Source organism: Gossypium raimondii, chromosome 3 (assembly GCF_025698545.1).
Source record: "Gossypium raimondii isolate GPD5lz chromosome 3, ASM2569854v1, whole genome shotgun sequence".
NCBI lineage: Eukaryota > Viridiplantae > Streptophyta > Magnoliopsida > Malvales > Malvaceae > Gossypium > Gossypium raimondii.
In genome coordinates, this window is record NC_068567.1 from 15,358,257 (window position 1) to 15,430,345 (window position 72,089).

The window sequence follows — 72,089 nt, forward strand, 5'->3', positions numbered from 1 at the left end:
ATAACATTTAAATATTACCTTGTCTATTTAAGTGAAACAAAATGTATTAGTAGCATTGAGATTTGACACTATTTTTTTTTAAAAAAAATTTTGTAATCACACTGTTGACACCATTTTTTTTGTGAAAACGGGGTCGACTTGGATTTTAAAAATGAAAAACGAAAACGGGAGTCGCCACCAATCTTTTTTTGTGAGGTGTGATCGGATCACATTGAAAAGAGGTTGTTTTTAATAAACGATTTGATTTTATTAAAACAACAATTTTGGTCTATGAAATTCAAAAAAATGAGTTCGGGAGTCGGTTACGCACAAGGAAGGATTAGCACCCTCGATACGCACTAAATTGATACCTAGCTGATTACTTAATGTCTTCGTGTCGAAAATTAAAAAACTCGAAAAGAATTTAAAAATACGATCCCTCTTTATATTGTGTTATTTTAAAATTACTCGAATAAATAAAAATGGAAAATGCCTCCTTATCTCGAAGTAACAAGATGCCACATCCAGTAAGTTAGGACCCGACATCTCATATTTTGATAATAAGTTTGCCTTTCATTTTTTATTTAAACCTCATTTGTTTTAATTTTAAAAGGATATTCAGTTATTTAGGATCAACGCGAGAAAATCGAAGCTCGATAAGTTAGGCACGATTTCTAATTTTCTAAATACGGAATATTGCCTTTATTTTCAAATTTTCTTTTTACAAATTTGGGTAAAAAATAATGTAACGTTTAAAAATAATGTGCGAATGAAGGGTTCATGTTGATGGAATGACAATTTACAATATGGTGAAATAATTTTCAAACAACATGATATACTGAATGAATCACCATAGCAAGGAAATACGAGTAAACGAAATAATACACATAATGGCAATAATTATATGACACATCGAATGCAAATACCAATAATCAACACAAACAAAACGAACAATACATATAAGTTAATTTAAAAATAATAGCTCAAAATGAATGATTGGTAAAGGCCTTTTCAAAATAAACGATACAAATGAATGAACATGTAAAAAACACACACTAAAAAAAGCAATGTATACAATCAAAAATAGATGACATACATAAATATAAAATAGTTTTTCAAATATATACATACATAGATTTTGAAGGATATAATAAATAATATATAAAAATTTAGATGAATTTAGCAGTTTCAAATGGATTATAAACATAAATAATAATAATAATGATAAAAAGCATTTTTGATAAATAAATAAATTAAAAGGACCAAGGATGAGGTTGAAATGGAATTAAAATTAGGGGCTTTAATTGCAAAAATATAAACAGGTCGTAAGGGATTAAAATGGCGCGAAGGACGAAGGACTAATCGGGCAGTATGCCCCAGTCCTAGAGCGCAACGTTTCAGCACAAATGACCGCACATAGTCAAAGGACCTGATTGAAGCAGGAACAAAACTCGCAGCCCAAATAAAAAAGAAGAGAAGATCAGATTGCATGACGTTATAAAAGCGGAGGGGCTGAACATGAAATTAGCCCCTCCAAGCAAAACACACGGATCCTTTGCGTTACTGGGTCGGGTCGCGGGTCAAACATCAAAACGGCGTCGTTTTTGGCCACTGATGCTAAGGTCCAAAACGATGTCGTTTTACACCTTATATAAATGCTAAAAACAACGAAAAAATAGTTTTCCTTTCATTTTTCAGAAGGAAAGAAAAAAAAACCAGAAAGCACTTGGACTCTCTCTCTCTCGGCACCCCCCAAAATCCGGCCTAGGTTTTGGGCTATGGCCGCCGCCATGATACTGCCCTGGACGGTGGCCGGCGTTGCGCGGAGGGGCTATTTTAAGCCCTGTTTCGAGTTATGCTCGAAGGCCACACTCTTCTATCCAACGGCCGCGAGAAAATGCCTTTCACCTCGCCTTTTAAAGTCGATTTCGGCGACAAAAAAGCCTCCGACGACACGACCGAGGGGCGGTCCAGGTAATTCCAAATTCTTTTCTTTTTTTATTCTATATTATTTATTAAAATAAATTTGTAAAAGATATAACTAAATAAATAAAAGAGAAAAAAGAGAAATAACAAAGAGATTCCAGTCAACCTTTAATTGTTGTTAAATTTTGATTGTTTGGTGCGCGTAAAAAAATTTACAAGAGGGTACTTTGGCTTTTATAGCCATATTACAACTGTTAATTTCTATTCTTTGTTTATTTCCGTTGTTGCGTGTTTATTGGTCTCTGCAGGTGTCAGACGAGGCCGGTGGTGGTGGCAGAGGCGTGCACGAGGAGCGGTAGAGGCGCAGGAGGCATACGGCGGCCATGGGCAGACCTAGGTGCGGTGCACCTAGGGTTTCCTTTGGCTGAAAAATTTTTAAGTTTTGTGGGCTAAGGTTTTTCTAATTTTTGGGCCTATTGGGTTTGGGCTTGTAACTGAACTATTTTTATTTTTTGTTTTGCTGGTATGAGCCCGGGCAAAAATGGGCTCTTACAGCTGCCCCTCTTTACTCATTCTTGTGTAACAAGAATAGAGCAAAGACTAAGAAAGACCAATTTTGCCCGGTCTTGCCGAGTCTTGACTTCTTGGTGCCTTTTTTCTTCAAGTAGCCTCACTCTAGTCCACTGCGTCTTATTGCTCTGATCCACTTTACGGCATATTTAGAGAGATATGACTTCATTGTACTCTGTTGCAACTCCATGGGGATGAGATTTGTGGTTTTAGTCTGTTCCACTGCAACTTCAGGGAGATAAGACTTGATAAGATCTAATTCGACCTACTACAACTTCAGAGGTATATGATTCATCGTTTTAATCCGCTCCACTGCAACTTTAGGGAGATAGGATTAGTAGCTTCAGTTTGCTCCACTGTAACTTCAAAGAGATAAGAATGGATGTGATCTACTCTACTATAACTTCAGAGAGATAAGATCTGTGGTTTTAATCCGCTCTACTGCAACTTCAGGGAGATAGGATTTGCCATTGCGGCCTCAATTGCAATGTCAGGGATCACGATTCGCAGTCGTAGCTTTAATCTTTTCCACTGCACTACTAGGGAAGTAAGATTCACCGTTGTGGCTTCAATCTTTTTAATTGCAATGTCGGGGAACAAGATTCGCCGTTGTAGCTTCAATCTGATCCACTGCATCTCCAGGAAAGTAAGATTCGTCGTTACGACTTCAATCTTTTTAATTGCAATGTCGGGGAACAAGATTCGCCATTTTAGCTTCAATCTGTTCAACTGCAACACCAGGGAAGTAAGATTCGCCATTGCGACTTCAATCTTTTAAAATGAAATATCAGGGAAGCAAGATTTGCCGTCGTAGCTTTAATCTGCTCCTCTGTACTGCCAGGGAAGTGAGATTCACCGTTGTGGCTTCAATCTTTTAAATTGCAATATCAGGGAAGCAAGATTCACCGTCGTAGCTTTAATCTGCTCCATTGTACTACCAGAGAAGTGAGATTCACCGTTGTGGCTTCAATCTTTTTAATTGCAATGTCGGGGAAGCAAGATTCACCGTCGTAGCTTTAATCTGCTCCACTGCACTGTCAGGGAAGATAACTTCATTAATATGTTCTCTGGGGAACATGACCTATAGAATCCATTTCATGGACCTACTTATGCCTAGTGATTAGGATATCATTGATCAAAATGAATCAAATGCTCCTAACTAGATGTGTATGTATGATATTTGCATGAATGTAGAAATGTTTATGAGAATGATCCATTTTTAATGTTTGAGTTGTGATGGCTCATTATTCACTAAGGCTCTATTACCAACATGTCAGGATGCCATCTCATTCAGCTAGTAACACTCATCTCTTGCTTAACTGGATTGCCCCCACTGTAATCTTCAAAGCTCAATCTGCTGTAATCTTCAAGGTTCAGTCCACTGTAATTTTGGGACATAAAATTTGAACCATCTTCCTCCAACTGTAGTATAAGATCTGGCTCTTTCTCAATCCTCTCCCACTACAATTCGGGGATACAGGATCTGAATCTCTTTGGCCTTACACCATTCCCATGGTGTCGTACCAAATGTTTATGTACAATTGTAAAATTTTTTCGAGAAATCTCTTTTTATCACTCGGTGATCATTGCTCATTTGTTTATTGAAGCTATGTCACCAACACGACGTTTTATCGTTATGTTCAATCCATGTTTGGACAACAAAATCCGAAAGGATAGTCTTAATTTAGACTCCCTTCTTAGACATATTAACCTTTAAACCTGGTGTGTTCTAAACAATAGTCCTGTTTCAGGTTCCTGTATTATTTAGAAACTTCTAGAGTAATATGCAAAACTAATTTTGCTTGAATATTTAGTTTATTAATCGTTATTTCAATGAAAATGCTCGAACAAGATTATCAAACTGGACAAGATGAAATTTCTTTAAGAGCAAAGCTCGAGATGAATGTATCAATCAGGATAGCAAATTTTGCTAGAATACAAAATGAGCATAAATTAATCAAGATGGTGTATTTTGTCAAAAATACAAAAAGTGAATAAAATAGAAATAGGTGCCCTAAATATCATAGTATGAGCTTCTCTGCCCCAAACTTCTTGAGAACCCTTTTGAACTTGATATGTGTTTAGAAGTTCTAGAAGACTTTGTTGATGCCCCAAGATGTAGCATCCCTCCTTCTTGTTAATTCGGAGAAGACAAGACTACCACATGCCCCACCTTCGATCAAACTTTGAACTGCCCATTCCTGGGATTTCAATTCAAAACCCTTTTGGTCTCAAAGCACCCTTTGTGGGTTTTTACCTTGGCCTATTCTTTTCTTTTCTTTTTTCATTTTTCTTTTCGTTTCTTTTCTTTTCGTTTCTTTTTTCAGTGAAGTATTTATTGCCTGAATCAAAATTCTCAAGATTAGGCAGGTTCTTGCCATCCGTCATGGTCAATATTGACGCTCTCCTAGATAAGGCCTTCCACATAAGATCCTTCCCGATTTGGCATCCACTTTTTTTTGAAGTCCTTCTATATGGGAAGGATTTTTTCGATACCAGGTGCTCCTCATAGAATTGTCTGAGGTGAACTTTTTGGTGAGCTTGCATCATTTATTTTTTGGTACATTTGATTATGACGAATGACTTTGAAACTTTCTCTTCAACCGGGATTAGATCCAAAGACTCAAAAAGAAGGAATCTTAGCTTAAATGGGCAAAACCATCATAAGCCAAAGCGAAAGGCGTTGCCCCGGTAGAGTTTTTTTTTGCCTCGACTGAACTGTTCATTTTGGGGCAACATAGTGTTAATCTTGAATGGATTGCAAACTTTTGATGTCGTGCTATTGTACAAATTCAATGCATCGTCTGATATGAGCCTTTTGGCATTCCATACTGACATATGATTTTTTTTCGGGAATTTAATGATTGTCGACTTTGTGACATCGGAATATAAAGCAGCTTTTGCCCACTTAGTGAAATAATCGACGACCATAGATGAATTGATGATCGCCAAAAACCTTAGGCGAGATTGGCTCAATGACATCCGTGCCCCACATAGAGAAAGGCCATGACTTCCATTGATTCTTTGTAAGGTAGGATCTTGTTCTACCATCATTGACAAATCAGGGGATAAGTTACAGTCTCAGTTACCTTCAAAGTCCTGAGGCTCATCTAGACACATATCTTGCTCAAAAGGAAACTCTGAGTCAATAGTAGTGTCGCTCATGTCTTTGATATCTGGAGACCTGTTGTAAGGATGAAGGCAGATCCAAAGAATAAAAGAATCTAAGAATATTTATCTGTACAGTATGATTATGAATGAAATGTAAACAATGAAAAAATATTTTCTCGAAGTGAGAAACAAAGATGCATTTTTCTTGAAATAAAAATATTGAACATAAGCCTATCTCACAAAAGGATTCTTATTGCTCCTAGGCTTAGAGCAATAAGCGTTTTTTGGACATTACTTTGAATTAGGTCTAAAAAAATACAGGGATCTCTCATACAGTCCCATTGTTCAAAACACTCCCAAGTGTGTTAAGGGCAGATGCCTCATAAATTATCTTCCCCAGCTCTCTCTTCGGATACGGCGTTAACATTTAAATTTCCCAACATTTCTTCCGGGCCTTTGACTTCTTCAAAGAATTCCAACTCTTTATTATCCATTAGACTTTGCACCAAGGCTTTGAATTCAGCGCACTCTTGGACTTCATGGCCTTCTTTAGCGTGGAACTTGCAGTAGCTCCTCATCCCTTCTAGTCTCTTCTCCAAATTCTGAATGGTTAATCCCATGTCCATCATTTGTTTCAAAACCCATTTCAGTGGGGTTTTTACTTCTGCAACATTGGTTTTGGTTCTCTTTCCTCCACTCTCAGCTATCGCGTTTACTCTTAGGTCTGGATGACTGGGTAACGGATTTCCTGCCACATTAGGTCCCGATGGATCGTCAAACTTCACGATGCCCATATTAATGAACCTTTCAACTAAATTTTTAAATGTAGTGCAGTTTTCAATCGAGTGCCCCGTAGTTCCTGCGTGATACTCGCATTTGACATTCACGTCGTACCATTGGGGTATGGAGGTTTCATGGGTTTTGAGTAGAACGGAGCTACTACATGCGCATCAAATAGTTTCTGATATAACTCCTTATACGTCACCAGGATAGGTGTGAACTGGAGTCTTTCCGTGTTTGGCCTCGAGTTGGATTCTTGCTTTGAGGGGCCTTAATAGCTAGTTGCTACCGTCCTTGGCTGGCCTACAGTGACTGATTTTGGATACCCTTTATTATACAAGCTCAGGCTGCTCACTTCATTTTCTTTGTGCTTTGGGGTTGATCTTTTGGCACTTTCCCCCGCTTCTATCTTCCCATTTCTTATGGCGTTTTCAATTATCTCGCCAGACATTATCATATCTGAGAAGCTCATAGTAGCGCTTCCCAACATGTGGTTAATGAATGGGGGCTTTCAGAGTGTTGATGAAAAGCATTGTGGTTTCTTTCTCCAGAAGAGGTGGTTGGACTTGTGTCGCTACCTCTCTCCATCTTTCGGCATATTGCCTAAAGCTCTCACTTTGCTTCTTTTCCATGTTCTGTAATGTGATTCTATCGGGTGTCATATCTGTCACATGACTGTATTGCTTCATAAAAGCTTGCGCCAAGTCTCTCCATGAACTAAATTTAGCACGACTCAGCTGGTTGTACCACTTGGCTACAGACCCGATCAAACTGTCCTGGAAGCAGTGGATTAACAGCTGATTGTTTTTGACGTATCCTGTCATCCTTCAACAGAACATAGTGATGTGAGATTCAAGATAACTAGTCCCGTTGTATTTTTCGAACTTCAGCATCTTAAACTTAGACGGGAGCACTAAATCAGGGACCAAACTGAGGTTCTTGGCGTCAGCTCCATAATGGTAGTCGGTGTTCTCCATGGCTCTAAATTTTTCCTCTAGCCATCTACATCAGTCCTCCAGTTGTTTTGGTAGGTCCATTCTTGCCTTTTCTATTTCTGCCATGTCATTGAGATCCGGGACCACAGGATTGGTGGGGTTATCCCTGGGATTAGAACCCGAGCCCATTTGAAAATGCACTGGTACTGAGGCACCAGCCAGATATTGAGTTCTAATGGTAACAGGTACCCTGTGTGGGTACACCTCTGGTTGTGCTTGGATGTTAGTTGGGGTGAAACCTGGAGGATAAGCAGGGTCATCGTGATCATCCCCCGCATTAACTACATGGCTTTTTCCTTTATCATTCCTTCTAGCCAATAACTGTTTCAATTGGTTCATCATAGTGTTTTGGGACTCTTGCATGTCTTGCTGAATTTTATCCAGTCGTTCCTGCATCTAATCTTGTATCTATTTTTGCAATTGTTCCAATCTTTCTAACCTCAGATCCATTGCCTTTGTTTGACGACGGGTACCGTAGTGATATTTGGTTGGTGGATTCTTGTTGGTTTCCAGGGTAACTGGAATAATTTTACCTAATTAGGGTCCTTTTGTGAAAATCTAATGCATATGATGTAATGCAAATGCATGGATGCAATGAATGCCATGAATGCGAAAGAAGAGAGGCATTGATTCTGATTCAATTCTATTAGAACAACTTTTCTAGAAAACAAATCTCTTTACGTAAAATGGATATTTATATGGCATTGCCCTCATACTCCAGGTGAAGACATCGATCTTTTCCCCATCCAGGTGCTAAGATCAAATCTCGCGAACTCTTCAAAAGAGATGTCTCTTCTATTTCCTTTTGCTTGATCCGGGTCACGACTTGTTACTCACTCATCCTCGTAATGCTCGTTGGCTTCTCTTTAAGAAAGTTCAGCGGCTCTCAAATAATTTTGTCATCTTGAATCCTTGGGTAACAGAGCAATAGTCATGTAGACCTCCTTCATCCTTCTCTTATCACGTTTTCTTGGACTATATTCGGACAACCGTATTGTCATCCACTTTATCAAGAAACTCGTTTTCTTATGACAAGCTCTCTATTTAGATACCGAACATGAATTAACACATTTTTTCTATGATGAAAATGTAATGCAATCATAACAAAGAAGAAACAGGTTAGTACAAAGCAAAAGCAAGCAAGAATAAATAGAATATATATTCGGGTAACCACTAGGGGCTTGAAGTGGTTCTACCTAGGGTAGGCTCTTAGGTTCACTACGTGTAGTTTGGCTCTAAAGCAAAGGTACCCGAACCAGCAGATTCCTCGATCCTCACCCATTATAGGCTCATACGGACAGAGTTCAGTTCAGGAGGAATACATTTCCCTATGGTTGCATGGAGATGAAAATCTCACGAAGACATAGGTACGGATGTATCCCGATCCTGCAAGGAGGTGAAAACCTCACAACGGAGTAACTTCTCACTCCCACTTAAAAAAGGGTATGACCTAGTGGTCATGCAATGTAATGCGCAGAAATATATCCAAACTTAAACTAACACAGCGATGATAAATCACAATGAAGATCGTAATAAAGACGAACGAGAATGCAACGAAAGGATCGTATATTTAAACCAAGTTTACAATTTTCGACAAAAATAAAAAAGCAATCAATACGTGGCTTGACTCTCTTATTTTGTCCCCAGCAGAGTCGCCAAGCTGTTGACACCATTTTTTTGTGAAAACGGGGTCAACTTGGATTTTAAAAATGAAAAACGAAAACGGGAGTCGCCACCAATCTTTTTTTGTGAGGTGTGATCGGATCACCTCGAAAAGAGGTTGTTTTTAATAAATGATTTGATTTTATTAAAACAACAATTTTGGTCTATGAAATTCAGAAAAATGGATTCAGGAGGCGGTTACGCACAAGGAAGGATTAGCACCCTCGATACGCCCAAAATTGGTACTTAGCTAATTACTTAATGTCTTGGTGTCAAAAATTAAAAAACTCGAAAAGAATTTAAAAATACGATCCCTCTTTATATTGTGTTATTTTAAAATTACTCGAATAAATAAAAATGGAAAATGCCTCCTTATCTCGAAGTAACAAGATGTCGCATCCAGTAAGTTAGGACCCGACATCTCATATTTTGAGAATAAGTTTGCCTTTCATTTTTTATTTAAACCTCATTTGTTTTAATTTTAAAAGGATATTCAGTTATTTAGGATCAACGCGAGAAAAATCGAAGCTCAGTAAGTTAGGGCAAGATTTCTCGAATTTTCTAAATACGGAATATTGCCTTTATTTTCGAAATTTTCTTTTTACAAATTTGGGTAAAAAATAATGTAACGTTTAAAAATAATGTGCGAATGAAGGGTTCATGTTGATGGAATGACAATTTACAATATGGTGAAATAATTTTCAAACAACATGATATACGAATGAATCACCATAGCAAGGAAATACGAGTAAACGAAATAATACACATAATGGCAATAATTATACGACACATCGAATGCAAATACCAATAATCAACGCAAACAAAACTAACAATACATATAAGTCAATTTAAAAATAATAGCTCAAAATGAATGATTAGTAAAGGCCTTTTCAAAATAAATGATACAAATGAATGAACATGTAAAAAACACACACTAAAAAATCAATGTATACAATCAAAAATAGATGACATACATAAATATAAAATAGTTTTTCAAATATATACATACATAGATTTTGAAGGATATAATAAATAATATATAAAAATTTAGATGAACTTAGCAGTTTCAAATGGATTATAAACATAAAAAATAATAATGATAAAAAGGCATTTTTGATAAATAAATAAATTAAAAGGACCAAGGATGAGGTTGAAATGGAATTAAAATTAGGGGCTTTAATTGCAAAAATATAAACAGGTCGCAAGGGACTAAAATGGCGAATGCATGAAGGACGAAGGGCTAATCGGGCAATATGCCCCAGTCCTCGATCGCAACGTTTCAGCGCAAAGGACCGTACATAGTCAAAGGACCTGATTGAAGCAGGAATAAAACTCGCAGCACAAATAAAAAAGAAGAGAAGATCAGATTGCATGACGTTATAAAAGCGGAGGGGCTGAACATGAAATTAGCCCCTCCAAGCAAAACACGCGGATCCTTTGCGTTACTGGGTCGAGTCGCGGGTCAAACATCAAAACGGCGTCGTTTTTGGCCACTGATGCTAAGGTCCAAAACGACGCCGTTTTACACCTGATATAAATGCTAAAAACAAAAAAAAAGAGTTTTCCTTTCATTTTTCAGAAGGAAAGAAAAAAAACCAGAGAGCATTTAGACTCTCTCTCTCGGCACCCCCCAAAAATCCGGCCTAGGTTTTGGACTGTGTTCGCCGCCATGATACCACCCTGGACGGTGGCCGGCGTTGCGCGGAGGGGCTATCTTAAGCCTTGTTTCGAGTTATGCTCGAAGGCCACGCCCTTCTATCCAACGGCCGCGAGAAAAGACCCTTTACCCCGCCTTTTAGAGTCAATTTGGGCGACTGAGAAGCCTCTGACGACACGACCGAGGGGCAGTCCAGGTAATTCCTAATTTTTTTCTTTTTTTATTCTATATTATTTATTAAAATAAATTTTTAAAAGAGATAACTTAATAAATAAAATAGAAAAAAGAGAAAGAACAAAGAGATTTCAGTCAACCTTTAACTGTTGTAATATTTTGATTGTTTGGTGCGCGTAAAAGAATTTACAAGAGGGTACTTTGGCTTTTATAGCCATATTACAACTGTTAATTTCTATTCTTCGTTTATTTCCGTTGTTGCGTGTTTATTGGTCTTTGCAGGTGTCAGACGAGGCCGATGGTGGTGGCAGAGGCGTGCACGAGGAGCGGCAAAGGTACAGGAGGCATGCGGCGGCCATGGGCAGACCTAGGTGCGTCGCACCTAGGGTTTCCTTTGGCTGAAAAATTTTTAAGTTTTGTGGGCTAGAGTTTTTCTAATTTTTGAGCCTATTGGGTTTGGGCTTGTAACTAAACTGTTTTTATTTTTTGTTTTGCTGGTATGGGCCCGGGCAAAACTGAGCTCTTACACACACCTTCAAGAAAGAAAATAAATAAATAAATTTGTGCATATATATATTATAAAAAAAAGCTTGGTAGTTTGAAATCGTAAAAATTAAAAGTATTAAACTTTAAATATCATATAATACTTGTATTACTTTTGGAGTCGACAAGTGCGCTTTGTATGCCTCTTTTGCTTACAGTTTTCGAGGTTTTTGAGTTACCTTTTTCCTTTAAAGCTCTTTTCATCCTTAGAGATCGAGGACACCCTTTGGTAGTTACATGTGAAGGATAATGTAATATAATATTCTATGAGTCAATATCTTTAAGAGAATTCTTGCTTCTCAAAATGTCAATGCTACTAGTCTTCTCATCTTCAATTTTCAAGGCATCAAGCTCTTCAAATAATCTTTTTAAAGCTCCAATTGCCACATCTTCATGTTTTTGAGCTCTTAAAGCTTTTTCTGAAAGCTACAAAGAATGACCCATTGCACTATTAAACAATATTGTTGAAGACATTATTTGATTATCAAATTGTTCATTGCATATGCTCTCAACTTCTCACTTTTTAGCATTTCTTATCCACCGATTTAAAATATAATGTTTAGGTAATGAATGTACCTCCTTTTTAATTAAAATGGTCAATTCATGCCTACACATAATGCCTACAAAATCAAACATATGACATGAATAAGTTATGGTTGTTGACCAGCATCAAATGTCATAATATATTCTACATTTTCTTTGTTAAACTCATGCACCCTGTACTTGTATATTTTCTCATTTACAACTACCTTTTTTGTCGAGAATGAATTAATTCATTTTGAAATTTTTTTCAACATTTTTCTTGTGTACACCTTTGAAGCTTCTTTCTCTATTGGGTATAATGTCTTTTTAATTGGCTTCGAATTCATTGTTATTCTCCCTTTCTTTGTTGTATCTTGCATCAAAGGTCTTGTCATACTAAATCACAAACTTACCTATGGATGTGCTCAAGTTGACAAAACCTTTGAAATATTTGTTCAGACTTTCATTTCTCTAAGTAGTCGACATTCCGACACAAAAGTTGAATCTCACATAAGCAAGGATCCATTTTTCTCCAAATGTGATACAACTTTTTTCAATCAACTATTATCTTGTAAACCGTAATTTTCAATCATCTTTCTCCTTTATGATTCAAACTCGTCTGAAACTAATATATAATGGATGCACCTAAAAATTGGTTTTTAAAATCATCGAATTGATGGTAAATATGAGTGAGATACTTTGGAAATTTTTTTTCAATGTGCCACATGCAAAAATGATGTGTAGTATGTGGCTATACCATTGCAACTGCATTAATTATGCCCCCATCTGTTTTTGGATGAAATCTAAGCATTGCTTCCAACCAAGTGTTCAATAACCACACAAATGTTTCTCTAATCTCGTCCCACAACAAAACACAACCAAATAAGATAGAGTGATGATGATTAACTATAGTGAAAGGAACAAAAGGAATTTTATACCCATTTGTCAAATAGATTGGATCAAAAGCCACATCACCAAAATACTTATATGCCATCTGGATTTAGATCAACCCAAAAACAATTAGCTAGTTGACCTTTAGGATCCACTTGTATTGCATAAAAAATAAATATCAGATTCTTTGATTGACATTCCTTGAAGTAACTAAGCATTAATTGTGCATCTTCTTCTTTAAGTTATTTCTACCTTCTACTACTCAAAAAAAATTGAATATTCCTCTTAGTTAAGCCAACCATATCAATGCCTCTTGTTTCATTAGCTAAAACTGACATGATTTTACTAGGGAAATACCCGAATCATCAAGTGCATCAATCAAATTCCTTTGAGCTCTTGTCCTTTTCTATGAACTCGTAAATATAGAGCACTTTTTGGAGTCGCGAGCTTCTGGTTGTGATATTTAACAAATCTAGAAACTAACCATTTGTTGTTATCTTTCTTAGAGACATAAATCAGTGCTTTGTATCCCACTCGTGTCTCATCCAAAGGTTCTTGAACCTTGTCTTCTTTTTCAAGATACTTTTTGTCTCGATAACCTTCCTTTGAACAAACAAATACTTGTCCAATAATCTCTTGATTTTTTTGATATTTCGTAATACAATTCTTACGTATCCCAAAATCTTCTTGCTTTGCATACTTAGTATTGTATTCTAAAGCATCTACCAATGACTAAAACTCCATTCCTATAAATGGTTCTAGACATTCTTGATTCACATCTTTATTTAGTTTGCCCTATTCAATTATTGAGAAACATGATCTTGATCAATTCCATCAACATCCAATGCATTAACAAATATTGTTTTCATTGTGAACCTACAATCAAAATTAACTTTTTATCGATAACTAAAATAAGAAATAAATTATCTTCATAATATTTAAAATATACAAAATTATAGTCACTATCACAACTATTTAATTAAAATATTGATTCAATTACAACATCTTAATTATCAAAAAACCATTCAAAATTTAGTATTTGAATCTAAAGATCCCACTCCTTTAATAACTCAATCAAGAAAATTCAATATATAATTTCATCCAAATACTTGATTTCTACGAGATAATGTAAAAATAGAATGTCGGTAATGACAATTTATCGCAAAGAAAAAGAGAGAGAAAAATAAAGAAAACACATATTTTACGTGGAAACCCTTTCGGGAAAAAACCATGGGCAGAAGAGAAGATAATTCACTATGTCGAATTCGAATTATTACAAGAGGAGTAGACTATGTCTATTTATAAGCTTGTAAAACCGTATTCTAATAGGAGTGTAGTAAGATTAAAACACCTTATTCTAATCAATATCAAATAGATAGAGTTTAATAAGGTTTAAAAAACCTTATTCTAAAATAAAATAAGAGAAGTATAATTCTATAGGGATTTTACTTTTATTTTATTTTACCACAAAATTTGATTTAAATAAGGATTTGGGTCACTTAATTCTAACAATCTCCACCTTAACACAAATTTTTAATGAACAAGTTCTTCATCGCGAACTCTCAACGAACAAGTTCTCCACCTCTTCCATAAAACCCCTTAAGGGTTTAACTTCAACAATGAACACCAACCAAGTCTAAGCAATGCTCAAACTTGATTATAGGAAGTGACTTAGTCATCATATCTGCAGGATTTTCATGAGTACTAATTTTGCTCACAACAATATCACCACGAGCAATAATATCACGAACAAAATGATACCGAACATTAATGTGTTTTGTTCTCTCATGAAACATTTGATCTTTTGTAAGGAAGATGGCATTCTGACTGTCACAAAATACTGTATTGATTTGAAGGTGTTCATTGAGTTCACTATAGAGTCCCTTAAACCAAATAGCTTCTTTACAAGCCTTAGTAATCGCCATGTACTCAGCTTCAGTGGTAGACAAAGCAACTGTAGTTTGCAAAGTGGCTTTCCAACTGATTGCACAAACTCCGATTGTAAAGACATAACCTGTGAGAGATCTTCTTCTACCAAGGTCTCCAGCAAAATCAACATCAACATACCCAATGACTCCATCTCTAGTTCTTCCAAACTGTAAGCAAACATCAGTAGTACATCGTAAGTATCTTAAAATCCACTGAACTGTTTTCCAATGTTCTTTATCAGGAATCGCCATGTATCTGCTAACTGCATTGACTGTATATGATAAATCTAGACGTGAACAAGCCATAGCATACATGAGAGATCCCACTGCACTAGAGTATGAAACGTGTGACATGTACTCAATCTCATCATCTGATTGTGGAGATAAAGCCGATGAAAATCTGAAATGAGTTGCTAAAGGAGTACTAACAAGCTTAGCATTCTGCATATTGAATCTGCAAAGAACTTTCTCAATGTACTCTTTTTGACTTAGGTACAATTTACTTACTTTTCTATCTCTGAGAATCTCCATACCAAGTATCTTCTTTGCTGGTTCCAAATCTTTCATCTCAAATTCTTCACTTAGTTGGGCTTTGACCTTTCTTATCTCTCCTTTATCTTTCACTGCTATCAACATGTCATCAACATAAAGGAGTAGATACACAAAAGAACCATCACTATTTTTCTTAAAGTAAACACAACTGTCAAAGCTACTTCTTTTGAAATCATGAGAAGTCATAAAGGAATCAAACCTTTTGTACCACTGTCTTTGTGACTGTTTCAAACCGTAAAGGGACTTTTTCAGCAAGCAAACATAGTCCTCTTTTTTTGAGACTTAAAACCCTCTGGTTGTTGCATGTAAATATCATCCTCAAGTTCTCCATACAAAAATGCAGTTTTTACATCTAACTACTCAAGCTCCAAATTATGCATGGCCACAATACCAAGCAAGCAAAACTTGAATCGAACTATGCTTCACAACTGGGGAGAACACATCTGTGAAGTCTACTCTTGGAATTTGACTGTAACCATTTGCAACAAGCCTTGCTTTATAACTGGGTTCTTCAATTCCTAGAGTCCCTTATTTCCTTTTAAACACCCATTTACTACGAACAACCTTTTTACCTTTAGGAAGTTTCACAAGATCCCATGTTTTGTTTTTGTGGAGTGATTCCATCTCCTCTTGCATAACAAACATCCACTTCTCTGAGTCTTCACAGCTAACCGCTTCAGAATAATTAGATGGCTCTTGGTTTGCATATATATATTCAGCCACATTTAAAGCATAAGCAACTAGATCAGCCTCGACATACTTCTTTGGATGTTTAATTTCTCTTCTAGTTCTGTTTTTGGCGATAGAGTATTATGGTGAAGAAACAATTCTATTCTGAATTTTTGTATTGGCTTGAAGAGTCGACTCTGTTGTAGATTCTGGATTAATCTGATGTTCCACCTGCTTTTGATTTTCTTTATTGGAAGAGTCTTTAAGAGAGAAGTAAGGTAGCATAGCAATTCCATTAAAAACAACATCTCTGCTAATCATAACTTTTCTATTTTTAGGACACCATAACTTATACCCTTTTACACCAGCTTTATAACCAAGAAAAACACATTTAATGGATCTTAGTTCCAATTTTCCATTATCAACATGAGCATATGCAGGACACTCAAAGATTTTTAAATCAGAATAGTCAACAGGATTACCATACCATACCTCTTGTAGAGTCTTTTTCTCAATGGCAACGGATGGAGATCGGTTAATTAAAAAACATGCAGTAGAGGCTGCTTCGGCCCAAAATGACTTTGGTAAGTTGGCATTTGACAATATACATTGAACCTTCTCCATGATCGTTCTATTCATTCGTTCTGCAACTGTGATAGCCCGAAATAGGGCCCAATCGGAATAGTGGTTTCGTAACCACAAATCTAAAGTGAAATAGTTTAATTTTATAAAGTTTTATTAATTTCCGATTGATTGAAATATTGTGTGAAAATATGGATAGGAAATTTTAATGATTTAGTGCCTAATTGAATTTTTAGAACTAAATTAAGAAAAATGCAAAGTGTGTCTAATTAGTGATTAAATGACTTAATTGAATTATTGCATGAAATTGGAAGTGTTTATGTGGCAATTAGACCATAAATTAGTGATATGGACACCAAAAGGTAATTCTAGAAAAATATCTAAGTAATGGGTCAAGGGCATTTTTGTCCAAATTGAGAAAAAGACAAAATAAAGTGAAAATAAGTGTCCATCTTCTTCAAAATCAGACGTTTGCTGCCAAAAAAAAAATCATGTCACCATAGCTAGGGTTCTTGATTTTTCTAAGCTCAATTGTAAGTGATTTCTTGCCCCGTTTTTAATTATTTTCGTATTTTTATGCTTATTGAAGCTTGAATTTCATGTTTCTACCATTTAATTTAAATAAAATTAATGTTTAAAAATTGACCCATTCATGATATAATTGTAAATTGATTAGTGATGGTAGATAATGAATGTTTGAAGTGTTAATTACAAGTTTTACTAGATGAGTTTCAATGAAAATGTTGAAAAAGGACTAAATTGTGAAAGATGGTAAAGTGTGCATCAAGTTGTGGTTTTGTGAAATTGGGGGCTGTTATGAGCATGAAATATGATTTAGTGAAGTTTGAAATTTAAGAATTTAGTGAATTTTATTTTTACGAGCTTTGGGACAAAAGTGGAATTTTTGAAAAGTTATGGGAAAAAATGTAAGTTTATCAAAATATTGTGTATGAGTTGTATTTGAATGGAATATTGATAAAATGCATTAAATTGTGTTAATATAGATCAAGAAAGAAGAAATAGTGGAAGTGATCGGGGAAAAGAGAAGGTTATCGACTAATTTACAAAAATAGTCGTTTTGCATCCGAGGTAAGTTACGTGTAAATAATAGTTATATTTTTATAAATTGTGAATTATATTTGATATGTGAATTAATATTCAATGTGGAAGGAAAATTGTTCATGAATTATTCAAGTGATAAAGTGTTGAAAATAAAGTGTTAAGTGTAAACTCCCGGTTGAACTTAGGAATAGAACTGGATACAAGTGACATGTCACTAGAGATTAGTGTTACAGTGTTACAGTGAGTCCCAGGTGCTGGGTGATCTAGCATGTGTTGCGGACACACGACGACTTGTGTGAGCAGGCCGTGGACATTTCAGTGTTATTGATCGATGGTAGCTTCACTACATTTCGATGGTAACCGGCTACATATCGCTGGTAACCGGCTACATATTAGTGTGGCACTTATGTGCTAAATCTCTACGTATCTGTGTATATTCCGAGTGCTCAACAGGATTAATAATGAGTTAAAGTGAATATGAAATGAAGTGTATATGCAGGTACAATTGAAAGAATTGAGCATATGTGATAAATGTTAAGTGTGAAAATGTATATGCAAGTGAATTGGTAAGATTGTGCATGTGTAAGTGATTGAAATTGCTAAGAAATATTTTGATTAGTTATATGTTAAAAGTGTTAATTATTAAATGGGTAATTATTGTTTACATGTAACTTACTAAGCTATTTGTAGCTTACACATTTTCTCCTTTCCTTTGTTTTATAGTGATTTAAGCTTGCTCGAATTGGGGATCGTCGGAGCTCGTATCACACTATCATAACTATCTCGGTATTATGTGTTTTTCAGAATGTTTAAAACTATGGCATGTATAGAGTCTTAATCATTTTGAGTATGTTCATGTGATATGGCTAAGATTAACTATTGAAATGGTTAGTGAAGATTATGTTTTGGTGTTATATATGTGAAAATGGTAGTTAATACAAAGAAGCAGTTTCTTTGACAGCAGCAGTGACTTGAATGTGAAAACCACCATAAATAGTAGAAATGGAATTAAAGAGTGAATGATATATAGAATTAAATATTATCAAGTCTATTTTTACATAAAAGAAACGGTGTAGGCAAAGGAATTTTATATTTTAAGATAATTGAATTTTAGTGTGAAAGGGTCAGAATGGTTTTGAAGTCCCTGTTTTGACTTTAGAAAATCATTATAAATTGCACAGAAATAATTATAGGTCATAATTTATATGTATAGATTCCTTAGTGAGTCTATTTTCAAAATAGATAAATTATGACCTTATATGAATTCTTTACAATGATATAATTGATTTTTAGTTCCAAGAGGTCAGAACTGTCAAGTAGTGAAATAGGGGAGATTTTAATGAATAAACTGTACTAATTGGCTAAACCAAAAATTCTAAAAATTTTATGGTAAGAAGGTATATTTGTCTAGTTTAAGGGAAAATTTACAGATTTAAATTTTGAGTTTCTTCACTCAAGATATAATTAAATTAGTGACAGTCGCGCAGCTGGACAGTTTTGTTGTGAACAGTGAATTTAACTTTAAAAGCAAATTTTTTATGCTCCGAATTGGTAAGTTAGTTGGATAACATCTTGTACTCGATTCCGGCGATGGACTCGGGTAAGGGGTGTTAGAGCAATGCTATTTTACTGTGGATTATGATGAACTGTCAAGTGTCTCATGATCCTTTCTGACTCACACAGTTTATTAAACTCATCAGAACAGAACTTTAAGCCATTGTCTGTGCGGAGGTATTTTATTTGTTTTTTTTTTCTGTTTTTCAATCATAGTTTTTCAAGACTTAAATGCGGAAAACACATTACTTTTCTGTTTTAGGAAGAACGTCCACACTTTTTTGGAAAAATCATCAATAAAAGTTAGCATATAATTAGCTCCACCTCTCGAAAACACTCTGGATGGCCCCCACAGATTAGAATGAATATACTCCAGTGTTCCCTTCGTGTTATAGATTCCTCTAGTAAATCGAACTCTCTTTTGCTTCCCAAAAACGCATTGCTCACAGAATTTCAGTTTGTAAATTCCTTGCCCATCAAGAAGTCCTCTTTTGCTCAATTCTGCCATGTCAATCTCACTCATATGCCCTAAGCGCGTATGCCAAAGTTTAGTAATATCATCATCTAACAAGGAAGAGGATGCGGCAGCTGCATTACTAGAAACAGTAGAACCCTACAAAACATATAACTTGGCAATCTTTCTCTGCCCTTTCATCACAACGAGGGAACCTTTGGAAATCTTCAAAACCCCACTTTTAGCTGTGTATTTGTACCCTTTTAAATCAAAATTACTCAACGAAATTAAATTTCTCTTCAATTCTGGACACTGTTTCGTAAGTTGTAAACCAATCCCGATTGGGACTCATATAAAAGGTGTAGCCCGAATCAAGGATTCGCTTCTCGCTCACTCTAGAATTGTTGACAGAAGCGACTAGAAGTTCACCATCGCTGTAGTCTTCTACAATATCATCTTTACTGGAATTTTCTGGTTGTTTTCTATTTTGATTCGCAGCCTCCCTTTTGATATTGTTCTGTAGCTTATAGCACTCAGATTTAATGTGCTATTTCTTCTTGCAGAAGTTACAAGTTTTACCTCTGTTTGAAGACTTTGATTTACCCTTAGATTTACCGCGAGGATTCCGTTCTTGTATCCTTTCACGATCATCATCAGCATTCTGATCTTGTCTCCCACGAACAATGAGGCCCTCTCCCTGAGAGTCAGTTTTAACCACAAGATGATTCATCTTATCATACGAGGTTAAAGAATCATAAACCTCATCAACTGTGAGAGACTCGCGGCTATATAAAATCGTATCTCTAAAGGTTGAATAAGACGGGGGCAACGAACAAATTAGAATCAACCCTATATCTTCTTTATCATATTGAACCTCTATGGCCTCCAAGTTTGAGAGAATTTCTTTAAACACATTTAAGTGTTCGTGCATAGACGCACCTTCCTCCAAACGATGAGCATAAAGACGCTACTTCATATGCAGCTTTCTAGTTAGAGTTTTCGACATACATATTTGTTCCAACCTCTTCCATAATCTAGCGGTGGTCTTCTCCTTCATCACATCCTGTAAATTTATTTTAGACAAATACAGATGTAACTGTGTTAATGCCTTTCGATCCTTGCGCTTCTTCTCTTCCTTCGTCAATGTTGAAGGCATCTTATCTACCCCTAGCAGGGTTTCCTCTAAGTCCATCTGTGCAAGAACTACCTGCATCTTTATCTGCCACAACGCGAATCTGGTGTTGTGATCCAACAGCGGAATTTCATACTTTAAAGACGTCATTACCGTGATTGAGATGAACAACCCAGAAGCTCTGATACTATTTTGTAAAAATAGAATGTCGGTAATGACAATTTATCGCAAATAAAAAGAGAGAAAAATAAAGAACATACAGATTTTACGTGGAAACCCTTTCGGGAAAAAAATCACGGGCAGAGGAGAAGATAATTCTCTATGTCGAATTCGAATTATTATAAGAGGAGTAGACTATGTCTATTGATAGGCTTGTAAAACCATATTCTAATAGGAGTGTAATAAGATTGAAACACCTTATTCTAATCAATATCAAACAGATGGAGTTTAATAAGGTTTAAATAACCTTATTCTAAAATAAAATAAAAGAAGTATAATTCTATAGGGATTTTACTTTTATTTTATTTTACCACTGTATTTGATTTAAATAAGGATATGGATCACTTAATTCTAACAGATAAGATAGCGATGACAAAATGGAACTATACTATTAAGCTCGGTTAGTGAAATAAAATTAAACTAAACTTCCTTAAACATAGTATTTATTAGTATAATATATTTAGCATTTATTAGCATAGTTTATTTGACCTACTAATTTAGCCTATAAATAGGTTCTTTTACAACCTTAGAAAATATACCCATTAGAGATTAGAACTCATAACACATTTAGAGAATTTTGTGTTTACGTCTTGAGGGTTCTTTGTTATCGGGTTCTTCGGGGTTTAATGTTTTATCTCCAACTTTTGTACTCTTCGTTCTTTTGCCATTATAGTAAAATTATCTTTGCCCGTGGTTTTTTTTATCCTATTTGGAGGGGTTTTTTCACGTTAAATTTGTGTGTTTAATTTCTTAATTTATTCTGCTATTTTTTGTTACTTGTTACTTGTTACTTAATCAGGTCGATCCTAGCAACGAACTTATATATATTGAATTGAAATATATGCAAAAATGGTTGAGTTTTTATATATCGGGGGCTATATTTCCAATGGTGTAGTGGAGTAAAAACATACCTTTAACTTGAATATCTTCCAACAATTGCACCCATAATCATAAACATTTATTTATTTTATCTATCTAAATTATTTTAGGATTTTAAACAATCCTAAACCCTAAATTAACAACATCTTTTCCTACGTTCAAAAAGAATATGAAAAAATAATTATTTATTTATAAGTTCTTTAATGGCTGTTTATTTTGTAATATGGTGATTTGGTTTATTGTGGTTAATTGATTGTATATCAATCCTACATACATAAAGAGAAATAATAAGAAAAAGAGGGATGGAGTATTGAGGTTAAATTTGTGAATCAAAATTCTCTATTTGAATTTTATGCTACTCTCCACACTTCAAGAAAAATAAAAGTTTTAGGAAATATAAAAAACAATAACAATATTTAAATAAAAATCTCACTTACATTCTCTTTTTCAATATTGAGAAATAAGATCATTCATCATTAAAACACACACAATAAAAATGGGATGAACAAAATATAAAATAAATAAAACCTCTTCTGACCCTTATACTATAATTAAATTTTCACTTTAGTGCTTGTACTATTTTTTATCAATTTGGTCATGTATTTTCATTCTACATAACCTGTTACCCCAACCCGATTTTCTGTTAAAAATTAAAGCAACCAATGATACGTTTCCAAGTGTAAATTTTTTTAAAATTACTTAAAATTTTAAAATATTTAAAATCCAAAAAATTATAAAAATCTCAAAATATATTAAAACTTAAAATTATAAAAAACATTATCTATTTTAAAATTATAATTTTTTAAATTATAAGAAAGTGAAACTTAAAAAAATTTAAAAATATGTTTTGTTTTTTGAAATTTTAGGTTTTAGAAACTTCTATAATTTTATAAAAAATTAAAATTTTATGGATTTTTAAAATTTTAGGATTTCTTTGCATTTTATGAATTTTTTGATGTTTTAATGAATTCTGATTTTTAATTAAAAATAACATAAAATTATTAAAAAAATTTAAAACCCTAAAATTTAAAAATAAAACAAGTTTTTTTAATATGAATTTTTAAAAAATTGAAGCATACTTATAATTTTAATTTTTATAATTTAATATATATTAAGATTTTTTATAATTTTCTAAGCTTTAATGTTTTTGGGGTTTTTTTATTTTTATGATTTGTTTTGGGAATTTTAATAATTTTTTAGTTTTTAAAATTTTAAAATTTTTAAGTGAATTTGAAATTTGTTTTAATTTTTAACAGAAATTTGGGTTGAGGTAACCGGATTACAAAATTAAAGTACAGGGACCAAACTGATAAGATAAGTAGAGTACAAGGGCCAAACTGATGAAAATAGTATAAGTACCAAAATGATCATTTATCTCTAATATAGGGGCCAAAAGAAGTATTAAACCTACAAAAACAGAAAATTAAAGTTGAGAGAGTAAGTTCATCATGGCTGGGCGCGGCCTACACCTCGCAACCAAGGGCTGAGCTTTGGGCATGTTGAGCCCATTTCCTTCACTCATATCCACCATTTCCTCACCCATTCTCTCCCACTCAAAGCATTGAATCAAACATCCCACTGTCAATGGAATCAATCCCATCGCCAAACTCTCCCCTGGACACCCCCTTCTGCCTGTCCCGAACGGCAAAAATGTGAAACCATTCTTAACAAGTCCGGGTCCTAGGAACCTATCGGGCTTAAATTCAGTGGGATTCTCCCATAATACAGGGTCATTGTGCATTGCCCAAATGTTCACCAACAACATCGTGCCACGAGGGATTGAGAAACCTCCCACCATGCACTCCTCGGATGACTCGTGTGGTACTAGAAGTGGGCCAGGTGGGCACATCCTAAATGTCTCACTTATGACGGCATGGAGGTATGCAAGTCTCTCGTAATCTGATTCGTGGATAAGCCTGCTTTGTCCCACTTCCATGTCGATTTCTTCTCGGGCCTTTTCAAGAGTTTTTGGGTTGTTTAACAAAAGTGATAGCCCCCATTCCATGGTCGCTGCAGAAGTATCAGTCCCTGCTGATAACAATACCTAAAAGGAGAGAGTTGACTTACTTGCACAAGAAAAACATGGTATAATTTCAATGGATAGAGAAAGTCTACTCTAAAGGGAGAGAGGTTACTTGCATAAAGCCTCTGATGGTATCATCTGTGTAATAATCAGGATCAGTTTCTTGAGCCGATAAAAGAACATCAACTATTGTCTTGCTGTTTTGCTCATAACAAGAATTACTGGAGGTTAGTTTTCTGCGTTCATCAATCAAGTTTTGCATGAATTCGTCTCTCTTCCTCTGTAATATTTCAAGCTTCTTCTCAATTTTATTTAATCCAACCCATTTCAACATCGGCACAAAATCTACAATGTTTGTGGCTCCACTCACTTGAAAGGACTCTCTCACAATTTCTTTGAACTTTTTCTCTTCTTCCAATTCATCCTCTCCATCCCTACAATACCTCTTCCCAGCAATCATCCTCATCATTACATTAAGAGTCAACTCGAAGAACATCGATTTCATCTCCACGACCTGAAACTCACCACTCCCCTTTGAAGTACTCCTAAAAAGCCTAACAACCAAAGATTTAACTTCATCCATGGGTATCCCGAGATACTTTTGAACACGATTCGATGACAAGAGTTGGAGAGACGCCACACGCCTCAAGTTCCTCCAGTGATCGCCATATGGGGCCCAAACAAGTGTAGTATAATCATAACCAAGGTGTTTCCCGGCAAGCAGACGAGGCCGGTTTGCGAATACAGTGTCGTTTTTGGACAAACATTCTTCTGTAGCAGATGGAGAAGACACGACAAGGACCGGACGGGATCCAAAACGAAGGAATAGTATTGGCCCATGTTGCGTGGAAAGCTTGGCAAGGGTTCGATGGAGGGGCTTCTTTATGAGATGGAGATGGCCTATGATGGGAAGGGAAAGTGCAGGGGATGGTGGGAGTCCTCTGTTTTGGAGCAACCTTTGGGTGAGAAAGTAGAAGATGAGGTAGAAGAGAACGTAGTTGAAGATCCAGACTTCCATGGATGGCTAAACAGGAGACGGAGAAAGGAGGCGACAACTATGGTTTATATAAAAAGTACAAATTGCAAAGTGATGAAAATGATGCCGTGCCGGTTGTATTGGAATTTTGGTCGGGGGTACAGATACAACACACGACAACGCAACTCTTAGTTATATGAATCCACTGGTTCTAAATGTTTTAATTTAATCCGTCCAACAAACGTCTACCGGCCATAACTTTGTTTTCCTGCTTAGTCATGATTCCCAACAAGCGGTCCAGACTCATCAAATAATAGGAAACATGCAAGCAATGACTTGGAAATGCAATAACATATTGATGGTAGATGACGGGGAAGTCGAGGAAATGATATTTTGACGTTGGAATTGTCACAATCACATAACATATAAGCTCGGCTACATTTACAAATCAAAGAGGAGAAGCTGGCAATTTTATCCACCCATTCAACCCATAGCCTTATCTATGTACTTATATATGATATCTCATTTTTAGCTGTCATAAACTTACATGGCGATCAAGGGATAACTTTTTATTGCTTGATCCATTAATTAACAAACTTGGATAGGAGTTCACACTAAATGTAATTTATTAGTTTGTTTATATTGTTGTACAAAACCTATGCCCACATCACCTTTCACAACTTATAATTACAACTACTTTCAAGTAATTAAATTTCTTAAAAGTTGTTATGTTAAGAAATCTACCAAACCAGGTTTAGTCTCGAGTGAAAAAATATAGTTGATCACTCCTATTTTATCATATTATTTCGATTTGAATTTTTCTGAACCAAGTTGAGTAAAATAAAATTTAAGTCGAATCGAATCTAGTAAAATTAAAAATTAAACATGTCAAATTAATATTTTGTTACAACATAACTAATTTCATGTTAGAGCACATAAATTTGAAAAATTTTTCAAAGCAAAATAAGAAGATAATCTTGAATCGTTAATTAACTTATTTAAGTTCTCAAAGTTATTATTTTAAAAAGTTTAAATTTTTAACTTTTTATATATTCTTTATATTCTTTTAAATATAAATTTTGCAACTTTTACAAAATATTTTGAATTTTAAAATTTTAATATTATTTTGATTTTTTTTTTGTAATTTCGTTGAGAGAAATAGTAATTTGCTCATTTTTAAAATTGTCAAGGATCAAAGATGTGCTAATAACAATTTGTTATTCGAATTGTAAAATTCAACCCGACTCGAACTCTAATTACTTATTTGAGTTAACTCGAAAAAATTGAATAACTCAAAATTCGAATAGTTTTCTAAATTTTTAGAATCAAATCGAGTTTTATCCATCCATAATGAAAATTAAATTTGAGCGGTTAATCCAATCAATATAGCGATCCGGAGTGATTCAACTGTAAACTGCATTGGAATCATGAACTGGTGTTAAAATTACTAAAAACGAAAGGAATTAAAAATAAATTAAAGTGAAAATAGAAATCCCTCACATTGCTTCATGATGATTTGAATGGGTTTAATTCCCTAAGATATGTTTCCTTCATCTTTTATAAAAAATAAATCACTCTTTGGTCAATTAATAGAACGGTGGAGTTAGGAACCAAAAATTTCGGTTTCCCATCCTCAGGCATCCATTATAAGGTTATTATTTTATTAATTTTTATTTTTACCCATTCAACAATTAGTTAAATTAGTTGGGGTCATTAAATTGGTTCAATCATTTTTAATACATATTAATTTATTATATGATCATTATTTTGGTTCAAAGAAGAACAAATATTGTAAGCAGAGCAAGAGAGAAAAACAGGATATAAATGAACAAGTATGAACACCTAATCAGTTGAAGTGCCGAATCAACATCATTTTAGTGAAAGATGAAATCAGGATGGATAGTGCAATCATGAGATTAGATAAACACGGTGATCTTGTAAGCAAATCTACACATGATTTCACCATGGGGACAAACAATGACTCCCCACATGTTGCTTGCAACGGTTTCCCCCAAGGCCTCCATCTATATCCGAACCCAGACTCGTACAAAAACCTAAACGAGGCACTCAGTTCGGTAGATAGCCACCATGCTGGCATGAATATACAATCTCATTTCATTACCTATTTCTATGGACTAAACAATCTTCTTACTTTGTGAATCAATCTTCGACATATTGGACACACCTTGTTATCTTCCTCCATTATCCTGCAATTTTTATTTGTTAGTGAAAGTAGAGAGAGAAGATTTCTTTTCTTTTCTTCTTGTTTGTACCTTTGAGCACAATCATAGCAAGTCGCACAGTGTCCACATGGGACGAAGAAGCAGTTGCGTTGATCATCATAGCATATTACACATAATTTCGCATCATATAAATCCTCCGACGAGCTACTTGAAGATCCGGTTTCGGCATCATCATTGTCGTCCTCTGCCGTTGTTCCGTAGGTCAACCGAACTGACTTCTCCAGTAAAATAGGGTCAGTCTCCGTCCACGATATTTCCCTGAACGTTGTATTACTATTAATTACTGTTCTCTCATCATTGCATGCTCCTAGGTATTTCAGCACCAATAAAATGATAATGATGAAGAAACCTACAGATAACCAAAAAAAAAAGAAAGCATCAAACCATCATAGCAATAAAAACTTAATTCTCTGGTCTGCACTTGAACATGTCCGCATGTATATATGGTACCTAAAATTGCAATGTAAGTAACAACTCGAGCGACAAAAGACAGCTCAACGTACCGTCCGGCAATATCACCCTGAAAAAGTTAAATTTTGTTGACTAATTTCAGGAGGAATTCATTAGTAATATGAAAAAAAGTTAAATTGAATTACGAAAGGGTTGAGACCTTACATTATCAGGAGTTGAAACTATAACATACTGAGTGTGGGGAAACTGAAGTTGGAGCCGGCATGATCCATTTAGTGTTGAACACATATCGCTGGCTTTTGTTACATCATAAACTTTGGATGTAACATTTAAACTAAATGTAATAATTATGCTTCTAGGGTTCGAGTTAATTAGACCTACAGAGTACTTGTCATCTTCCTCAATGTTGTAGTCTGCTTCTTTACCAGTTACTGGTTCATTCAGGAAAAGGGCACCAAATGGCACTGTTTGTTCGGGCAGCAACGTTTCTCGTTTTTTTTCTCCTGCAGAAACACAGATGAATTGTGTGAGAGTCCCAATCCACATCCCAGAGGGACTAAACTAGATTTGGCAATCTGGGTATTTATGTTGGTATAAAGTATAAACTAAACAGAGAAGCTAAGATTAAGATGACTACCTTTTATGATAATGAGTTCAATTTTGTCTAATCTACTGGGTTGAGTTGCCCATCTTATGCAGATCCTAGAACCCTTGTTTAACCACAAAGAGTATCCCTGAAATTGAACCATAAGTGGAGTGGTAAAGTATTTGTGTTTAAATTTAAACAAATAAATAAAAATTAGATTATTAGATGTAATACCTTGCGAGCATATGCTCCAACAATCAAATAATTTGAAAAGTTCCAATTTACTTCGTTGCTTAACTCTGGCTTCTCTGAAAACATATAAACAAGAGCCCCTTTCCAATTTTCATCTCTTACTTGAACCTGTTGTACAAAAACAGAACTAGCCTTCATCAACCGAGAAGAGCTTGGTCCAAGCACCATACTGCAATTCCCATAGTAGCCATATCGGAGGATTACCGACACTGCAAAATCAGAAAAGCCAAACCAAAAATACTTTTAGCTTAAGATTGAAGAATGAATGAAACAGAAAACATAGTGAACGAATTACATGCCACATATCCATAAAGTCAGAGCAGGTAGCACTCGTGTCCAAGTGTCTTTCCACTGAGGAAGTTGAGCATGGTTGGAAGCTCGTACGAACCCTGGCCTGAACATGGTTGTTACTATTTGGAAGCAAAAAGAAGCAAGGGATGAGAGGCTAAATGTAAATGAGACATAAGAGAAAGACTAGTAGGTTTCTGGGGGAATATTATTACTGTCACAACTAACCGTTTCCTTTGTGATTGGCGGGGAATTGAATGGCAAGTTTGTTTGAACATTAGGTGTCAGTTATATTGGGTGCCTTTATTAGCCAGTCAAGGCAAGGCCAGCTCTTTTATAACTCGGTTGTTCACACACTCCTTGCCGAGAGGGCCCTTGGCAATGCCAACCTCGGAGTGGACCCACTAGAAACGTGGAAGGCATTTCGTTTAATACTTTGGCCCGTAACTCTATTGCATTTCGTTGAATCAAATAGCAATAGCATCAGCATGTCGATTAGATAATCTAAGCCCAAAACGCAATTTCTCGTCCTAAGCCACTAGTGGCACTAGCTAGCTTATTTCTCGTCCTTAGGCCTCCGCCCATTCCGCATCACGCATTCCATCCATCCCCCAAGCAAATAAAGCATTGAGTTTAGCAATTTTCTTTAATTCAGAAAGCACTTCACCTAATTGAAACCTAAAAGCGTGTTAAGGGCAAGAGCTTTATGTAAATAATAATACTACTCTTAATTACTAAATATAAAAAAAATAGTAGAGGATTTGTTAATAACTATCATTAAACCCCCACTTACTTGGGGGGCTCTCTAATTATTTTTTTATGAAATTTTACATAATATAAATTTTAGTAAACATACTTATCTATTTAAAAGTTTTGTTTATAAAATATTATAATATTAATATATTTTATTAATTACAAAATTTAAGATAATTATTTTATATTGAATACAAATTAATCTAAACTAATGTAGAAATTAAATATGAACTAAATCGACTACTAAGGGGTGTTTGGTAAATAGAGTTTTGAGCCTTTTTCAGCTGATTCAGGCACAAATAGAGGATTGAGTAATTAAACCCTCTAGTTGTAGTGTTTAATAAATGAATGTTTGTAAGAACTTGTTGAGCTAAAACCTCCAAAACAAAAAACACTAGGATGGACAACTTTTTTTCATAGCTAATTGAGAATGAGATATGTGAAATGACATATTTGACAATGCTTGCTCAAAAATTACTCCATTTGTCACATGCTTTCAAACATAGGGGGTGTCAAGATATCAGTAACCTCCATTCTCCCATTTTCACTTTCACCTCCAAAATCCAAAGTAAATCTAAAAAAAAACTCCACCGTAATTCTATAAAAATCAACTATGAAGATTCATTTGCAAGATGATTTCATCCATTAAGGTTAGTTCTTTCTATGCTTTTAAATTGTTATACTTTTTGGGGGGCCTTTATTTGTCGAAATTTTTTGTCTCTGTAAATTGATTTTTTTCCTCCCTGTTAGTTTTTTTTTTCCATGTATTTCTATCTTTTTTGTCCATATAATTTGAATTTTGATCCCTATAATTCTAATTTTTGATTCCAATAATTTCACCCAATAAAAACTAAAATATTATAAACAAATAAATACTTAACAATAAAATGTGTCATGCCTTTATTTGTCATTTTACATATATCGCCTATCACTAAGTTATACCAAACACTTTTAAATAAACAATTAATAGAATCGTTAATCAAATCAATTAATAGAATCAATTGGTCAAACCATCCACCGCAATCAGCTATCAACCTGTGAAAAATATAATGTCGATAATGATAATATATCGCAAATAAAAATAGAAATAGAAAAATAAAGAACACACAAATTTTACGTGGAAACCCTTTCGGGAAAAAAACCATGGCCAGAGGAGAAGAAAATTCACTATGTCGAAAACTTAATTACAAGAGGAGTAGACTATGCCTATTTATAGGCTTGTAAACCTTATTCTAATAGGGGTGAAACTCCTTATTCAAATAATATCAAATAGATGGAGTTTAATAAGGTTTAGAAACCTTATTCTAAAATAAAATAAAAGAAGTATAATTCTATAGGGATTTTACTTTTATTTTATTTTACCACAGTATTTTATTTAAATAAGGATTTGGGCCACTTAATTCTAACAATCTCCACCTTGACACGAATTCTTAATAAACAAGTTCTTCATCGCGAACTCTCAACGAACAAGTTTCTCCACCTCTTCCATAAAACCCCTTAAGGGTTTATTTGCAACAATGAACACCAACCAAGTCTAAGCAATACTCAAACTTGGTTATAGGAAGTGACTGAGTCATCATATCTGCAGGATTTTCATGAGTACTAATTTTGCTCACAACAATATCACCACGAGCAATAATATCACGAACAAAATGATACCGAACATCAATGAATTTGTTCTCTCATGAAACATTTGATTTTTTGTAAGGAAGATGGCACTCTGACTGTCATAAAATACTGTATTGATTTGAAGGTCTTCATTGAGTTCACTAAAGAGTCCCTTCAACCATATAGCTTCTTTACAAGCCTCAGTAATCGCCATGTACTCAGCTTCAGTGGTAGACAAAGCAACTGTAGTTTGCAAAGTGGCTTTCCAACTAATTGCACAACCTCCGATTGTAAAGACATAACCGGTGAGAGATCTTCTTCTATCGAGGTCCCCAGCAAAATCAACATCAACATACCCAATGACTCCATCTCTAGTTCTTCCAAACTGTAAGCAAACATCGGTAGTACCTCGTAAGTATCTTAAAACCCACTGAACTGCTTTCCAATGTTCTTTACCAGGATTCGTCATGTATCTGCTAACTGCACTAACTGCATATGATAAATATGGACGTGAACAAACCATGGCATACATGAGAGATCCCACTGCACTAGAGTATGGAACATGTGACATGTACTCAATCTCATCATCTGATTGTGGAGACAAAGCTGATGAAAATCTGAAATGGGCTGCTAAAGGAGTACTAACAGGCTTAGCATTCTGCATATTGAATCTGAAAAGAACTTTCTCAATGTACCCTTTCTGACTTAGATACAATTTACTTGCTTTTCTATCCCTGAGAATCTCCATACCAAGTATCTTTTTTGCTGGTCCCAAGTCTTTCATCTCAAATTCTTCACTTAGTTGGGCTTTGACCTTTCTTATCTCTCCTTTATCTTTCGCTGCTATCAACATGTCATCAACATAAAGGAGTAGATACACAAAAGAACCATCACTGCTTTTCTTAAAGTAAACACAACTGTCAAAGCTACTTCTTTTAAAATTATGAGAAGTCATAAAGGAATCAAACCTCTTATACCACTGTCTTGGTGACTGTTTCAAACCGTAAAGGGACTTTTTCAGCAAGCAAACATAGTCCTCTTTTTCTAAAACTGTAAAACCCTCTGGTTGTTGCATGTAAATATACTCCTCAAGTTCTCCATGCAAAAATGCAGTTTTTACATCTAACTGCTCAAGCTCCAAATCATGCATGGCCACAATACCAAGCAAAGCTCGAATCGAACTATGCTTCACAACTGGAGAGAACACATCTGTGAAGTCGACTCTTGGAATTTGACTGTAACCCTTTGCAACAAGCCTTTCTTTATATCTGGGTTCTTCAACTCTTGGAGTCCCCTCTTTCTTTTTAAACACCAATTTACAACGAACAACCTTTTTACCTTTAGGAAGTTTCACAAGATCCCATGTTTGATTTTTGTGTAGTGATTCAATCTCCTCTTGCATAGCAAACATCCATTTTTCTGAGTAACTAGATTTGCATCTATATCTTTAGCCACATTTAAAGCATAAGTAACTAGATCAGCCTCAACATACTTTTTTGGAGGTTTAATTTCTCTTCTAGTTCTGTTTTTGGTGATAGAGTATTGTGGTGAAGAAACAACTCTATTTTGAATTTTTGTACTGGCTTTAGTAGTCGATTCTGTTGTAGATTCTAGATCAATCTGATGCTCCACCTGCTTTTGATTTTTTTAATTGGAAGAGTTTTTAAGAGATAAGTTAGGTAGCATAGCAGTTTCATCAAAAACAACATCTCTGCTAATCACAACTTTTCTATTTTTAGGACACCATAACTTATACCCTTTTACACCAACTTTATAACCAAGAAAAACACATTTAATAGATCTTGGTTCCAATTTTCCATTATCCACATGAGCATACGTAGGACAACCAAAGATCTTTAAATCAGAATAGTCAGCAGGATTACCAGACCATACCTCTTGTGGAGTCTTTTTCTCAATTGCAACGGAATGAGATCGGTTAATAAAAAAACATGCAGTAGAGGCTGCTTCTGCCCAAAATGACTTTGATAAGTTGGCATTTGACAACATACATCGAACCTTCTCCATGATTGTTTTGTTCATTCGTTCTGCAACGCCGTTTTGCTGTGGAGCATGACGAACTGTCAAGTGTCTCATGATCCCTTCTGACTGGCACAGTTTATTAAATTCATCAGAACAGAACTCTAAGCCATTGTCTGTGCGGAGATATTTTATTTACTTTCCCGTCTGTTTTTCAATCATGGTTTTCCAAGACTTAAATGCGGAAAACATATCACTTTTCTGCTTCAGGAAGAACGCCCACACTTTTCTGGAAAAATCATCAATAAAAGTTAGCATATAATTAGCTCCACCTCTCGAAGGCACTCTGGATGGCCCCCATAGATCAGAATGTATATGCTTTAACGTTCCTTCGTGTTATGGATTCCTCCGTGAATCGAACTCTCTTTACTTCCCAAAATGCAGTGCTCACAGAACTTCGGTTTGCAAATTCCTTGCCCATCAAGAAGTCCTCTTTTGCTCAATTCTGCCATGCTATTCTCACTCATATGCCCTAGGCGCATATGCCAAAGTTTAGTAATATCATCATCTTACAAGGAAGAGGATGACACAGCTACATCACCAAGAATGTGAGAACCCTGCAAAACATATAACTTGGCAGTCTTTCTCTGCCCTTTCATCACAATGAGGGAACCTTTGGAAATTTTCAAAACCCCACTTTCAGCTGTGTATTTGTACCCTTTTGAATCAAGAGTACTCAATGAAATTAAATTTCTCTTTAATTCTGGAACATGTCGTACGTCACTGAGTGTTCTGATAACTCCATCAAACATTTTAACTCTAATTGTTCCAACACCTGCAATTCTACATGAAACATTATTTCCCATCAACACAATACCTTCAGACACTATTTTGTAAGTTGTAAACCAGTCCCGATTGGGACTCATGTGGAAGGTGCAACCTGAATCAATGATCCACTCCTCGCTCGCTTTGGAATTGTTGATAGAAGCGACTAGAAGTTCACCATCGCTATAATCTTCTACAACATCAGCTTTACCAGAATTTTCTAGTTGTTTTCCATTTTGATTCACAGCCTCCCTTTTGATCTTATTCTGTAGCTTATAGCACTCAGATTTAATGTGCCCTTTCTTCTTGCAAAAGTTACAAGTTTTACCTCTATTTGAAAACTTCGATCTACCTTTAGATTTACTGCAAGGATTTCGTTCTTATGTCCTTCCACGATCATCATCAGTATTCCGATCTTGTCTCCCACGAACAACAAGACCCTCTCATTGAGAGTCAGTTTTAACCACAAGATGCTTCATCTTATCATACGAGGTTAAAGAATCATAAACCTCATCAACTGTGAAAGCCTCGCGGCTATATAAAATCGTATCTCTAAAGGTTGAATAAGACGGTGGCAACAAACAAAGTACAATCAGCCCTAGATCTTCCTTATCATATTGAACCTCCATGGCCTCCAAGTTTGAGAGAATTTCTTTGAAAACTGTTAAGTGTTCGTGCACAGATGCACCTTCCTCTAAACGATAAGCATAAAGACGCTGCTTCATATGTAGTTTGCTAGTTAGAGTTTTCGACATACATATCTGTTCCAACCTCTTCCATAATCCAACGGCAGTCTTTTCCTTCATCACATCCTGTAAAATTTCGTTAGACAAATGCAGATGTAACTGTGTTAACGCCTTTCGATCATTGCGCTTCTTCTCTTCTTCCGTCAAAGTTGAAAGCATCTTATCTACCCCTAGTAGGGCTTTCTCTAAGTCCATCTGTGCAAGAACTGCTTGCATCTTTATCTGCCACAATGCAAATCTGGTGTTGCGATCCAACAGCGAAATTTTGTACTTCAAAGACGTCATTACCGTGATTGAGATGAACAACCCGGAAGCTCTGATACCAATTTGTGAAAAATATAATGTCGATAATGATAATATATCGCAAATAAAAATAGAAATAGAAAAATAAAGAACACACAAATTTTACGTGGAAACCCTTTCGGGAAAAAACCACGGGCAGAGGAGAAGAAAATTCACTATGTCGAAAACTTAATTACAAGAGGAGTAGACTATGCCTATTTATAGGCTTGTAAACCTTATTCTAATAGGAGTGAAACTCCTTATTCAAATAATATCAAATAGATGGAGTTTAATAATGTTTAGAAACCTTATTCTAAAATAAAATAAAAGAAGTATAATTCTATAGGGATTTTACTTTTATTTTATTTTACCACAGTATTTTATTTAAATAAGGATTTGGGTCACTTAATTCTAACACAACCAATTGCCAAACAAGGCCTTATAAGAAAATATAAAATTCAATCCTTTTTGTACATCATTTAAAAACAAAATAAAAATTTCTTCAAAAAAAATTTTAGAACACTTTTTCTCCCAAACAAATCCAATTTGGATCCTAAACCAATATACCGAGGCTATGGCTCATCCTCATTAGCAAGGTGTTATATATAATGATTTTTAGACCCTTTTCAACAATAACACTTGAAGTCTTTACCCCTTTCCTGCAGCATGGCAATCTATAGGCTGGAAGTGGTCAGTTAAAGTAAAAAAGAAACCAAATGGGACTATGGATCGATATGTGGCACAACTAGTTGCTAAAGGGTTTTCTCAGCATGTTGGGTCTGATTTTGTGGATACATTTAGTCCATTGGTTCAAGAAAATACCATTTGAATTGTTCATGTTGTTGCAGTAATAAATGGACGGTCACTTAGGCAAATAGATGTCAATAATGCATTTTTTAATAGTGCCTTGTGTAACACCTTATATTCGATCTGGTCATTGGATTCAAGCTACGAAATGCTACAACAATCGATTTAGTAAATTCAAAATATTTTGCAACATTTAATAATTTAAATATGTAATTAAATAGTATTCATGTACATAAAGTATTACACAATTATTTTGGGGTCTTACACAAGCTTACAAAAGATCTTTTGTTAACCCGAGATTGAATTAAGACCAAATTGTAATGTTTTAAAAATTCAGGGCCGACTTCGCGACCTCAAAATCTCCACATCGTGACGTTTCCAACTCAGTAAGTCACACCATAACTTCGAACATGTCGACGTCATAATGTCACACACTGTCGGCACCACGACGTTGGATGTTTATGGTCGTGACGAGGTCCCTATTTTTGGTAAAAACACTATTTTGGTTCCAATTCAACATGTGTAATACCATCTAATTGACTTATACAACTTAATACCATCAAAATCAATTCAAATTTATACCATTTCATGCCAAATAAATCACCTAACCAATTCAAACTTGAGCTCAACCTATTAAATATCAATTCATTTCAGTGCATTCATTCAAATACCAAATTTACCTAAGCTAAAACATGTTAGAACATTTCATTCAACTTCCACAACTAACCTATCAATTTCATATTGTACACCATGAGCCTATATGACCTTAGCTTGAACTAAAACAAACATACTTCTAAGCATAAATTTCCAATAGGTAAATTCCAACCATTCATTAACTTAGTTACCTCTTCTATCTCATTTTTACAACATTCGACATACTAAAACATATAAGCATATATCATCACTTATTCTAGCATTATTTGCACAGTTAGTTCTCAAATGAACATACCTTAATGCCATGAATCCATAGTCTCCTTATTTAAGCCTGATAACTCCTTTTTTATGAACCAACAAAATTGAAACCCAAAGACCACACATAAAACTAGAACTCTTCTCTATCCTTGGTCCTTTAATATATTACGAAATAGATGTCAAGTCATAGATATTGAAGGTTTAGGTGATACATCACGGTGGTTTAAAAAAAGAGCAAAAAAGGAAGAAATAATGTGATATAGTGATTATAGGTCGGGCAAAAATGTGCGAAAAAGAAAAATCCAGAAAAAGTCAAAAGTAAAATAAGTGGAAAAAGTATCAAACAGAAAGAAAAGCAATATGACTAAGAAAAGAGTAAAAAGTCAAGTGACAAAACAAAAAGTCAAAAAAGTGAGAGAAAACTCAGTCATTAGTACACCAAAAATCGTTAAGCTGACCATAGTTGCTAGTATTATATTGTATCTTCCTACATGGAGAGATAAGGTAGGTGAGAGAGGGAGACAAAAGGCAGTGAGCTTGGATGAGACATTTGGGAGGAAAGAGGGAATAATGTCATGTGTCTAACTATTTCTAGTGTTTGAACCGTTTTGAGTCATATTTTTTTTGAACTTATATTGTCCTAAGCCTCAAAACGTTACAAGCCTAGAAGACCAATGTGACTTAAACGTTCTATGTGCATAATCTTTCGGAATTACTAACAATTATACTTAATGAATTTTTTTATTCACATAATTGTGTCTGCTACATATTTGATTTATGTTAATGGTGATATAGTTAAATATTTGGTCATGAGAATTACTTCTAATGTGTTAGTAATGTAACTTTGTAAACTAATCCTAATTTACTTTAAAAAGTTTCAGTCATTGAACTATCAAGATTAAGTTACATGTGCGATAAGAATTATTATACCTTTAATATTTGACAACAATGTTCATAGTAGCAATAAAATACAAGGGACATCTTCTTATTGCATGCTATCTGTCTAGACTTTGTTTGCTTGAGAATAAGCAAAAAATAAAGTGTAGGGGAGTTTACGTGTAAGGTTTTTATTTACACCCATCTTCACTAATTCTAGCTTGTTTAAAGAAAGAAACCAAGTCAATTTTTTTTTATTTTTCCTTTTTGTCTATTTTTATTTTATGTTTTGTCTTTTTGTCTACTTTTGTTTACAACTAAATATTTTCTTTTTGTTTTCATGATTATTTTTCTATTATTTAGTTTGTTTATTTTAATTATATACTTACATTGCTTGAGGACAAGCAATGACTTAATTGTGAGGGAGTTTGATCTGTTTAATTTGTTGTAGCAGATTAAACTAGTTTTCGTACTTAAAGAGCTTGAATATAAGCAATCTTATTATGTTTTATTTAGTTTTTCTATTTTAGTTTCCATTTAATAAAAAGTGTAATTTGAGCTGATTTTATGACCTTAGGGGTCGAAAGAGGCTTAAGGGTATACTAACGTATTTGGTAAGTGTACAAGACACAATTTGGATGCATGAGAGTTCAAAGCTGGTCCCCATGTTGCAACACGAAAATCTAGTGTCGCAATATAGTGAGCAGAAGGCCAAAATCACCATATTGCCTTCGATGTCGCAACATAGCTAGTGGATGTCGTGACACACCCTTGAAGTTGAGTTTAAGCCAAGCAAACTACCTTCTATCTCATGACATAACTAGTAGATGTTGCAACATTGGCCTTATATGTGAAAACATTAATGAATTGAGGGCGTTTTGGCCTGTACAATGTATTTTAACATAAAAACATCAGTCGACCTAAGGTTAAGGATGACGACCAACCCTAATGTTATAAATAGGCTCCATTGAACATAATTTAGGGGGGATTCAGAGACAAGAACTATTTTCTTAGATTTTTTTCTTCGTTCTTAGTTTTTCTTAGTTTATTTTATGTTGATGTAATCGGGAGATCCTATTCTAACGTTAGACGATTGCTTTGAAGTGGCGCTTTTACCTTGATAAATCCATTAACATCCCTTTTCCTTATTTTATTCTTTATATCTCTTTCTTTAACATTGTTAATTGAATGTGCAAAGATTAGAATCCTTCTATACTTTGTACATATTTTATGTGTTTCAATTGTATAAACTTAATCAATTGATTGAAAGGTAGAGCTTCTTAACAAATCCGTTGTTTGGGAGAGGAAGAACTTAAATTCTACGCTTGACAACCCTAGGAAGTCATTTAGGTGGGAATTAACCCAAAATTGGTATGGTCTATCCGTGAACACCTTAGCCTCGAATCGGTCTAGACTGTAAGGTCAAGAGATAAGTAGTTCTTACCGACTCGTTAGTTTAGTGGAAGATTGAGAGATCCTAGTAGGGTAACGACTAGTTGATTGATTAGAACCCTACATCGATAATTAATTAGGTAAAGCAATTAGATCTAGGCAAAAGGAACTCGCGTAGTCGAAACAAGTGATAGGAGAAGTCGATACATGAACTTAATAGTAGATTTAGGTTGAATTCAGTTTATTTAGTTTATTAATATTATTATTATCTTGTTTCCATATTAACACTACTAATTCGTGACTCAAGTAGATTAGTAATTATTTCCCGTAATTGGTTTGAGAATAGTTTTCCCCAAAATGTAATCCGTTGGGTCTGATTCTCGGAGTATTTACCTACTTCATTGTAACTATATTACAACCTGACTCATATACTTGCAGACACCGTCTCATTTATATATTTTTTGTTGCAGTGTTCACACTCTGGACATTAGTACGTCCGGAGGTGGTCACTTATTGTGTTAGTATTTGAATTCGCCTCTCGACACTCACTAAAAGGTTGTTAAACGAGTGTTAAGATATTCTAATGGCACAATGGATCATGGTTTGTATTTTACAAAAGGATAGTTTAGTCTAGTCTACTACTCTGGTGTTGATTGGGCCTCCACTATTGAAGATTGTCATTCAACAACAGGTTACTATGTGTACCTTGGACCTAATCCTATTGCATGGTGTTCTAAGAAGCAAGAAAATAGTGTCTAAATCATCTTGAAAAGCTAACTATTGCAGCTTAGGTGATTGTGTTTTTGAGATGCTATGGATAAAACAATTACTGACTGAAATTAGTGTGTTAGTAACTCAACTATCGGTTATGTAGTGTGACAAACCTCCACAGTTTCGATGGTTGCTAATCCTACACATCACGCTAGAGGTAAACATATAGAATTCCATCTCTACTTTGAACGTGAAAAAGTCATTGATGGTGTTTTGCAAGTCAATTTTGTTCCCTCAACAGGTCAAGTGACTGATGTTCTTACAAAGCTAATCACACCAAAGCAATTTGCTTCCTTTCGCAATACTCTTTGAGTGCTACCATTTGTTGATATGTCTAATAATAAAAAAGGGTAGAAAACCAGGAGAATATTAAAGTGTTAAGCAGCTTAACTTAGTTTTAACTAACATATCAGTTAAGTCTGTTAGGATTGTTAACTTTAGTTATACTATTAACAACCACCACTAATGTTTGTATATAAGTTGTGCAAGTTTCTAGTCAATATAGGTTTTTAGATCATTATTTTTCAACATATTGTTTTGCAGTTGTTAGTTTCTTAGCTGCCAAACAACTTTGGTAGCTAATAACTATAGTTTCACACTATATAGTCGACATCGGTTCAACTTTCAAGGTGGTGTTAGTGGTTGCTATAAAGGTCATGTTGGCAGTATGGTCTTTTTAGTGAAAGGCAAGCATGTCGACAATGTTGAGACGAGTTTATTTGACCATGATACCTATTTTTGTTATTTGTTTAGTTGTTTTCTAAAGTTGACTATTATGAATTTCATTTAATTTATAATGCAAGGAAAAATACTTTACACATATCTCTTAGAATTAATTAGATCAAATGTTAATTCATCCATGACACTAGATATTTTAGTACAATCCAAATGTACATACCTTTAATCAATATGTAGGTGCAATAATTCTGATTTAAGGTCAAGAAAAAATAACTAAAAAAAACCTAATTTGAATAATAATATTTGAATCAATTTCGATTAAAGGTGACAATCGATGAGGTCGAGTTCTATCGCGTTTGATCTTTCTTTTTTATTATGTAACACCCCAAACCCAACCTAGACGTTATGGCCGAATCTAGAGATGCCACAAAGAAGGGTTTTGAAAATAGAGTCGTTTCGATAAATCATTCAAGTTCTATAACCCATATTCATTTATAACTGTTACCAAAAGCATCATTTAATTAATTCATTTACCAAAACATAATTTACAGCGGAAGTCACAGAAATCATTGTATTTGAAAAATCTCGTTCGCGTTTCAAAAAACCTTTATTTTAGTAAAAACCATGTTACTAGCTAATCGTCAAAAATAAAATGTTAAATCGAAAACCCAAATCCAAAATATAACTAAACAATCCAGAGAGTCCATTAATTACAAAACTCCCAGAAATAGTCCTTAATTAAATAAAAACCTTTATTTAAAATCATATCATATTCTAGTGGTCACCGCGAGACTCCGTTGCACCGATCCGCCTAAGTCTGTGGATTACCTGTATAGAACAGACAAACAGATGTGAGTTTTAGTAAACTCAGTGTGTAACCCAACAGAAATAGACATGCTATACATACAGAAATCACATATACAATCAGATTCAAATTCGAACCTAAGTCCTTTACAAATACAGATAACAGAATTAGATATGTAGAAAAAATATACAGATTCCTACCCCCATCCTCTATATACCAAATTCGACCATCCCATCACACCATATGGGGTTAAAAAGACCCACCCATCCTTACAAACCAAATATTGTCATTACGACACATAACAGATAATGTGCAATCAAACTGTCAGAATATAGGCAAAGGTCGCCATACAGATCATTTCCTCCACATATATAATTCTCACCCCAATCATAAATACAGAATACAGATATAGAAACATCATGCTTAGCATGCTCGCATACAGATATCATATATGTTTAACAGAATAATCAGACATGCATAACGGTGTCCTACTCAAAGCAGGCTATCAGAATATCATATCACATGATTTTAGGCCCTTACCGACCCTACAGTACGCCCACAGTCGATCGGAACGACCCATACGATCCCAAGGAAAATTTTAGAGTTATGTGCCCACACGCCCAATATGGCCTTGCCTGTGTGGCCCACACGGCCACACTCACACCATCACACGGCCGTGTCTTGCGCACGGTCATACCTTCATCAGACACACGACTGTGTCTCACACATAGCCAACCACACGGCCAGGCATATGCCCGTGTGGCATTGACAGAGAGCTTTTTTAACTTTTGCCGAAACTTTGATTTTTCTGCGTTTTGGGTATACAGCTGGTACTATTTTGATGCGAAAACACTCCCTAGACCACCAGAACCTAAAAGCAGAATACTAAACACCTATTAACAACAAATTGCAATACAACAACGCTAAATCGAACAATGCGCACACACTTACTGTTAACTAACAAGACCGCACGCACAACCAGTCCATTGGAGCGAAATTCGCTGCAACACTGCCTTCTCCAACGCAACCTTTACAAAAATTTAAACCCCCTAATAAGAACCCACACACCAGACTAACAAAAAAATCCAACTGAAACTACTTACAACTTACCACAATGAGGGAAAAACAAATGGAACACCAAACCCCCCACGTTTATGACGATCAAATCGTTGAGCGAAATAATGAAAGAACAACACAAAAAGATAAGGTTGCAGGAAGTGAAAGAGAAAGAAGAAAAATGTCAGAACGTGAAACAGAAAGGGAATTTTGGGAAAAATAAAATAAAAAACAATAATAATTATCAAATAATATCCCAACATCCACTAACCACTCAACCTCAACTACCTCAGAATCCCAACTCCATCGAAACTCTACCACACAACCGAGCAAAAATAACATCCATGCTCGCGCAGGGATCCAAACACAATACCTCCAACACACTACCTCAGAATCCCAACTCCACCAAAACTCTATCATACAACCGAGTAAAAATAACATCCACGCTCGCGCAGGGATTCAAACACAATACCTCCAACACACTAACTCCCTTACCACTCGAACCAGCAGACTCATTCTAATATAAATTAACAGACAGTTTTATATAAACCCACTCAACAGGGGTAAGGCTTGAATCTAAAATAAAATTTTTTTTCCAAAGAGTGAGACTTAAACCTAAGATCTCATACACACACCTAGAACACTTAACCACTGAAGCAAATACACATTTGTGTTAGAATTTACAGAAACAGAAATAAATTAAGTGAGGTGTTACATTTTAGGTTCGTTTCGAGTTTTGAATTTTCGAGTTTGGATTTCTTTGAGTTCAAGCCTTTTTCCGATTTGGGTTATTCTAAGTTTGGTCTCGATTTGTTTTACATTCAATTTAATTATAAATGAACATAATTTAAATGTTTACATATCAATGTAAATTATTAATTTATTATATTTTAAGTAAATTTTATTGTAATTTATAATATTTATAATAATATTTAAAATTAATTTATTATATAAAATAAATTATGTTAAATAATTTTATTATAAAGATATCACATAATTTAGAAAATAATTAATTAGCTGAACTTGATTATTAAATAATATATTATAATTTATATTATTATTGGCTATGAAATAAGAAACTTTTAACAAATAAAATAAGTTTGTTTTATATGTTTCAATAATGGAAACATTTTATGCTTACAAAAAATTAACTTGACATTCTAATTACATTATAATTTGAATTCATATAAAATTTCGAGAAGAGATAATATTAAATAATAAAATATAATAATTATTTTAAAATCTAAAATAGATTATATAAAATATGTATTTTCTTAATTTAATAACAAAAAGTTTAAAATGTAGCTTTTGATTTTATAATTCCTCAAATTGTTTTATCAATAGTTAAAATAACATATGTTATTTGATAATAGAACTAAATGCAATGACAAATATTTAAAGAAAAGAGCAGGTACTAATATCATGAACGGGTGGTGTTTGTGCCCACTTTCTCAATAATTACATTATTTTATTTTATCATTAAATTCCATTATGTTGGAATTTGAGTTCAATTTTTTTTTGAATTTGGATATTTCTAAATTTGACTTTTTTGTCAAATATATTAATTCAGTTTAATTGTTTATTTATAAGTTAAAACTACAATTACAAAATTAAACTCAATTTTACTTTAATATACTTTTTAGTTAGCTTTTTAATTTCTATATTTGATTTTTACATTAATAAAAAACTTTAAAAGACTTTTTATCGAAAAGATATATATTTTGAGATTAGAAAACAATGCATTGAATAAAATTTTTATTTGATTAATGAATTTTTGGATCATATATGAATTTTTTCAATAAAGAAGATAAAAACTGAAATGAGTCATCTACTCATCTCCCAATTAAGAAGAAGGTGTCTCCCAAATCCCGATGTGAATGCATTTATCGACGTCTTAACTTTTTTATACAGCACCTCCTATTTTATAGGCGCCGGAACTTATTTTAAATTGGTAAAAAATCTCTTCCCCTTATTTTTTATTTTAAGATTGAATAAATTAATATTTTTCGAATGAAGTAATTTAATTTTTGCTAATTTAAAAAGTGAGTAATTAAAGATAAATTTTCATAATATTTACTTGATTTTGATTGATACAATAACAAATTAGCTTTAAAAGTTTACATATTCTATTATTTTAGTCTTAATTTAATAAATTTATCCCGTAATATTTCTATAATCGTATATTATTATTTAGAATATGTAAACATCGAAAAATAAATCTGTTATCATACCATTCAAATAGACGTGATGATTAATGGTTGAATTTCGAATTGGTGAAAACTTCAAAAATTTCAAACCTTAGTTTTATTATTAAATGTCTTTTTCTTTTTTGGTAATTGAAAAGAAAAGGTTAAGATTCTTTAAAGTCAAGCAATAAGTACAAAACGGATTTAGTTTTAGATTTTAAAATTAATTAATAATTATAGTGTCAGATTTTCTTTTCTAGAATATGATGTATTATACCAAGGAAGAAGGTTTCATATATAAACTAACCCACCTTCTTACAATGTCTAGAAAATTAATATGCAGCCAAGTCAGATCGGGCTCACGGTCATACCGCCATTCTCTGTCGTCATCTTCTGCGGATTGCCTGACAATGACAAAATTCATCCATGTCTTCATACCTTCTTTCTTCCCTATTTTCTTTTCTTCTCACCCCTTCTCTCTTTTGTCTTTTATATTTGATTTCCAAGAGGGTATTTCTTCCACTGTAGCAGACGGAGATGCTTTTGATCCTGTTCTATCTTCCCTAGACGTTGCCGAATACATTCAGAGATGGGTAGAGTAAAGCTCCAGATCAAGAGGATAGAGAATACAACAAACAGGCAGGTCACTTTCTCTAAAAGGAGAAATGGACTTATCAAGAAAGCTTACGAACTTTCTGTTCTCTGTGATGTTGATGTAGCTCTTATCATGTTTTCCCCCTCTGGAAGACTTAGTCTCTTCTCTCGAAATAAAAGGTCTGCAAGCCTCACTTTAATATATATATATATATATATTCCATTTCTATTATTTGGGTTTCATCCTTGTGTTTTGGTGTATTGAAGCATTGAGGAGATTCTGGAACGGTATGTTAATCTTCCAGAGCATGAGAGAGGAAGGTAATGGTTGGAAGCTCAGTATGGAGTTCTGTTTTTAGGCTGTTGCTTTTTTGCCTGTTGATATTTATATGGTATTAATTCTGCTTCATTGTTGTGCGCTCGGTGGGTTGTTACCTTGCACTGACCGATACATTAAGACTGAGAAATGAAGAGGTAATGTACTGCCAATGGATGGCCTTGCTTTTCAAGACTAGCTCCATAGTTTGCTTAAGATCGATGCATATATACATACATATTTTCAGTTTCTACTAAAGGCACTTGGAAAGCTAAGGGATGAAGCTGATCAAATTCAGACCTACCAAGCAGCCAGGTAATAATTTAGATTCTTTCGTATCCCTATTTTAAGGCCCCTGATTATTTTTAACCTTCTTATCTTTTGTTGCTGTTAAAGCAGCCCAGAGAGCACCGATTCCCAACTTGAGGTATATTCCCAATAATTCAACTTCCACTTTCTTTGTTTAATATTAAGCAATCACCTCATTTGAATTAAATTTTTTAGGAGTTGCAACAAGAGATTGTTAAATGCAAGTCCCGGATTGCAGATATACAAAGAAGACTAAGGTTTACTCTTTGATTATTTATAGCACCTATTTGATAATATTAATACCATTATCTCATTTGGTTCTTGAAATAAAGTAAGCATGAAACTTGTTTCAGGATTTTTGAAGGTGAAGAAATCACAACGTTGAGTCAGGCTGAGTTCCACGAGCAGATCCTAGAGGAAACACTGCAACAAGTCCGCCTGCGCAAGGTGTATTTATTTATGTATATAATCCGTCGCACATAGCAATAGATGCACTAGTTACTGAAATTTATTATGATTTGAACAGCAAGGTTTACAGGAAAAAGCCACAAGTTCAAGCAGTGCCTTGGATTGGATACGCAAGAAAGATCCACAAGTTCATAGCTTGAACTTTTTGGAGTCAAATGGTCTTCTACCTCAAAGGTGGTGATAGGGGAAACTTGTACATATTTTGTTAGTGATGTGATCATTGGGTTTTTGCTTAAATTTGAAGCAATTAATGATTCGCAGAGATGAATGTCAGTCTGTAGCCGAAAATATCTTACCACCCCTTGATGGAGAAGAAATAATAAATGTCGGGGATCAGTTGAGCCCCACCAGAAGTGGTTTGGACAACAGCAATAATATGCAACGTACTGAGTTAGGACAAGTTAATAATGTCAACTTGTCCCCTTGGACTGAACTCTATTCTACAGGTATTTCTTGACTCTAGTGAAATCTAATGAGCTAAGTTTGAAAAATAGTTAATCAGTAATCATTAGCACAAACTTGGATCTTTGAATTACAACTGTGAAAGTGAGTGAAAACGTTGTGGTGGCAGTGGCAGGGAATGATAGTTTTCCAGATGGACAGCCAGCAGCAGGAGGAGGAGGAAGAGCACTCCTCGAACTATACGTGTCTCAGTTTACACAATCAGCCATCTCGACAATGAACCAACACCATACATGAGTCCGTGGTTTACCCACGGGTTTTTTTTTTTGCAAGGGAAGGTGGTGGTTTAGAGCCATTTCGACCACTGGCTTATGGAGCAGTGGTGTGGTCACGTAACAGGAGAGGTTGCCTTGCAGGCCCTGAATCGAGTTCAGGTCCGTCCTACCTTCTTTAAAAGCCACAAAACGAAATGCTCTCTTAAAATTTCTCTAGAATCCTCAAATAAATATGTTTGGTTAGTTTTTGAACTTAACCCCTCTCGTAATATCCGATGGAGCATCGAAATTGATTATGAGAATCGATTTGTAATTATCCTCGAATATCCAGACTACTGTTTTTCATTCTTATTATCTTTAGGTTTAAATATGCAAAAGCTACGTGTAATTTTTAAAAATTTAGTCTATTGAGTCCTTATTCTTTTTTATTTAAAATATTAATCTTTCCGTTTAATTTTTTCATTAAAGTTAACAATGTTAAAAATAAATAATTCTTTTAACCCTCAACATTTATAATTTTTGTCATTTTGGTCTTTACTTTTAAAACTACATAAAAGAATTAAAACATAGCAATTAAAAAATTATATTTTAAAAACAAAAAATTATGAAAATATTTTTTAAAATTCAAAAAATAAAAAATATAAAAATTTAAAAATATAAACAAAAATTCAAAAATTCAATGTTATCTAATTAAATCAAATTAATCAATCAAATCAAGAATCGATTGACTCGTAGATCAAGACAAACCGATTGGACCTACAATTAAATCAATTTTAAGTTGTTTTGACAATTTGGTTCTTGAATAATCAGTTTGTTCGGTTCAAAGCAAATAAATTATTAAAAATAAAATATAAAATTATAAAAATCGGTTCAATTGTTAATTCAACTTATTTTTAGTTCATCGAGATCAGTTCATTTTAATTGCGTGTCAACCGATTTTAAAACTTTTAAACTATTTTAGTTCTTAACATTTACAATTTTTGTCAATTTGGTTTATACCCTTTAAAATACGTAATTTTTAAAATTAAAATTATCATTTTCTTATTTTAAACACAAATATGTTTAAAATATTTTTAAACGTAAAAATATGAAAAAAGAACATTTTAAAATCCAAAATAAAGACTTCTTTGAAAAATATTTTAAAAATATAAAAAGATCAAAATTCAATGTTATCTAAACTGGTTGGACTGATTGGATTAAGAACAAAATAAGTTATCAATTCAGTGAGAGGTAAAAATCTAATTGACCCACGAACTAGTATGAACTGGTTGAACATGATTAAAAAATCAATTGAATTGGCAGTTGAACCAAGTTATATATATATATTCAATAATTTAATTGCTTTGAATTGGTCGGATTGATCATTCTAGGAACTAATTTGTCAGACTAGTTTAAAATCAGTTTAACTTTTGGTTCAATCCATTTTTTAGTTTAGTTCAACTAGTTGGTAGTGGTTTGCCGAGTCAACTGGCTTTTACCTCTCACTAGACCGATGCCCTAGCCGACTTCCAGTTTGACTAACTGGTTTAGTCTAAATTAGATAACATTGAATTTTTGAATTTTTATATTTTTAAAATCATTTTTAAATTTTTATTTTTAAAGAGTTTTTATCTTTTTCATATTTTTAAATTATAATTTTAATTTCTATGTTTTTAATTAAAATATGAAAAAATTTAACTTTTAAATTTTTAAATTTTTATGTACTTTTAAATGTCAAGGACCAAATTGACAAAAATGTAAATATTGAAGGTTAAAAAGTTATTTTACCTTTGACACCGTTAACTTTAATAGTAAAATTAGATGGAGAACTAAAATTTTAAATAAAAAAGGTATAAAGACTAAATATATCAAAATTAAAGTATTAAAATTAAATTTTAAATTTGAAAAAATATAAAAACTTTTAACAGATTTAAATAAAAAATTAAAAAGCGAAATCATTATTTAACCATATGGATTGAATTTTAATGAAAGGGGGACTTTACATATTTTAAATATAATAACTAATTTATCTATTTTTTTTGAATAAAAATAAAAATGCTACTTTTACCTCAGTCTGGGGTAAATTTAAGGCAAATTTAACATTACTTTTAAAAAGTACGGTGGAAAAGTACTTCGGATACATTTTTCAGAGGTTTCCAATCCAATATTACCGAAATTTTACTCGGATCGACTCGAATACCCAATGTTGAGACAATATGCCCCAGAAAATCAACTTAGCGTAACCAAAACCCACATTTACTGAACTTTGCAAATAGCTGTTTATCTCGCAAAGTCAGTAGCACTATTCTCAGATGTTCAGCATGCTGAGATTCATAACGGGAATAGATCAAGATGTCATCTATAAACACAACAACAAATCTATCCAAACACGGTCTAAAGATCTGATTCATTAGGTCCATAAAAACAGCAGGTGCATTCGTTAGTCCGAAAGGCATAACTAGAAACTCATAATGTCCGTACCTCGTTCGGAAAGCAGTTTTCGGCACATCAGAGTCTTTAACTCGTAGCTGATAATAACCCGACCTCAAATCTATCTTTGAAAATACTATAGCCCCTTTCAGCTGATCGAATAAATCATCTATACGTGGCAGAGGATATTTATTCTTAATAGTTGCTTTATTGATGTAATAGCCTAATTTTGACCCTAATCAAAATAGTGGTTTCAGGACCAAAAATCCGAGTCTGAAAATTATTTTAATATTATTTTCTGTATTAATTATGTGTGAATCTACATGTGTGAAAGTTTCGTGAATTAATTTTATTGTTTGTGTGCTTGATTTGAGAAAAGGGTTAATCGCGTAAAATGAAAATTTGATGGTTAAATATGAAAGTGCCTAATTTTTGTTGTCTTTATAATTTGGAGGTTTTATGTTGTAATTTAGCCAATAATAAAGGTAGTGGACGACATTATGGTTAATATATAGTTTTTATATATTAAATATAAAAGTTAAAATAATAAATAATATATTATAAAGTTATTATAATAAATAAAACATGAAAATCTTGCATGTCCATTTTCCCATTACCGAAACTTAAAAGAAAAAGAAAAGAAAAACACTTCCTAGGGTTCGGCCTTGTTAAAGCTAAATTAAGGTATGTATTTTACTCAGTTTTTGATAATTTTTACGTTTTTGAGATCGTTGCTAAGTTATCTTCAAAGTCCATGTCTTAATTTTTGAATTTGATGATGATTTTGTGTTTTTCCATTGATGATTGCTTGTGATTTTTGTTGTTTTATTGTGAAATATTAAAGATATGTGTTAAATTAATATGTTTTGTCTTGGAATTTTTGGTGAATTTGAGTAATTAGGGCTAAATTGTAAAAAATAATATTTTGAGGGACTAAAATGTGAAATAAATGAAATGTGTGGACTTAGATGGACTATAGGAAGATTCGGCCTAGCTATGGTATATGCAAATTTTGTGTATTTTGTGTTTTATGTAATAGGGACTAAATTGCAAAAAAGTGTAAAATGTTAGGGGAAAATGGTAATTTGCCCATTTATGTGTTTTTGGGATTAAATAGAATGAATGTGTGTTTAAATTAGTTAAATTTGAATTTATTTAGATCAAGAACGGAAGAAAACAGAATTAGATCGGGGGAAATCAAAAGTAGTTGAATAGTCGATTATACCGTACGACAACATCCGAGGTAAGTCTATAAGCATTTAAATGTTGTTAAATTGAGAATATGTAAATGTTATGTGATGAATTGAATTATTCAAATATATATATATGTGTGTTTTGGCCGAATGTGATTATGAGATAGGGAACTATGTTTCGAGTTCGATTCGATCGAGATTTAACGTTTGAAAGTCCCGTACAAACCCTAAGAATAGATACGATACATATGTCATGACATAGGATCTCCGATATGTGTTTTCGTGTAAGACCACGTCTGGGACGTTGGCATTGACTTGTGTTTACGTGTAAGACCCTGTATGGGACAGTGACATCGATATGTGATTACATGTAAGACCACGTCTTGGACGTTGGCATTGTACGAGCTTTCTGATTATTCACGTATCCTTTTTAATTCCGAACGACTCAACGGATAATGTGAAGTAAAGACCTAATGTGAAATTGAATTACAAGTTCAGGTATGTGTTAGTTAATTGTTTATATGAAAACATGGTAAGTTGGTTACTTAAAATGATAAAAAGTTATGTGAATATGAATTATGTGTTAACATATTTGAATATATAAGTGATTCGGCCTATTGATGTGTTTGTAATAATAAAAGTGAATATATATATGTATATGATTGATTATATTCGGCCATATGGTATATGTATGTAAGGTTAAAATGTGATCTAGTAGTTTGTATTTGATATTATGCAAATTCGGCCTTGTTAACAAAATTTTAATATGTAATTGTTGTTATATATGTTTTTTCTTAAGACTTACTAAGCTTAAATAGCTTACTGTGTGTGTGTGTGTTCTTGTTTACCTCTATTTTATAGATTTTGGAGTCACGTTACAAGCTCGAGGTTCATCAGCAAAGTCTATCACACTATCAACTTCTTTTGGTATTTTGTTAAAGTTTGAACTCGATCTTATGGCATGTCTAGGCTTGATTATGTTGTTGGTTAGTTTTGGATCATGTATATATAAATAGCCATGCAAAAATGGTTTAATTTCCATGCTTGTGTTCGGTTTGGTTTAAAAATGGCTTGTCCGCGATCATTTTGTTTAAATTGGGTTTTATATGTTTTTGAATGGGTGCTTGATGTGTTTAATTTTTATGCTTGAATTTGACTACATTTGATCATGATTTGAGCTTGCATTCGAATGAGATATTCAAGTTACATGTATGTGATAAATTTGGTTTATGTTCGATATTAAAGTCTTGTGATATGAGTTGAATAAAAAGGTGATATTTAGTTATGTGTTTCGGCAATAAGATTAATATTGGATGTCAGTTGAATTAAGATTATGTTATGTGATAATTAGGTATTTAGAAGTATTGTATATACATGTTGTGTATTTAAAATATGTTTGATTTGAAAATGTAAGTGATTATATGATTCAGTTTTGGTGTTCATATTTATATTGATAAGTATGTGTTTTGGAGAACATTATGAAAACATAAATATGCTATGGTTTGAGAGTTATAATGACCGAATATGCCTTAATTAGTTTTGTAGTGATAATGAAATATGGATGTTGGAAATGACCCATTTGGAGTACACATGCACAAGCTTGTAATAGGTTAATAAGTGTTTAATATGTACATAATAAACTAGTTATGATTGGTGTATTAAGCTTACTTACATACGGACATTATATATATATTAGTGATGAGTTTGCTATAAATTGCTAATTATGGAACGATATATTTTAGTTTCGGTATTATGCAATATTAATTGCATGCGATGTAATTTAGTTGAATGAAAATAGATATTTACTAAAACATATGAATTAACATGTTTATTTTTGGCTCTTGTATTTGGGTTTGACCACTCGAATAGTGACTTGTGTTATATTAAAACTAGAAAGGTATACGTGTTTTAAGTAAATTGGTTTTGTTATTTGCATTTTAATGACTAAGTTGTATATAGAAATATAATGATAAGTATATTAAATTCGGTCAATGTAAGTTATTGAATGTAAACGCATGATGTGCCGATTATGAAAAAGTGATTTTTGATTTATTTGATATTTTTGCTTATGATTTATGTGACTACATATATGTTCGTTTTAAAATATGGAATAATTCATAAAGAGTTTATGTTAGCTTTATGATTTAAAATTTGATTGATTTAAGAGGCTTGTTTATGTGTATTGTAAATTGTTCGGATGTGTGCTTTGTTTAGTAATGCCTCGTAACCCCCATTCCGGCGATGAATACGGGTTAGGGGTGTTACAATTGAGCTGTCGATAATCAATGCACATTCTCATAGTTTCGTCTATCTTTTTAACAAACAAAACCGGTGCACCCCAGGGAGAAAAACTCGGTCATGCGAAACCTCTATCTGTCAACTCTTGCAACTGAGCTTTCAACTCTTTTAATTCGGTCGATGTCATTCTGTACGGAGCTATCGATATCGAAATTGTTCCCGGCACTAACTCAATACCAAATTCAACTTCTCTGATCAGTGGCAAACCCGATAACTCTTCAAGAAACACATTCGGGTATTCACACACAACTGATACTAATCAATCTTCCTTTCGGTCACTTTAGAGTCGAGTACATAGGCAAAGTAAGCTTCACAACCCTTTCTCACATATTTTTGAGCTAACATCGAAGAAATCATTGCTGGTAAACCATTCAAATCATCTGATTCAATCTGGATAATCTCATTATTCTAACATTTCAAATCAATCGTCTTCCGTTTGTAGTTTACAATAGCATCATACAGTGTTAACCAATCCATACCCAGAATTATATCGAATTCGTTGAATGGCAACAACATCAGATCGGCCGGAAAACATAAGTCTTGAGTCATCAACGGACAGTTCTTGCATACTTTATCAACCAAAACACACCTGCTTAAGGGGTTCAATACTCTAATCACAAATTCAGTAGACTCTACAGGCAAAGTCTTACTGGATACTAAAGTCTCACATACATAAGAATGAGTTGACCCTGGATCAATCAATGCAACAACACTAATATCATAAAGAGTGAAAGTACCAGTAATAACATCTGGAGATGAAGCTTCTTTGCGAGCGCGAATAACATAAGCTCTGGCAGGTGCGCGAGCTTTAGATCTAACAGCAATATCTTTAGTTCCCCTCTGGCTACCACTCACATTACCTATGTTTCTAGGTGGTCTACCTGTAGCTGCAATGTTACTCGGCCTCGTATTCTGCACTGTATATTGCTTGACCAACTCAGGTTATTCACGGATGAAATGATCTAATGATCCACATTTGAAACAAGCCCGATCATTCAATCTACAATTGTCGGGATGTCGTTTACCGTAATGTTTGTATTCAGGTTTATTCGGTTTGACGTTTCCATCACTAGCTATTGAAGTAGCTTTCGAGCTCACAGGTGGTCTGTCTCGATCTCGTCTAGAATAACCCACAGTAGCCTTTGAGCGGCTAAAATCATCTCGGAACTTCTTTGATGCTGACTAAAATGACTTACTCAATGATCTTTTTCGCGAATCTCTGGCTTCAAAATCAGCTTTTCTTTTCTCTTTCCCAAGTTCTTCAGCTTTACATGCTTGCTCGACGAGTACCACAAACTCTTTTATTTCCAGAATCCCGACTAACAGCTTAATGTCTTTATTCAAACTGTCTTCAAATCTTTTACACATTATAGCTTCAGTCGAAACACATTCCCGGGCATAGCTGCTGAGTCTCATTAATTTTCGTTCATATTCTGTCACTGTCATGCGACCCTGTTTTAACTTAATGAATTCTTTACGTTTTTGATCTATGAATCTCTGACTAATATATTTCTTCCGGAATTTAGTCTGAAGAACTCCCAGGTAACCCATTCCTTTGGAACCACTGATACTAGTGTATTCCACCAATGATATGCAATGTCCATTAACAAAGATACAACACATTTGATACATTCATCAGGAGTACAAGATAATTCATCAAACACCCGAATCGTATTATCAAGCCAAAATTCAGCTCGCTCAGCATCATCATCAACAGTAGCTTTGAACTCTTCGGCCCCATATTTTCTAATTTTATCAAACAGAGGCTTATTTAATCGCATCGGATCAGTAATTTGAGGTATCACAGGAACTTGTGGGGGTGAAGGTTATTGAACAACCGGATTCATTCGAACGAACTCCGTAAACCACTCATTCATCATTTGGAGAAAGACTTGCTTTGCCTTTCCTTCGTGGCTACTAACAACAACTCTAGAATCAGATTGCACTGCCCATTGAGTGGGAGCGGGTGCTTTACTTTCCACATCGTAAACTACGGCTCTATCGGGATCCATTTACTATATAAAAACACATTTTAATTGTCAGGAATCATCACACTATCGCAGTTTATATTTATGGCATGTATGGCTAGACTTACATGCGCTACGTTAGTCTTAGAACCGACTAAACCATTGCTCTGATACCAATCAAATGTAATATCCCTAACCCGTATCTGTCACCAGATTAGGGTTACGAGGCATTACCGAACAAAACATAGTTCATCACGATCATTTATTACAATTCATGCACAATTTACCATTTATGTCCATACTTAGATAACCATCCAATAAATTATAAAACATATTTGTACTTTTCCATCACAAACCGTACCTAAACAACCAATATGCAAGCAATCAGTTATACATAATTTAGTTTATGGGAATATATGCATTATAGTAAAAACACATACATCAACTAAATTGTTACTCAACCAAAACATATAACCAATACACCATACATATATAACATGAAACATACTTCCCAAAAGGAGCTTATACTATGACCGAGTATACACAAATATTAACATCATTATCAAGCCATTTTCGCATGGCCACATATATACAGATCAAAAGAAACATATTGAAACTAGCCTATACATGCCATAAGTCGAAAGTACAAACTTTTAAAGTACCGAAATAGAGATCGATAGTGTGACGATGTTCCTGGATGATCCCCGAACTCGAGCTAGCTTTCAAAATCTATAAAACAATAAAAATACACACAAAGTAAGCTTTGAAAGCTTAGTAAGTCATAAGCAATTAATTCAACACGAGAACATATATAATTTAATTCAAAATAGGCCGAAATTTAGCTAATATCATACATTTATAAAATCATTTAACTCATATATTCCAAATTACCATATTAAATCACTTCACTTACCTTATTTTTTTTTCAATAAACATATAAACCTCATACGGACCTGAGCCATTCAGCTCAAATTCACATTTGGATTTGTTAAGTACACATAGAAATTATATAAAGCTCGTACAATGCCATATCCCGAATATGGTCTTACATGTTAATGCATATCGATGCCACGTCCTAGACAGGGTCTTATACGAATCATATACGATGCCAATGTCTCAGACATGGTCTTACACATTTTCTTACTTCAATGCCAATGTCCCAGACATGGTTTTACACGAAATCACACCTCAGAAGTCCTAATATCATGTCATCAATATCAAATACATTTTCTAAGGTTCATTCAGAGCTATAAACTTCTTAATTAAATCATTTCATGCACGAAACTAGTCATCCAATGTTCAAATCAATTTAGCAATATATATATTGATATACGAACCAAATTCAGCAATGTATATCTATATACAAATCAATTCGCAACGATATAACCATATCTGAAACAAGTTCGGCAATGTATAATCATATAAAATTAAATTCAAGAATGTATAACCATATACGAATCAATTCGCAACTTATATCCATATACAATTCAATTTCAACAATGTATAACCAAGTACAAATTAATTTTAGCAATATATAATCATATACAAATCAATTCGCAACCTATATCCATATACAATTCAATTTCAACAATGTATAACCATATACAAATTAATTTCAGAAATGTACAACCATATACGAATCAATTCGCAACTTATATCCATATACAATTCAATTTCAGCAATGTATAACCATATACAAATTAGTTTCAACAATGTACAATTATATACAAATCAATTCGCATCTTATATCCATATACAATTCAATTTCAACAATGTATAACCATGTACAAATTAATTTCAGCAATGTATAATCATATACAAATCAATTCGCAACCTATATCCATATACAATTCAATTTCAACAATGTATAACCATATACAAATTAATTTCGAAATGTACAACCATATACGAATCAATTCGCAACTTATATCCATATACAATTCAATTTCAAAGAATGTATAACCATATACAAATTAGTTTCAAGAATGTACAATTATATACAAATCAATTCGCATCTTATATCCATATACAATTCAATTTCAACAATGTATAACCATGTACAAATTAATTTCAGCAATGTATAATCATATACAAATCAATTCGCAACTTATATCCATATACAATTCAATTTCAACAATGTATAACCATGTACAAATTAATTTCAGCAATGTATAATCGATACAAATCAATTCGCAACTTATATCCATATACAATTCAATTTCAACAATGTATAACCATATACAAATTAATTTCAGTAATGTACAATCATATACAAATCAATTCGACAACTCATATCCATATGCAAATCAATTTCGATAATGTATAACTATAAACAATTCGAATTTGGCAATATATAAAACAATCAAATTTGGAAATGTATATCTATAATTAATCAAATTCAGCAATGTATAAAACATATACATTTAAATTCAAAAACATTTATTTACTTATGAATTTACTTCGTTCGGAAACGAACAGATCGGAACGACTATTCGACAACTTTCGACTTTTCCCGATCTAACTCCGATTTATTTCTTTCTTGATCTAAATCAATTCAAATTTAACTTATTTAAAGATATATTTATTTAATTTTATCCAAAAACACATAAATGAGCATTTTTTACTTTAGCCCCTAACATTTCAAATTTTCACAATTTAATCCCTATTTCAAAACAACACAAAATACTCAAAATTTCATTTAACCCATGTTTGGCCAAAAATTCTTTAGGTGCCTAACAACCCATTAATTCCATTTATTTCACATTTTAACCCCTCAATTTATGAATTTTACAATTTAATCCTTAATAAGTATTTTTATCAAAAATTACTCAGTAAAACATGATAATCTAACATCAAATATTTATTTTTCATCATCAATAAACAAAAATATCAAGCTATCATCAATGAAAACTCACAAATTCATCAACCAATCCAAAAATTAAGGTATGGGCTAGCTAGAATACGAAGCAACGATCTCAAAAACATAAAAATCATTGAAAACGGAACAAAAATTACTTACATGAAAGCTAGAGATTGAACCGAATGCTTCAAAGCCCTATATGTGTTCTTTCTTCTTCAATTTCGGTGGAGAAAAAAGATGAATGAAATAAAATGGCTTTTGTTTTATTAATTTTAACCTTAATTACCTATTTACCTTTATACCCTTTAAAAACTTTAATAATTTCCATAAAACCAAACTCATAAATGTCCACTAATACAAAATTGGTATAATTACCATCTAAGTACTCTTATATTAAGGTTCTATAGCCATTTAGTACATTTAAATTATAGAACTCAAGTTTTGCACTTTACGCGATTTAGTCCTCTTTATCGAATTAAGCATGCAAACGATAAAATTATTTCATGAAACTTTCACACATATTAATTCACATAATGTAAACACATAAAATAATATTAAAATAATTTTACAACTTCGGATTTGTGGTTCTGAAACTACTGTTTCGATTTAGCTAAAACCAGGTTGTTACAATTTTCGCACTAATCTTCCTTTTCATTTCTGCCAGCTTCACATTTTTTTGAATCGCAACCCTTCTCTTTGCCGACCATGAAATACACAACCAACATCACTGTAACACCCCCTAACCCCAAACCTTCGCCAAAACAGGGTTATGAGGCATTACCGGACATTTCGGACAATCTACAAATAATTATTAAACAAATAACAAACAAACATATATAAAAGAATCATAAATTCATATAAATTTATACTAATTGGCTTCATTTTTTTAATTTTTTTTAAAATTTTCAACAGTATTTCTGCTTATTTTTACATAAAACCCCCTGCAAACTTAAAACCAACAACAAACCAATAACAATATTTCAATCAATGATTTTATACTTTAAAACGCTACTAAATCATGTTTAATAAATTGATTTACTACTTTAATTAATGAAAACCCTATTAACATTTCTAATTAGTTCATCAACTATTCAAGCAATTCCAATTCAATACCAATGCCATAAACAATTTCTACCATTTTACTAATTTAATTGTCAAAACACCAAATATCTTTCTTTACAATAAAATTATATAACATACTAAAATAACCATTATAATCCCTATGTACATGCCACTTTCACTTAAAGGAAGAAAACATCACCAAAATCTTTATGCTGGAGTCGGGATTGTCCTGGATGCTAAACCGAGACTCTGACTCCTTTTTAACCTGCGCACGGAAACAACCGTACGCTGAGTATTTTATACTCAGTGGTATTACCATAATTCAAATTATAATAGCAATAAAGAAATATAATTAACAAGCATGTAACTATTCACCTTCTTAATTATCAATTAATTCTTAAACTTTCATCAATTAACAATAACAATAAAATTTATAGCTATTCTTCAATTTCAATCACATATCATATGTAACAATTTCAATCACTACTTGAACATTAAGTTCATGCCTTTTGTTTCAATCTCAATTTCAATCCACAATTTTAAATTCCTCATATTCAATACTACAATCGATCAAATTCATTTGATTTTCTCATTTCAATTATTCACCCTATTAACAATCTAGACTTTGATGGATACACGGATTCCAACCCAAACACACCAGTACGGCACATTGTGCCTAAAACGGTACATAGTACCTGATCAGTATACGACACATAAGTGCCTGAAACGACACACGTGGTGCCTAATACGACACATAAAGTGCCTGAGATACGACACATAAAGTGCTTGATGTATGACACATAAAGTGCCTGATCGACAAAGCCGATAAATCCCGTACTCTTCTAAATCCTATGGCATGCCAATTATATCCGACTCAGTCCGACTAGTTAATAGGGTATTTCAATTTCACATTCAAATTTTCACCTTTATTTCAAGAATTCATTTTCAATACCAATTATACTTTTTCATTCACTAATCAAAACATAATTCAATACCAACACATACTTTTCAAATTCATATTTCAATTCAATTTCACTTTTTCACTTTCAATCACAATTCAATTCAAATTTACTTTTCCATTTTCAAGTCAAAATTCATTTTAATTCCACACATATATCCGTTATTCAATTAAATTTCTTTCAACTTAATAATAATAATACTTACATTATATTTCACTTACCTTATTGTTTGCTTACCATACACATAATTTAAATTTAACATTAAAATAATAAATAATTCGAATTATTGTAATACAAACCGTGATTTTCTCGAGTTTACTCCTCGATAATCTTCTCTTTTCCTTTCTGTGCCGATGCTTTTGGTTCTTTGCTAGCTACGAAAATAATAATAAATTACACTATTAATTTCAACACTAATTATGATAAATAATTGAATTTCTATTCAATTTCTTCCTTATTCTCAATTTAATCCTAACTAAGTTCACTTACTTTCCTATTTCAATTCACACTCTATTTCTATTCAAATTTCATCCAAACTCAAATGTAACTATTAAAATTTCAGCATATTTTCCTAATTTCGAATTTCCCTCACTTTAGTCCCTAAAACATAAAACTTATAATTTCTTTTACAATTTAATCCCTTTATCAATTCTAACTTAAAATTCATTCAATTAAATCCCTAATTCAACAATTTATCCAACATGAACGATGCTTAAAACCTATGAACTTACAAAATATCAACTTAATCCCATCAAAACTTTGTTTTAAAGCTTCTAAATCATCAAAACTAAATAAAATAGCTTAATTGACTTACCAATCAAAGCTTTAAACCTTAAACCTTTAGTTTTTCCTTTTTCTTTCTTTCTTTTTTTTTTTTCCTGCTCTGTTTCGAATGCCTCTGTTCTTTCTTTCCTTTTGTTTTGTTTTTTTGTTCACTAATTTAATTACTTTAATATAATAATAATTAAAACAAATATCTTTTAATAATTAAATATAAGTATTACAAATTCATGTATTTTATTAGTACACTTGTATTAAATTATCACCATACATTTGTCTTTATTTCTTAATATAATATTTATAATATAATTAATTTAAAATATACTTTATAATTAATTTATATATTTATATAAATAAATAATATAAAAATCTAAGATTTTTACAATCTTATGCCGCCTCAACTTCCAAATGTGGCTTAATTGCCCATTTGGTCCCTATTATTTTCATTTAATCTATAATTAAACTTTTACCCTTTATTCAATTTAATCTTTTTTTACTAATTACTCTTAATTAGGCTAAATTCACCTAACTAAAACCTAATTAAACACACAATTAATCTAGTGAATATTTCTAATAATAATTTTCGAACTCAATTTACTAAGACGGAGGCCCGATATTATACTTTTCCGATGCCCGTGAATTTTTGGGTCATTACAATCACCTTCTACAATTTCACCATAAAAAAATGTACACGAATAACACCCCGTTATTCATCTCCAACAGAATTTTTGAACTCTCCTACTAAACACAACAAGTTCTCCATTCTATATATGCTAGAGAAGCAAGAGGTGGAGACAAAATATCAAATTTTAAATTTTTATATTAAAAAAAACTTATTTTAAAAAAATTACACTTGTAATAAAGTGGTGGAGCCACTCTAAATGGCACCACCAAATAAAATATTATTTTTAATTTTAAATATAATTTTAAAATATACATTTAAAATATTATAAAACAAATAATAAATGGCTCCACCAAATAAAATATTATTTTTTAATTTTAAATATAATTTTAAAATATACATTTAAAATATTATAAAACAAATAATAAATTTGAAAGGTCATATCTTTAAAAATAATATATTTTAAATGTTTTATAATATTAAAAATTATATTAAAAATATTTAAAACATACATTTAAAATATAAATTTAAAATATTATAAAACTAACAATAAAAAATAAATAAAACAAACAAATAAAATAAATAAAGGACAAATAAATAAAAAACTGAAAAGTAAATAAAGAAAAACAAAATAAATAAAACGAAAAGGACAAACAAATGGAAAAAAAGGAACAAAAGAAAAAAAATTGTTTCAGGGTGTTTGAATAGGCAGTAGAATAGTGTAAGGTGTTAAAATTTGGTGATGATAAATTATTTGGCTCCGCCGATAAAATGTAAAATTACTTAGAATCCCTATTTTCTCAAAAATTAAAATATTTTTTACTATTTTTATAAGTGATGCCATTTTATATGGCTACATTAAAAAATTAATATTTTTATCTAGATTGTTGATGTCATATGTTAGTGACGCCAAACATTTGGGCTCCACTAACTTTTATTGTAGATTTTGAATTATTTTTATATTTTATTAAAAAAATAAATCATTTAGGTAATTAATTGTTTTTTTGGGATTAGTTTGATAAAAAAAACCAAATATGATAGAATCCCCTTGTTTTATCGTTGGCATTGCGGTGAGAGCGAACTCCACTCGACATTTTAACTCAGTATTCGACTGATTTGTTGTCAGGAGAATTTAAGAAATTAAAGACTTCACTGGTTTCCTCGTAACGCGTTTTTCTTCTTTGAATCTCAATAAAGAAGTGCATTAATTGGCCTTTCAAGGATTTCTGAATTAATTATCTCACCAACTAAACAGTCATAATTACTTATTTTGGTCCCGGAATTTTTCTTTCTCAAATTCGATCATGAGGTTGGCATAAAAATAAGAAATATATATTTTAAAATCCAAAAAATATAACTCAAAATTTAAAATTAGTTAAAATTTCAAAACATATATATAAAAAATTCGAAAATAAAATTAAAAATTAAAAATTGAAAATATAGAATAATCAAAATTGACTTCTTTCAATTTTTATTATTTTTCAATTTTTGAAAGTTAAACTACTTTTTTCTGGATTTTATAAAATTTAAAATGTGTTTTTATTTTTTATTGTTTGAATTTTTATTATTTTTGAAATTTTATTTATATTCAATTTTTGAATTTTTAGAATATATATTTTTAAAATTTATTAGAATAATTAAAAAAGACATGTTTTGTTGCTCTTTATCCAGGTGTCACGTCCGTGGATGATCCCATGAACAAATTATGTTAACCGTAAGAATCAATATACCAAGTCATGGCGCAATTTGCCTAAAAGAAAATTCAAGGGACAACATGGCCTATCCATATTTAAGCCTAATTTATAAGAATGATTTATTAGTCATTTGAAAAGACTGGTAGGATAAAATTTTCAGACTGAGTAGAACCAGTCTTGATAAAAGATAAAAGCATGGAGCCACAAAAGATAATGACATTATTTAATAATTACATATTGCAGTATGGGTAATTTAAATAAAAAGTTTTATACGAAAATGATTTTTCTTTTTGCAGTATTCCTTCAGATTTAATGGTCACACCACCTTTCAATCATGACTCAGTCATTGTATTTTTTAAAATATAATTCTTACCAACATATATTTTTCAAAATATTCGTAAAAAAAATATAAGTATTCGTGGAGAAAAAAAGAGAGTATTTTTTAATAGGTGTCACTGTCTCAAGCAGCATCGGAGAAATTTAAAAAAATTTATTATCTTGTCAAATTGAAAAAGAAATTATCAGAAATTTTTGTTGGTGTTGTCAGGTAAAAAAAATATTTTTTGGTGCCGTTGTGTTGTTCGGTGACATTGGTATTAGATAATTAAAAAAATTAAATTTTCTTTTAGTGTCACCAAATTGTTTGTGTCATCGGGTTGTCTGATGGCATTGATGAAAAATCGGTGACGCCTATTAAAAATATTTTTTTCTCTCCTTAAATATCTGTATTTTTTGCTAACTATTTTGAAAATAACATATTGTCCCCGTCTATGTACCCAAAAAAATATTATTATTTTTAAAAAATCATCATTTGGGTGGTACTGGGTCTGACCGCACTATGTCTATGTACTCAAGAATTTGATGCTATGATAAACAGGCCATGATTTTTTTATCGAAGTCAATAGTGATTTTTTTTTGAGTCATTTTGGAAAAAAAAAAAGGCCTACACTGTGTCCATCTACTCAAGAATTTGATGCTATATAATTTCAGGGCCTCTCCCTCTTTCTTCAGTCAGTGTCTCTAAACAAAGCGTTCTTCATATGGTTTTCCTGTTTGTTTCCATGGAAAACCTGTACCATTACCTTGTAATCATCTTATTCATTCTTCTCACCATCAAGCTTTTGATTCATAAAACCAAAAATTTGCCTCCGAGTCCCTTTTCTCTGCCAATTATTGGCCACCTTCACCTCATCAAAAACCCACTTTACCAATCACTGGCCACATTATTATCCAAATATGGCCCTGTTTTATATCTCAAATTCGGTTGCAGACATGTCCTTGTTCTTTCTTCTCCTTCTGCTGTTGAAGAATGCTTGAACAAGAATGATATAATATTTGCAAACCGGCCTCGTACTATGGCCGGGGATCTTATGACGTACAATTACACTACTTTCGTTTGGGCTCCTTACGGATCACTTTGGCGGAACCATCGCCGTCTCAGCGCTGTTGAGATCTTCTGTTCTAACAGCGTTGAAAAGTTTTCTTCCATACGTGAAGAAGAAGTTGCGGACTTTGTTCGTCGCTTGTTTGAGGTCTCATCAGGCAACGGCACCCAAAAGGTGGACTTGAAGTACTTGTTTTGTCTCTTGACGGCGAATGTCATGTGGAGGACGGTGGCCGGAAAACGTGGGGTCGAGGATCCTAAGGACGTGGAGGCAGAAAAGATGTTCTTCACGGAATTTAAGAGCTTGTTTTTTCCGAGCCTAGGGACCAACATATGTGATTTCTTCCCAGTTTTGAGGTGGATTGGTTTCCTAGGGATTGAAAAGAAATTGAAAGAAATACATAGGAGAAGAGATGAATATCTTCAGAGTTTAGTAGATGGGATAAGATTAAATAAAAGTAAGAAGAATTTTTCGCTGATTGAAAGGCTTCTGTCTCTTCAACAAGACGACCCTGACTTCTGTCCCGATCAAGTCATCAAGACCATGGTTTTGGTAGGTTGCAACTTGCTTTTCAGTCTTCTATATCAACTTGTTTCTAAATTTTAAAATTTTAGTAAGTAGCATTCAAATTCATTGACTATGGTTTTGGTAGGTAGCAACTTGCTTTCTCGTCTTCTATATGAAGTTGTCTATAAGGGTATTGTGTAAAAGTAATAAGTTATATGGCGCGATTAGAAGATTTTAAAAATAATAGTCAAAATTTTCAAAATACCAAAAATACATGATTAAGAATATGTGACTAAATTCATAATTTATGTATCATATATGGACTAATAATGGAATTTGACCATATGACATTATAGATTTTCACACTTTTTAAGTGATGGCAACAGGAAAGGACGGGTCGTTTTTTGTCCTCCCCAACCCGACCTGATGCTCTACTGTCATGTCCAGACTTCAAAAAAATTGTAATTAATAATATATTCTCTGTCTGAGTAGCAGAACTGGGTACATTAAACTTTTCATATGCCTTTATTTGAATATATGTCACATAAAAAGATAAAATGTCCGAGTAACATAAAAAAATGGGATGATCTTTGTTTGACAGTTTTCGTTGAAGTTATGAGTAATCTATCAAAGCAAAAAGTGGGAAACAAATTATCTGTTTTCTAACATTGGCTTGCAACAGATGATGTTCATTGCAGGAACTGAATCTACGGCTATTACAATGGAGTGGACAATGGCACTCCTGCTGAGTCATCCAGAGGCTTTGCAGAAGGCAAGAGACGAGATCATTCGCCATGTTGGACATGAGCGCCTGCTAAATGAATCAGATCTTCCCAAACTTCCATACCTTCGTTGTGTTGTAAACGAGACACTAAGGTTATATCCCGCAACACCGCTTTTATTGCCTCATTGCCCATCTGAAGATTGTGTGGTGGATGGATATGAGATACCTAAAGGCACAATACTCTTGGTCCATGCTTGGGCCATCCAAAGGGATCCTAGCATATGGGAGGAGCCAACCAAGTTCAAGCCTGAAAGATTTTATGAGGGAACTTTGGAAGACAAGGAAGGATTCAAATATCTTCCAAAATATCTTCCATTTGGACTTGGAAGGAGAGCTTGTCCTGGCAGAAACATGGGCTTACGGTCCGTTTTGTTGGCAATTGGTGTTTTTATACAATGCTTTGAATGGGAAAACGTAGGGTCAGACAAGGTGGATATGACACCAGATACTATTGGATTGTCTATCTTCAAGGCTAGGCCATTGGAGGCTTTGTGTCGCCCACGGCCTGATGTGATTAAACTTCTCTCCCAACTTTAGAGCGTTCATCGTTTAGTATCTACCCAATTCCAGATTAGCCATTTGATCTTTTAAATGGCATATATTATGCACTTGAGCATTTAAACTGTTTTGTTTTGATATTTAGATTGATGCTTGTTAGAACATTTTCAAATATTTATAGTATTTTAATAACTATAAATGAATTGGTGTAATTAATCAAAAGATAAATCTTTTGGTCATTGGTTAAAAGTTATATCATTTAATTTTTAAAAATAATTATAATTATTCAAACAATATTACAATTTTACTTGAATAGTTATAAAATTAAATGAATAATTATTATTTATTTATTCATAAAGACACCTATTGAAAATGTCTTTACGAAGAGACATGAAATTCCTATAAATAGGAATGAAATTTCATTTGGAAAACACACCAACAAGTTCTAAAAGTTTTTTCTATCCTTCCTCATTTTCTAATATTATTAGATTGTTTTATAAAGAGTTACTGCAGAAATTCTTTATAGAAATTGAGTTTCTTGTTATAAATTGTTTAGTGCTTAGTGGACTATTCTCGTCAGTGCAAAACACTAATAGTAATTGGTTTCATTGTATCATTGAGGTTAATTTTCTTGAAACCCATTTGCACACCGAAAATAGGTGGGGGCGAATATAACTTTAAAGATAATGGCTTGATACACGCCTTGGAGCCTTGTCCTATTTTTGTTTCTGTTCGAGTTCCGTTCTTGTGTTCGAGATTTTCCTCATCGGAGATTTGTACTAACAATTTTAAGGTTATATTTCATGATGACTACTACAACACATGAAAGCGAAACACTAAGGGAGTTGGCTTCTAACTTTGTCAAACTTGATCAGTTTGATGGTGGCAATTTCTAATGATGGCAGAAAAAGATGCACTTCTTATTATCGACTTTGAAGATTACCTATGTTTTGGATACTCTAAGACTTGAAGAGAATGAAAACGAATATGTTGCTGCAACCTGAGAAAGGAAAAAATGGGACAATGCTGATTATATGTGCATAGGCCACATGTTGAATGGTTTATCTGATAGTTTGCTCGACACCTACCAAAACGAGGTCACCGCTAAAGAATTATGGAAAAATTGGAGACAATATACATGACCAAAGATGCTACAAGTAAGAAATTTCTTGTTAGTCATTCAAATAATTATCAAATGGTTGATGGTTGTTCTGTTATGGAACAATTCCGTGATATTGAAAAGGTGCTGAATCAATTTAAGTAATATGATATGAAAATTGATGAAATGATTGTTGTATCCTCCATAATAGACAAACTTCCTCCATCTTGGAAAGATTTTAAAAGAAGTTTAAAACATAAGAAAGAGGAAATATCTTTTGAGGCTTTAGCAAATCATCTTCGTATTGAAGAAGAATATCGAAAGCAAGATCAGAACCTAAATTCTAAAAATGCCAAAGTGCATGTTACGGAGGAAGTGCAGACTACTAAACGATTCAAGAGAAAGTTCAAACAGACTGATAGAGCACCTAAGTTCAAAAAGAAATAAAAGGGCTCATGCTATCATTGTGGTAAGCCGGGACATTTCAAGTATGAATGTTGATTTTTAAAGAAGAAATCATCTTCTAAGGCTGATAATAACGAAAAGTTCGTTGCAATGATATCTGAAATTAATATGGTACAAGATGACAATGCATGGTGGATTGATACCAGAGCAACCAAACATGTGTGCAAAGACAAAAGCATGTTCACACAATGTGAAAATGACAATGTCTTGTACATGAGAAATTCTTCCACCGCAAAAATCAAAGGCAAAGGATCTGTTGAACTACAATTCAATTCCGGAAAGGTTTTAAGCTTGAATGATGTACTTTATGTACCATAAGTTAGAAAGAATTTAGTGTCTGGAAGTCTATTGAATAAGTTTGGTTTCAAACTTGTTTTTGAGGTAGATAAGTTTATTTTGTCTAAGGGAGGAATTTTTGTAGAGAAATTATATATGTATGAGAGCATGTTCAAACTCAATATTATTAATAAGGACAAAAATATTATTTCTGCTTATATGGTTGAATCTTATTGTTTATGACATTATAGATTAGGTTATTTGAATTATAAAAATTGAATGACATACATAAGTTAGATTTAATTCCTATTTTTCATAATAATATTGAAAAATACAATACATGTATATTGACTAAAATTACAAGAAACCCTTTCCTTAAGGTTAAATGGAAAACAAAATTGCTTGATTTGATACATAGTGATTTACGTGATATGCATAATACTCCTACATTAGGTGGAAAGAAACATTTTGTTACTTTTATTGATGATTATTCTAAATATTGCTGTGTATATTTATTGCATTCAAAAGATGAAGCGCTTGATAAATTTAAAGTTTATAAAGCTGACATTGAACTTTAGTGTGAATCATTTATCAAGTGCTTTAGATTTGATAGAGGTGGAGAATACTATAATCCAAGTTATTTTCAATCCACTAGAATTGTCCATCAAGTTTCAGCCCCTTACACACCACAACAAAATGGTGTAGCCGAAAGGAAAAATAGAGTTTTGACTGAAATGATAAATTCAATGTTATCATATTCAGGTATTGGACAAGATTTTTTGGGGAGAAACTTGTAACAACCCATTTTTAGTGATTTCAAAATAATAGCTTTGAGACCAAAAATCGACGTTGAAATATTTATTTTATTATTATTTTAATGTCAATGGAGTATTAGAAATGTCGTATAAAATTTTTGTTAAGAAATTTTATCGTTTACATGTTTAATTTAGTGAAAAGGACTAAATCGTAGAAGGTGCAAAATTAGAGTTCTATAAGTTAAAGGTATCAAATGGCTATGAAATTAATTAGTTAAGGGATTTAGGTGGTAATTATACCATTGATATATTGAGTGCACAAATATGGACATTAGTTATGAAATTTCAACGGTTAATAATAAGGTTAAACATGTAATTTAATAAATAAAGGTTAGTAAAATTAATAAAAAAGCAAGCCTATCATCTTGTTGTCCAACTTCAACCAAAAATAAGGAAAGAAAAACTCCATTGAAGTGCATTTGAAGGTTCAACCATTGTATCCTTGCATGTAAGTGAATTTCGGTTTCGTTTTTAATTATTTTTATGTTTTCAGGATTGTTATAGCTTAATTTAGCTATCCTAGGGGCTAATTTGCAAAGCTGTTAAAAGACTAGGATTTTACCATGAATGAATTGATGTTGTTTGTGAAGATTTATGGAAGAAAATGAACCTTTATTGTTAGATAAACAACTTTTGTTAAGTGATTTTTAACAAAATTGTCAATTAGGGATTAAATTGAAAAATAAGAAATAATCATGGTGTAATTTGTGAAATAAATGTAATGTGTAGGCAGCTATGGGATTATATGAAATTCGTCTAGACTTGGGTAGGGATGAAATTGCATGAATTTCATTTTACAAGCTTAAGGACTAAATTATAAAGAAATCAAAACATTAGGGGCAAAAGCATAATTTTGCAAAAATATGAATTTTGATTGAATTGAATAGAATGACTATTAAATTGATTGAATTTATTCATTTAGATCAAGATAGACCTTGTACGACTTTAGATCAGGGCAAAGAGAAAGCTTTGGATTAATCGACTCCATTTCTACATTTCATCATCGATGTAAGTTTGTACGTTTAAATAGCGTGTTAAATTATGTTTTAAATGCTATCATTTTATAATATCAAATTATGTCTCAGCGGAAAAATCAAACGATGTACCGGCGATCATCGACCAATGAAAAGGGATAGCTTCGGCTATCGATTATGAAAAGGGATGGTGACGACCATCGAATTATGAAAAGGGATAGCTTCGGCTATAGATTATGAAAAGGGATGGTGATGGCCATCGAATTATGTAAAGGGATAGCTTTGACTATCGATTATGAAAAAGGATGGTGACGACCATCAATTATGAAAAGGGAAAGCTCGGCTATCGATTACGAAAAGAGATGGTGACGACCATTGAATTATGAAAAGGGATAACTTTGACTATTGATTATAAAAAGGGATGGTGACGACCATCAACTATGAAAAGGGATGGTGACGACCATGTGTCCCTACTTCGAATGTGACTCGGTTCGGTTGGACGTCATTACTATATGAAAAGGGATGGTGACGACGATCGAGAGTTACACGGTTTAGCACACGGGTGTGTGACTTAGCCGTATGATCCAAGTTAGAGAGTTACTCGAGCACGGACACAAGCTGGGAGACAGCCGTGTATCCCTATTTCGAATGTCCACATGGCTTGAGACACGAGCCTGTGTCTCAGGCGTGTATGTCACACAACTGTGTGACCCCTGCAATTTGAAAAATTCTAACTTTTTCCCAAAAATTCTATACATTTTCTATTTAGTTTCGATTCATTTTTCAAGTGTTTTTAGGGCCTTGAGGGCTCATATAAAGGACAATATGTTTGTATTTGAATGGATTATAACATGATTTATGAAATGTTTAGAAATGAATGTTTTAAGTTTTAAATTTTTCGATAATACTCCATAACTCTATTTTCGGTAGGTTAAGGGTGTTACATTTAGTGGTATTAGAGCTTTCTTCCAAATGATGAGTGAGTGGTTTACTAAGTTCGTATGGATGAACTCGGTAGCTCAACGACCTCCACCCTACCTATTCCCCAACCGATCCCTATCGTTCCTCAAGGTTTGGAACCAATGCGAGTTAATAAACCGCTAGTCGACAAAATTCGTAAATATGGGGCTGAAGAATTTAAAGCTACAATTGATGATGATCCGGAGGGAGCTGAATTCTGGTTAGAAAATACTATCAGAGTTTTTGACGAGTTATCTTGTACACCAGTAGAGTTTGTAAAATGTGTCATATCTCTACTAAAAGACTCAGCATATCAATGGTGTAATACTCTGGTTTTGGTTGTACTGAGAGAGCATATAGAATTGGAATTCTTTCAAACCGAGTTTAGAAAGAAGTATATAAGTCAAAGATTACTTGATCAGAAACGTAAAGAATTCTTTAAGCTTAAACAAGGCCGTATGTCTGAATGCGAAATAGAATTTGTCAGATTGAGACCAGGAATGTATTCCAACCGAGGTTGCTATGTGTAAACGATTAGAGGAAGGGTTAAATGAAGATATAAAGCTTCTTTTCGGGATATTTGAACTGAAAGAATTTGTTATGTTAGTTAATCGAGCTCATAAAGTTGAGGAGCTTAGCAAAGAGAAGAGATAAGATGATTATGAGGTTAGAGATTCAAGAAATAGATCATTAGAAAAGTCATATCAGTCGTCATCAAAGAAATCGAGATAACATTATAACCGTTCGATTACTTCAGTGGGATATTTCGGTAGAGACCGAGGCAAACAACATGCGGGTTCAAAGGCATAAGCTACGTCTATAGCAAGCGTAAGTAGTGTTAAAAACAATAATCCTGATTGTCAACGGTGTGGATATCGACATTTCGGTGAGTGCAAGGCGAAAGATGGTACGTGTTTCAAATGTGGTTCAAATAAGCATTTTATTCGAGAGTGCTTAGAGTTACTCGGGAAAGAAAAAGTTCAGAATGTTCAACCTAGCAATACTGCCGCGAGAGGTAGACCACATCGTAATCTTGAAACTACAAGTAATAGCTGCACTGGAACAAAAGACTCTACTGTGAGATCTGAGGCACAAGCACTAGCCAGAGCTTACGTAATTCAAGCACGAGAGGAAGCTTTAGCACCAGATGTTATTACTGATATATTTTCTATCTTTGGTACTGATGTTACTACTTTGATTGATCCGAGATCAACCCATTCGTATGTATGTACGAATCTAGTGTCAAGTAAGATTTACCTGTTGAGTCCATTGAATTCGTGATTAAAGTATTGAACCCCCTAGCCAGTCCCCTTACGAAACTTTCGTTATTGGGTTAGCCATACACTTCACATGTTTCTAGTGATTCACATGGCATCATCAAATGATACAAGTCTTGGATAAGAATCTACAACGCACTAGAACGCCCTTGTTGACGATCCTTTACTCCGACAGCATCTAGGGTTCCTCGAACAATATGATATCTCACACTGGGTAAATCCTCAACCCTTCCCCCTCTTACTAACACTACAGAATGTTCTTGTGAATTATGGCCAATACCAGGTATATAAGCAGTGATTTCAAACCCAGAGGTTAATCGTACTTTGGCAACTTTACGTAAGGCGAGTTTGGTTTTTGGGGTGATAGTGGAAAAGTTGAGATAAGTCACCCTTATCGCAACTCTATAGAACCGTACATGAGATTTTCACCTCATACGGCTCCTCGTTCAATTCTTTTGAAGTCATTGGGTCCTTTTCCTCGTTCGAGAATCTCCTCCTTCTTCTACTCGTCCGAAGAGTAACTAGGACAAATTCATCACGTTTTCAT

General features: G+C 33.2%; 4 protein-coding genes across 7 annotated transcripts; 2 read left to right on the plus strand and 2 right to left on the minus strand.

Moving 5' to 3' along the window:
- Positions 1-23,179: 23,179 nt before the first annotated feature.
- LOC105797304 (cytochrome P450 81Q32) lies at positions 23,180-25,176 on the minus strand. Its single transcript, XM_012627263.2, has 2 exons — positions 23,977-25,176; positions 23,180-23,885 (listed from the first exon to the last, which is right to left on the minus strand). Exons 1-2 carry the CDS (start codon positions 24,880-24,882, stop codon positions 23,265-23,267), a joined length of 1,527 nt encoding a protein of 508 aa, XP_012482717.1. The 5' UTR covers positions 24,883-25,176; the 3' UTR covers positions 23,180-23,264.
- Positions 25,177-26,661: 1,485 nt separating this feature from the next.
- Positions 26,662-28,863, minus strand: LOC105797305 (E3 ubiquitin-protein ligase APD2). 3 transcript variants are annotated; one of them, XM_012627264.2, is made up of 7 exons: positions 28,632-28,857; positions 28,315-28,541; positions 28,132-28,228; positions 27,699-27,997; positions 27,534-27,603; positions 27,114-27,432; positions 26,662-27,047 (listed from the first exon to the last, which is right to left on the minus strand). In XM_012627264.2, exons 1-7 carry the CDS (start codon positions 28,732-28,734, stop codon positions 26,969-26,971), a joined length of 1,194 nt encoding a protein of 397 aa, XP_012482718.1. In that variant the 5' UTR covers positions 28,735-28,857; the 3' UTR covers positions 26,662-26,968. The 3 variants fall into 3 exon arrangements, with proteins under 3 accessions (XP_012482718.1, XP_052484115.1, XP_052484116.1); XM_052628155.1 differs by having other exon boundaries at positions 26,662-27,432; positions 28,632-28,863; XM_052628156.1 differs by having other exon boundaries at positions 26,662-27,432; positions 28,628-28,793.
- A 15,777-nt stretch (positions 28,864-44,640) lies between these two features.
- LOC105797306 (agamous-like MADS-box protein AGL104) lies at positions 44,641-47,093 on the plus strand. Of its 2 annotated transcripts, none has more exons than XM_052628157.1 (10): positions 44,641-45,068; positions 45,156-45,209; positions 45,347-45,362; positions 45,452-45,519; positions 45,601-45,631; positions 45,709-45,770; positions 45,867-45,960; positions 46,040-46,155; positions 46,243-46,427; positions 46,553-47,093. In XM_052628157.1, exons 1-10 carry the CDS (start codon positions 44,884-44,886, stop codon positions 46,678-46,680), a joined length of 939 nt encoding a protein of 312 aa, XP_052484117.1. In that variant the 5' UTR covers positions 44,641-44,883; the 3' UTR covers positions 46,681-47,093. The 2 variants fall into 2 exon arrangements, with proteins under 2 accessions (XP_052484117.1, XP_052484118.1); XM_052628158.1 differs by having other exon boundaries at positions 45,604-45,631.
- A 16,287-nt stretch (positions 47,094-63,380) lies between these two features.
- LOC105797307 (cytochrome P450 81C13) lies at positions 63,381-65,875 on the plus strand. The gene is made up of 2 exons (XM_012627270.2): positions 63,381-64,439; positions 65,077-65,875. The coding sequence occupies exons 1-2, from the start codon at positions 63,543-63,545 to the stop codon at positions 65,713-65,715; spliced, it is 1,536 nt and encodes a 511-aa protein (XP_012482724.1). The 5' UTR covers positions 63,381-63,542; the 3' UTR covers positions 65,716-65,875.
- Positions 65,876-72,089: the final 6,214 nt, after the last annotated feature.

What these genes read in the sequence shown, in the direction of transcription:
- LOC105797304 (XM_012627263.2), bottom strand. Translation starts at nt 24,882, where the DNA reads ATGGAAGTCTGGATCTTCAACTACGTTCTCTTCTACCTCATCTTCTAC. An exon ending in CCATCAGAGGCTTTATGCAA is followed by an intron (nt 23,886 to 23,976) that starts GTAACCTCTCTC and finishes CTCTCCTTTTAG; the next exon opens with GTATTGTTATCAGCAGGGAC.
- LOC105797305 (XM_052628155.1), bottom strand. Translation starts at nt 28,734, where the DNA reads ATGTTCAGGCCAGGGTTCGTACGAGCTTCCAACCATGCTCAACTTCCT. An exon ending in TCTGACTTTATGGATATGTG is followed by an intron (nt 28,542 to 28,631) that starts GCATGTAATTCG and finishes CTGATTTTGCAG; the next exon opens with TGTCGGTAATCCTCCGATAT. An exon ending in TGAACTCATTATCATAAAAG is followed by an intron (nt 27,998 to 28,131) that starts GTAGTCATCTTA and finishes GTGTTTCTGCAG; the next exon opens with GAGAAAAAAAACGAGAAACG.
- LOC105797306 (XM_052628157.1), top strand. Translation starts at nt 44,884, where the DNA reads ATGGGTAGAGTAAAGCTCCAGATCAAGAGGATAGAGAATACAACAAAC. An exon ending in GCACCGATTCCCAACTTGAG is followed by an intron (nt 45,632 to 45,708) that starts GTATATTCCCAA and finishes TAAATTTTTTAG; the next exon opens with GAGTTGCAACAAGAGATTGT. An exon ending in GACTGAACTCTATTCTACAG is followed by an intron (nt 46,428 to 46,552) that starts GTATTTCTTGAC and finishes TTGTGGTGGCAG; the next exon opens with TGGCAGGGAATGATAGTTTT.
- LOC105797307 (XM_012627270.2), top strand. Translation starts at nt 63,543, where the DNA reads ATGGTTTTCCTGTTTGTTTCCATGGAAAACCTGTACCATTACCTTGTA. An exon ending in TCATCAAGACCATGGTTTTG is followed by an intron (nt 64,440 to 65,076) that starts GTAGGTTGCAAC and finishes GGCTTGCAACAG; the next exon opens with ATGATGTTCATTGCAGGAAC.